General features: G+C 43.6%; 1 protein-coding gene across 1 annotated transcript; it reads left to right on the plus strand.

Moving 5' to 3' along the window:
* The first annotated feature begins 3,601 nt into the window (after positions 1 to 3,601).
* On the plus strand, positions 3,602 to 59,284 carry LOC126419745 (homeobox protein Hox-A13-like). Its single transcript, XM_050086922.1, has 3 exons — positions 3,602 to 3,888; positions 19,545 to 19,710; positions 59,252 to 59,284. Exons 1-3 carry the CDS (start codon positions 3,602 to 3,604, stop codon positions 59,282 to 59,284), a joined length of 486 nt encoding a protein of 161 aa, XP_049942879.1.
* The last annotated feature ends 12,805 nt before the right edge of the window (positions 59,285 to 72,089 follow it).

A 72,089-nucleotide genomic window follows, 5' to 3' on the forward strand; every position in this document is an offset into this window, starting at 1 on the left:
ACCGGCATATCAAAGCTATTAAAACTGTCCATTGACGTAGCACATAAAGTATGCGTCGTCAAATCTTTTTGCTGACATTGTACGGCAACCCCTCCGGCAGCATACGAAGCCGTGTGCGTTGGGGTAGGGGTTGCTTGGGGCTGCAAAGTGGCCACTCAAGGATAAATTCAATTTTCACCAAAGCAAGGTTACAGACAGAAGCTCTGCTCTTATACGTTTTGAATCCACCTACAATAAGGTATCTCACCAAATACTACTAATGTAAAGAGAAAATAACATACTGGAACTATACACGTTTTCCTAAAAGCCTACACACTGAGCGGCTTTCCGTACCATGGCGGGTACTGTGGCCAGTGTCATCGCGACAGGAACCGATGGTCCTTTTTGCAGTTTTCGGGCACAGTTTATAGGCATCTCGAAGCCCTTGTATAGGAAAGAATACCAAGCGACTGCAACAGTCCGTTTTCTATCGGGTTTCTGTATTAGGTCGAATTTAACAGAACAAAGACGGTTTTAAATAATCTACCAATATTAATTCAAAAGTGTCACAAAGCGATAGAATGGAAGATGATAGCTTCGTATATTTTGTATATAAGAGGCCTTAGAAGTCAGTTTAATCTGTTGTATTATACGTGTTTTATTGTTATTATTATTATTATTATTATTATTATAAGTAACTAAATCTTACTGTGGCGAACACCTTTGCCACTTTTCGAGATTGGACGCGTCGGCATTAGTAATCCACAGAAGAAACTACAAAACTGAAAAAAATTACAAGGAACTACATTTGTAGAGCAAAAGACGTTGCTTAAAAATCGGGATGGTAAAAGGTTAGTTAGTCTACGTATAAGTGAGGTAACAACGGTAATGTAAGTGAGTTACCTAATATCAGACGACCCAGAAACTAAGTTCTTACTAAAAAATAAGGCAGCAAGGTTCCTCTGTCAATCTCACTGACATCAATGGCGATGACTATTTCGCCAGCTTATCACGCTTTTCCCTACCGGTCTTATTATTAATTGGTTTGTTGTCGTTGTTGTGGTCTTCAGTCCTGAGACTGGTTTGATGCAGCTCTCCATGCTACTCTATCCTGTGCAAGCTTCTTCATCTCCCAGTACCTACTGCAACCTACATGCTTCTGAATCTGCTTAGTGTATTCATCTCTTGGTCTCCATCTACGATTTTTACCCTCCACGCTGTCCTCCAATGCTAAGTTTGTGATCCCTTGATGCCTCAGAACATGTCCTACCAACCGATCCCTTCTTCTAGTCAAGTTGTCCCACAAACTTCTCTTCTCCCCAATCCTATTCAATACCTCCTCATTAGTTACGTGATCTATCCACCTTACCTTCAGCATTCTTCTGTAGCACCACATTTCGAAAACTTAATTGGTAACCTACATAAATTAGTGCGTCATATTAATTAATACATTATGTCATCAAAAGTATCCGGACACCCCCAAAAGCAGACGTTTCTCATATTAGGTGCATTGTGCTGCCACTTACTGCCAGGTACTCCATATCAGCGACCACAGTAGTCATTAGACATCGTGAGAGAACAGAATGAGGCGCTCCGCGGAACTCACCGATTTCGAACGTGGTCAGGTGATTGGGTGTCACTTGTGTCATACATCAGTACGCGAGATTTCCACACTCCTATACATCGCTAGGTCCACTGTGATGGTGAAGTGGAAACGTGAAAGGACACATACTGCACAAAAGCGTACTGGCCGACCTCGTCTGTTCACTGACAATCGTAATGTGTAATAGGCAGAGATCTGTCCAGACCATCACACGGTAATTCCAAACTGCATCAGGATCCACTGCAAGTACTATGATACTTACGAGGGAGATGAGAAAACTTCGATTTCATGCTCGAGCGGCTGCTCGTGAGCCACACATCACGCCATCAAATGCCTAACGACGCCTGGTTTGGTGTAAGGAGCGTAAACATTGGACGATCGAACAAAGGAAAAACGTTGTGTAGAGATACATGGCGAATTGCCGGGAACGTCATCTGGCAGCGTGTGTAGTGCCAACAATAAATTCGGAGGCGGTGGTGTAATGGTGTGGTCGTGTTTTTCACGGACGGGGCTTGCACCCCATGTTGTTTTGCGTGGCACTTTCACAGCACAGGCTTATATTGATGTTTTAATCACCTTCTTGCTTCCCACTGTTGAAGAGCAATTCGGTGATAGGGATTGAATCTTTCAAGACGACCGAGAACTTGTTAATAACGCACGGCCTGTGTCGGAGTGGGTACGCGACAGAGACATCCGTGTATTGGATTTGCCTGCACAGAGTCCTGACCTGAATCCTGTAGAACAGCTTTGGGATGTTCTGAAACGCCGACTTCGTGCCAGGTCTCATCGACCGACATCGATACTTCTCCTCAGTGAAAATGGGCTGCCGTTCCCCGAGGAACCTTCCAGCACCTCATTAAACGTATGCCTGTGAGAGTTGAAGCTGTCGTCAAGGCCAATGGAGTGCCAACACCGTACTGAATTCCAGCATAACCGATGGAGGGCGCCACGATCTTGTAAGTCATTTTCAGCCACGTGTCCGAATAGTTTTGATCACATGGTGTAGGATGAGACAAGTTCACGAATGTTCACTCTATGTTTTGAGTGCCATTTTTGTCTTACTAACTGCGCTGCATTACAAGAGCCGTAATTTTATTTTAGTTTAATTGCTAGAAAAATGTACCACGCTTGAAGATGACATTATCTGTAACACCCATTCACGAATCCATGTAAGTTGCGTTTGAAATTTGTACGGTAGCAGCAAATCGGTGCTAGTTTCGCACGCTCGTGAGCTGTCAGCACTGGAAGACAAATAACAAACAATGAAAACCACTTCTGTTAATGCCATGTGGCCACGCCACTTACACCCTATGCTCCTGAGGTAGGCGGCAAAATTTACTTAGCTCACGGCTGAATTCACCAACGTCTTTTAAAATTAAGCACGTCTATGGAAATTTTTGTTTTTTGAGTAAGGGAGAAAAGGTATAAAAATACTCTTAAAGTTAGTAGGAGGTTTTTGGTAGTTGCTAGACGTGTGTTATAATACGGCACAACTGCTGTATTCGGACGGCATGCTGCCCGGGGCCCGGATATTGGCGATCACTACCGTAAAGTGTTGGCGCGTTGCCGGTCGGAGTGGCCGTGCGGTTCTAGGCGCTACAGTCTGGAGCCGAGCGACCTCTACGGTCGCAAGTTCGAATCCTGCCTCGGGCATGGATGTTTGTGATGTCCTTAGGTTAGTTAGGTTTAACTAGTTCTAAGTTCTAGGGGACTAATGACCTTAGCAGTTGAGTCCCATAGTGCTCAAGGCCATTTGAACCATTTTTATAATTGCTATAACGGCAACAATTGAATTTTATTTCGTAATTTCCTTACAAACTACCACGTACCGCGACCCTTTCTTTAGCCTTCCCAAAACTTGACGGAGTGTTGTCCGCTTTGCCTCACTGTGGTCGCGGTGTTACGTTCTCTCTCTTCGATCGCGCGACTCTCGATGAACTTTGGACGTACGGCCACGAGCAGCCGTGTCTGCCGCGCTTAACCTCTTATCGGACGGAGCTGAGTGCGCGTAACTGGCGAATGCCTGAGGCCCGTGGCGCGCCAGCTGTGAGTACGGCACACGCTGGACAGCGTTGCATCAGCCCAGCAGCGGCAGCGGCAGCAGCAGCCGCGGCAGCCAGCCTCGGGCGCGCCGCTGGTCGGGTCGCCCCGGCTGATGAAACGGACGCCCAGGGAGTCCCTGCCAGTTGCGTCAGCCCGGCCCTGCACACCGCACCGACCTCGGAGGTCGGCGCGCGCAGGAATGCGGGCCGCGACGTCGGCGGCCGCGGCTCGCCTCCTCAGCCGCGCTGCGCTGCGCTGCGCTGGTCAGGGCGCGGCCGGGCCCTGCCGCGCCGGCCTTGTCCGTCGCCAACAGAAGCCACGTGGCACGCCCCAGTGCGGCGTCGGGCCTCCTCCTGCCCGGCGTAGTGCAGCCAGTCGGCGTGCCACCAACCCAACAACTGGTTGAAAGTCCCTTGCAGGAACATTACGCCATGCTGCCTCTATAGCGGTCCATAATTGAGAAGTATTGCCGACGCAGGATTTTGCAAACGGACTGACCTCTCAATTACGTCCCGTAAATTTTCCATAGCATTCGTGGATGGCCAAACCATTCGCTCGAATTGTCTTCAAACCAGCCGCAAATAATTGTGGCCCGGTGATATCACATCGTTGTTTGACTAAATAAAGTCCATGAATGGCTGCACGTGGTCTCCAAGTAGGCAAGCGCAAACATTTCCAGACAAAGATCGGTTCAGTTAGACTAGAGGACTCAGTCCATTCCTTGTCAACAAAACACACACCAATATCGACCCACCACCACATAGCACAGTACCTCTCTCGTAACTTGACTCTGAGGCCTCATGGGCTCTGCTCCACTCTCAGCTCTTACCAACTGAAAGTGTAGGTTATTTTGCCAGGCCACTGTATTCCAGTCGTTTAGGGTGCAACCCATATCGTCAAGAGCCCAGGAGAAGCGCTGCAGCTGATGTCCTCTCCTCTCATATAGCTTATTAATGTCAAATTTCACTGCGCTTTCCTAACGGCTACGTTCGTCGCACGTCTAACAATGATTTCTGCGGTTACTTCACGCAATGTTGCTTGTCTGTTAACAATGAAAATTCTACGCAAACGCCGCAGCTGTCGGTCGTTAAGAGAAGGCCCTTGGCCGCTGCGTTGCCCGTGCTGAGAGATAATGTCTGAGATGTGCTACTTTCCGCGTACTCATGATACCGTTCATCTCTGAACACTGAATTCCCTAACAATTTCCGAAATGTAACATCCCATGCGTCTGGATCCAACTACCGTTTCGTCTTCAAAGTCTGTTAATTGCCGTCGTGCGGGCATAATGAAGTAGGAAACCGTTTCACATGAATCACCTGAGTAGAAACGAGAGCTCCGTCAACGTACTGTCCTTCAACACTTTGTCTACGCGACACTCGCCCCATCTGTATGTGTGCATATCGCTCTCCCACGGCTTTTATCTCCGCAGTACACATCTGCTCCTACAGCTACAAACATACACTGTAAACAACTCTGAAGAGCTTGGAAGAGGGTACTTAGCACGCTACTAAACATTCATTCTTTCATTCATTCATTCATCTTATTCTACGTTCCATAGAAAGGGAACCTTCAAGGAGTTGCGTCGTGTCCACGCATATGTCAATAAAACACGAAAATATCGTATATCTTCATCCGTAGACTGCATTATAAACAAAATGTCAGAAATATTATATATAGATGGCGTATAGATCTATAAAATACAAAAATATAAACTTAATGAGTATACTACTTTACCACTGGAATATCAGAAATATTTTGCATAGGTGGTGTTGAGCAGCCTTAATAAAGGTCAGCAATATACAGGGTGCGGTGATTAAATCCGGACAAATTTAAATTTGAATTTCCCTCTTTATCCCAGTTCCGCAGGAGGTCGAGATTGGCGTTCTTGACAGCCATGGGCTTCTAGTAAACAGCCAGAACCTCAAAATGGCGGATATGTTGCGGACAAGTGCGGAGTATAACCGAAGAGCCGCGATTATCGAGAGTCTTCGCGCTGGACGTTCGCCCACTGAAATAGTTCGATTCTTCTGCTACACGAGATCAACTGCTTACGATATTGTGCCCAAGTACAATGCTTTGGAGAACTCTGGGGAAGGCTCCACTAACCCGGCGAGGAAACCTCATTCGAGGAAACACGTATCACGAACTGCGGCAGTTATCTAAAAGGCTCAGGTGCTGATTTAGGAGGGCCCGGTGCAATCGCTGAGGAAATTGGCATCAGTGTTGAATGTCAGCTACCGAACAATGCGTCGGATCGCCATTTAGTCCAAAACTGGCTCTGGGATAACGCTGAGGTCTTAACTGGAGTCCCTCATGTCCTGTTGTTAGCATCTTCCTTCAACTCTCTCTAAGCTCATCCTCTTCTAATGTCCAGTATTTCAATTGTCTTCCTACCACTTCCTCTCATTTCATCCACTTTTTCCTCTATAATTCATTATTGCTGACAATTCCTCCGCAACATATGTCCCTGCCAAGGGTATTTTTTTTCTTTTCAGGTGACTTCTTTCTCTATTTTCTTTGTTACATCTTCATTCTTAGGTCTTCCAGTCTATTTCCCCTTAATCATTCTTCTCCATAGTCACATTTCAAACATTTCGAAATATCTCTAGTTTTAACTCCCCATAGTTCACTGTTGTACAACACTACAGTCCAGACACAATATTTAGCAGATCTTCTCCTCAGCTCCATTGGAATTCTTCTACATGTTACTAACTGCTTCACCTTTCCAAATACACTCGTTTCCATAGATATCCTCTACCCCATTTCTTCTGTACGGATACAAAAAATATTTTACTTGATTTATCTTTCGTATGTCTAGGAAATGTTAACTCGAACTTCCTTCTTGTTTATTTTTGTCACTTTTTTCTTTTTTACTTTTATCATCATTCCACACTCTGTTGCTCTTCTTCAAATACTGTTCAACGCTTGCTGTAGCTGCTGTTCTAATTCCGGCAGCACTGCTTGTAAGGTGCCAGACATATAACACACCTTCCATTGAATTCCTGAAACAATTGCAGGTAAACCGATATGTCACATGATATAGTCACGTGAACATGGACGAATTTTATTCATAGGCAAATTGAATTAATAAGTCGACGTTTCGTGAATATAAACCACTAACACTAGGAACTGCACGCAAGTAAATTCGCAGACCTGATCTATGAGACGCAGTTCTGAGGAATGGAGAATTTTCGACAGCAACGCCCATCACATGTTCAGCCGAAACCTTCACAGCGGGACACCAAGCGGACACAATGCAAACCCCGTAGCCACTGTGCAGGCCGCTGGCAAAAGCCGCCCTTGTCCCTGTTTTTAATGTTGACCCTTTGGAAAGCCTTTCTGCAGGAACACGGCTGGAGATGGCAGACAGGCGTATGGAGAAAAAAAAAACACTCAAAACTTTGGTGACTCACTGTAGCCACCTGTGTTTAAACTCACGTGGAAAAAAACTGTTTGTCTCGGCATTACGTAGCACAAGTTAAACTCTGCCCTACAAAAGAAACGACGACTTTGATAGGCTACAGAAAGTCCAGTCGGTAGCTCTGATTGGCCAGAACGAAAGAGCGTGGCCACCACCTTTCATAAAGGCATAGTGCAGACAGAAAAATTCGCTCTTCTCTTGCAGCAAATCATTGAATGACCAAGGCGACTCCCGCCAAGCTGAGACGATTGTGAGAATAATTATGTGAACACTTAATCACAGGCTCGTCTTAACTCTTAAGGAGTCTGCAATGTCTTCCAGTACAGAGAATTGCAACGAGCACTGACAGTTGCGAGCGGTTTGAGGGCAACGACGTACACGATGTTCCAGCCAAATAGCGTGTACCATGCCCATATACTTACTCAGGGAATAACTAGAAGTCTCGCCTTCACCGAGGACGTACGAAACGTACCAGACTGGTGTTCAACAGTCGAGAGAGATTTGGAACAGATCCTCAGGTTCACAGCTTAGCAGCCACTGCCGCCGCCGAGGAAACGTAAACACGTGCGCTGGCGCTACGCCAGCAAGTGATATTCGATAGACATTCAGAACTCCGGACGTCTCTGTCTCCCTTACTTTTTTTTGTACGTTCAACCATGACCTGCAGTTAAACATATTTCACGATTGTCAAGCTCAATTGAAAGGAAAACGCACGATATATCCGATCTACAGAAAAGTATTGATCCGCTCCTGCAGAATGCATTATAATCTGAAGTTGCTGAACTGTTTTAATTGTACAATTATATTTGCAGTTATATTTACGTACCCTATACAGCCCCCATTAATTTTTGGGTGTTTAAATTGTGCATTTTAGCTTAATTAGCATCTCTGGCCCCAACTGCATTTAATTTGAAACTTCCTGGCAGATTAAAACTGTGTGCCCGACCGAGACTCGAACTCGGGACCTTTGCCTTTCGCGGGCAAGTGCTCTACCAACTGAGCTACCGAAGCACGACTCACGGCCGGTACTCACAGCTTTACTTCTGCCAGTACCTTGTCTCCTACCTTCCAAACTTCACAGAAGCTCTCCTGCGAACCTTGCAGAACTAGCGCTCCTGAAAGAAAGGATATTGCGGAGACATGGCTTAGCCACAGCCTTGGGGATGTTTCCAGAATGAGATTTTCACTCTGCAGCGGAGTGTGCGCTGATATGAAACTTCCTGGCAGATTAAAACTGTGTGCCCGACCGAGACTCGAACCCGAGTTCGAGTCTCGGTCGGGCACACAGTTTTAATCTGCCAGGAAGTTTCATATCAGCGCACACTCCGCTGCAAAGTGAAAATCTCATTCTACATTTAATTTGTTTGTATTTAATCGACCCCCGACATGTTCATCAACCATTTTGCTATTAAAGAACCTTAAAATAGTTAGGAATTTCGCTTCAGAGCTGTGAACACCCAATATCAATATTTCACCATCCTGTATATATTGTAATTATGATTTCTATGTCATAAAATCATACTTAGAGTAAAAATAAACCTTAATAACGAAAATCTAAGACATTCATTTTTTGGTAACATACAGTTACACCTACACCCAAACACTAATATCTGTTAGCGATAACATTTCCTTTACAGGGAGTGTAGTGAGACCGACTTTGACATCATTGTCTGAGTGCATCGTTGTCCATACTGCTGCACTCTTCTGAACAGTGCATGGTGAGCTAATATCTTCCTACCTTCAGGCCGCTGGTTCAACACAAATTCCTAAAACACTCACACAGCGTCCTTGTGCAGCTGTGGTAGAAAGATACATCACAACCCGTCTCACACACATTGATTCATCATTCGTATAGTTAACAATTTTTATCCTTTCTCCTCCAATGCCTCTTCCATGCCCTAGAGCCTTACATATCAGTTCATCCTGATGTGTGTTGAATAGCTTCGGTGACACTGAGCATCCTTGCCTTACACTCCTTTCAGTGTGCATCTCTATCATATCCTCATTCCCTAAGCTGTCAAATTTTGCTTTGTATACATCTCCTTCATTAAACTTCTATTTTTCCACTCTGTACCCACATCTTTTAATATTCTCAGCAGTATACCCCAGTTGTCTCTACCAAAAGGCTTCTCCCAGTCTATGAAACTAATATCCACCTCATTGTTCATTTCTATCTTTCTTCCTCCAATTACCCTCAGTCAATCTGTATGAACTCTTGTTCCTCTATCTTTTTTATGAACTTGAACTCCTCTTCCCCTCTATTTTCCTCAATTTTATTTTCAATTCTCCTTGTCATGACTCTCATTTAACCCTTTTATTTCTATTTCGACAATCTATTTGGGTTTCAATCTGACCATATGTACTAAAAGAGATCAACTGCACAGGGTATTAACAAAAAGGTATTCTATGTTTTGAGGCTTAGTACAATTGTTCAAAGCAATACCAAAACATCTAATAAATATGGGATCTAAAATACCTTAAGAGCTATGGGCACTTCTTCATCTTCAGTACTGTGAAGCATATTTCTTCTACTCCAAGGTTTTTGCTTTTACGAACGACCTACAGAATACAGTAGACAAATGAGGATACACTCCTCTGTTACTGCCAATGGATACAGCACGCAGTGAACGAACACCTGTTAGTGTTGTTAAGAGTAAACAGTATTCACAGTTCTGGGTGAGTACAGCTAGCGCATACGTTAGTTCTAATGCAATCACTTTGTGTTTTGGTGAGTTTGTGAAATGCTTTCATATTGTATTTTCATCTTTGCACTTACCACATAATTGAATCCTATTATTTCATATGGGGTATGGGAGATATGATATTAAGTTATGCTCCTGCAAATAGAAACAACCATTGAGCACATGTCCTGTATGACGAAATAACATCTCTGACTCAGGATATTGTCAGTAGAATCATTGAGATTTATTTTCCAGCAATTAGCAGACTGTATTCCCCTACCACCAACAACGGCTGGAAATATGTATCGTAAGTGATAGGTGATAGAACACCAGTCTATTTTCCCCGAAATGTGCGAGAACACCTCACAAAGGCTTTTAATGGGCAATGGATTGGTCCGAGAGGTCCATTTCGTTGGCCGGCTCGTTCCTCCCAAGCATAACTTAAAGAGATACTCTTTGGTTTCAATCGATTAGCCAAACTCGTAAAGACAACCAGTCTTGCTTGAAGCTAGAGCTCGCCGTAGGTAGCATTGTCAACGGGGTCGACTGAGGACCTTCGGCACAGAGCAGAGTGGAGGGTATAAATGAGAGGGTCACACGTTTTGGCGACAATGTACGTTGCAGATTCCTCGCCTTGGGACGTATGGTGGTGGGGTTTCGGATTCCATTAACAGCTCAGGAGTCGAATTTACACAGGAGGCGGCTACAAGGGTAGCAGAGGCTGTGTGGAAGGGACTGATCGCTTTTTTAGGGTCGAGGGTCACTGGAAGCTACAGAAAGAGCACCAGTCTCAAAGTATGCAGGAGAGGCACAGGGCGAGGGCAGACCCAGCAACGATTAGTATTGTAGTTTTCTGTTGTCGTCGCTGTGTTGGGAGAGAACCAGCGCTAATAGAAAGCACTGGGAAGCTCAAATCATTATAGGCACCGAGAGCCGGAGAAAATGACATAACGATGTTCAGAAATGATACATAAAATACGATAGGTGACAGAATGTTTGTTGCTGTTAGAAGTAGACTATCTTCTATCGAGATCGGAGTAGATAGTTCCTGTAAGTTAGTATGGGTACCGGTTATGCTTGGCAATCGGACGAAATTAGTAACTGGTTCCTTTTAGCTACCACCCAATTCCACCCAATCACTCATTTGCTGAAAATTTCACCTGAAATAGGTATACATTTATAGCGAGTGGTGACTTCAGTCTACCGTCGATATGTTGGCGAAAATACGTGTTCAAAGCCGCTGTTAGACATACAAGATCGCTTAAACTGAACTAAATGCTTTCTTCGAAAATGATTTTGAGCAGTTTGTTCATGAACCTACTCGACGTGTAAATAGCTGCGAAGACATACTCGATCTCCTAGCAACAAATAATCCGGTGGAAACAGCGAATATCAAAACTGGTACAGGAATTACTGGCCACAAGATCGTCGTGGCGAGACTGATCACTTCAACATGCAACTCTACCAAAAGTGTACGCAAAATATATCTATTTGAAGAAACAGATAAAAATTTGCTTGGTGCCTTCCTAAAAGCCAGTCTCCATTCCTTCCAAACTAACTACAGTATCTAAGTGTAGGCCAGACGTAGCTTAAATCCAAGGAAACAGTATACGTGGCGGTTGAGAGATTTATACGAAATAAATTAGTAAAACATTATACTAATTTTCCATGCTACACAAAACAATTCGGAACACTATTGCAGAAGCAACCAAAAAAGCATGCAAAATTTAAAAGGACACAAAATCTACAAGACTGGCGATGCTTTACTAAAACTTGTAGCTTACTGGGGACTTCACTGAAAGATACTTTTAATAGCTCCCACAGGGAAATCTGACTGATAACCCAAAGAGATTCTGGTCGTATGTAAAGTACACCAAGGGTAGGACACAATCAGTGCATTCGCTCCACTATACCAATAGTGATATTACCCATGACTGTGAGATTAAAGCATAGTTGCATGGTTACTAATCACGGTTATCTGAAATTCCTTCTCCAAAGAAGACGAAGTAGATACTCCAGAATTTGAATCAAGAACAGCTGCCAACACAAGAACTTAGAAGTAGGTGTCATGGATATAGCGAAGCAGCTTAAATAATGTAGGCTAATCTTCCGGTCCACCTTGTATACCAATTAGGTTCCTTTGAGAATATATTGTTACAATAGCGTCATACAGAGCAATCATATGCAACCTCTCATTCGACGAAAGATCCATACCTAAAGACTGGAAACTAGCACAGGTCACACCAACGCTGATAAAATACCGCCATACATAGCAATCGTATACAACCGCTCATTCGACAAAAGATCTCTAACTAAAGACCGGAAACTTGCACAGGTCACACCAATACTCGAGAAAGGAAATAGAAGTAATCTGATGAGTTGCAGACCCATATTACTGACGCCGGTTTGCAGCAAAATTTTTGAACATATACTGTGTTTGAACATCTATGAATTAACTCGAAGAAAACGATCTATTGGCACATATTCAGAGCGGATTTGCAAGACATTGTTCTCGTGAAACACTATTAGCTCTTTATTGCCCGACGAGGACAGCGCTATCGACAGCGGATGTCATATTGATTCCATATCTATAGATTTCCTGAAGGCTCTTGACACCGTTCCTCATAAGACAATTGTGTCTATCAGTATTGTCTCAGCTGTGCTGGTTTCCTGTCATTAATGTTACAGTCTATAGTAATCAACAGAAGGTCAGGGAGTAGAGCGTAAATGATGTTTGGCAATCCCCAAGCAAGTGTTACAGGACCTCTGCTGTTCCTAATCTATATTTAATTTTGGTTGCATGATAGATCACATAAATTTGAAGGCTGTCAGTTCGACTTGCAAAACCCTAAGTGTGAGAGAGAAATGTGACATTTATTTGAATCTGAGATTAATCGAGAATCAGACGCACCCTTGAGACCCAGTATTAAATTTAGTGGGCCGAACCGATATACTAAAGCTTTAAATGACCGGCCCTAGCGAAAACTCTGAAGGTGCAGAATCGATATAATATTATCATTGGTTATGATAATGAACTCACGATTTAAATAACACTATCGTTTATTATCAACCACATACCAATCTTAATGCAGTAAAACATAGTTATCATGACAAGAATGATACAAAGATGTTCTCTACTTTATGCTCTGCTAACCGATACCACGAGATCAAAAGTTACTGATGGAAGTGGAATTGCATCAAATCGCGGATCTAACTCCATGAGACAGGCACAATAGCTTTACTATGATCATCTCGGTGATAGTTTGTGTGGAACCAACGCCAGCAGGTCCTACAGAACTTAGGAAATTTCACAACGAAGCTTGTCTTCCCGCCAACACTATGCATCCATCAACCCAAAAATGGTTCAAATGGCTCTGATCACTATGGGACTTCTCTGAGGTCATCAGTCCCCTAGAACTTAGCACTACTTAAACCTAACTAAGCTAAGGACATCACATTCATCCACGTCCGAGGCGGGATTCGAACCTGGGACCGTAGCATTCCACCAATCCTCTAAGAAGTTCCCAGCGCCGCCCAATGGCATAATTGTTTCATACGCAAGATTTCGCGCCAAAATAGGCCGCAACGCCAACAAGGCAATGAATCGCATTTATTCCGCTCTTTTCTAAAAGGCTTGCTCACACGTGTTACGTCTGTATGACATCAGAGCTAACACAACAATAGGTGATCATTCTGCCGTAAACTAGCCTCACATTATAGGTCATGTGAAAATGTAAAAAGCTCGATAGGAGGCTAGTAGTCAATTTTGCTGCACCATCTGTCCACAAAGTAGATCAGGACTGTTTTCGTATTTTTAGGAACGCCAGATGTTTATCTTCATAAGCATGTCACTTCACGTGCTCGCAACAACTACCTCCCACTGGTAGAGCTCCGCAACTTGTTGGAATGAAGGTCTCTCTATTTTGGCCACCTGCTGACTGTCATCACTCGACGATGGCTTGTCTGCCAGCACTCCGCTCAAGTTACTTTCGTCCTCACCTCCAATTCTTCCTTCTTCTGGGAGGGGCCAAAGGTGTAGCCCCATGGCTCGTTTCGTTGGGTCTTACAATATGACTTTAATCTCATTTTCACAGCACTCTCCACTTCTAAAGTAAGCCCAGGAAGTGGGCACCAAGCTAGATTATAAGAAAATTAAGAAAGAGAAGTGAACTGATCACATCATATCACTGTGATAACACGTATGCTGTCAAGGTAATTCAACTCCTCTCCGCGTACATAACCAAAGAAACATGAAGAATGAAAAAGACTCGCAGAAGGACTTGCCACATTACACACTAAATACCTACGATTTATAATTGTCAATGACTTAAGTTGGAATTATCACACAGATAATCTTGGGAGGAAGACAGACCAAAGACTATATTTTATTGGCAGTACAGCTAGAAGCTGCAACAGGTCCTCTGCTGGATTACTGCTGTGTGGTGTGGGACCCTCACCAGACAGTGTTGATGGAGGACATCGAAAAAGTCCAAAGAACTGTAAGGTGTCAGGCAAATCCAACACCTTCCATGAAAACCCTGACATGATAAGCAAATCCAGTAGTATGTCACATAGCTCCGAATAAATCGTGACATTAAATTAACCAAAGTAATACGAGTAACGAGTGAGCAAATGGAATACCACAGACTAACACAAGAATGCCTAAATGCATGTCATACCTTCCCACCGTGAGACAGATGCAGTTCCGAGGGGAGAAACGACAACAGAAGCCGAGAGCAGAACCGTGTTAAGCTGGAAGACCCTACGATAAAGGGACGGACGGACACCCACGTCGCCAGCTAACCGCTAGGACCACACCACCAGCAAGTTTTAGCGTGAGACTTTTTCGCGTCACTGTTACGGTGCAAACTTCAAAAAAATTGCCCCACCACGAAAAGTATAACGTTTCTCATTGGATGGACAGAATTTTTGTAGGCGGAGCTTAAGGTTAACATTGAGACCCTGATTGGTCAGATGAAAACACAGCCAGATAGTTTTTTTTTAAACCAACTTCTGTAAATTGTAGTAAGGAGAAGTTAGGGGAGAGTTGCTTCGGAGACAGCGAGGTGAGCGGAGCTGTGCTGCCCGCCGCCCCCTGACGAACACCAACAAGGTAATGAACGCATGCGATGCCGCATAACAGCGCATAAAGCTTCACTCAGAACTGCAGAAGTCTCATCTGTTACACCCCCTTTTTGCGTAATACAAGTGTCGATCGTCAATTAAAGCTCATGGTGTTCACTGTTGTGTCTAGACAAGACAGCCTAGACACAATGAGAGGAAGCCGAAAGGCACGCGCTTAAACTCACGCAGGCTGGCGAGAGGTCTGAAACAGGATATGTAATGAATGCTATAAAGAAAGATACATAGCTTCTGGAATACTTAACTTTAATCCACATTTGTAGAACATCGCTCTTGATGATACATGCTTCACAATATTAATTATCAACTGAATACGGCGCCTTGTTAGGTCGTAGCAAATGTAGCTGAAGGCTATGCTAACTATCGTCTCGGCAAATGAGAGCGTATTTGTCAGTGAACCATTGCTATGAACGTCGGCTGTACAACTGGGGCGAGTGCCAGTACATTTCTCTAGACCTGCCGTGTGGTGGCGCTCGGTCTGCTATCACTGACAGTGGCGACACGTGGGTCCGACGTATACTAATGGACCGCGGCCGATTTAAAGGCTACCACCTAGCAAGTGTGGTGTCTGGTGGTGACACCACATTCACATTTGCCACTTGAAGTAAAAATCTGAAATACGATGATTTTTCTGTTATATAGTTATTGAGAAGCCACATCAGCCACTGTAATTTACAAGTTAGATAAGCAATTTTAGATAATTGAGGGTCACTGTAGACCTTTTTGATAGTTTTCTCTTTTGTGAAACTTAATTTAAACCTAGATTATAGATATGATATGGCATAGGTCATCCTTCGATCCATTGTAGAACTTGGAAACCCATTCAGGGAATATTCGTTCACGTTTTTGTTGAACGCAGTTGGTTTTTACCATCCTGTATTAAAACATTTCCTTTTATCAATAGCGCAATTTATAAACAATGTTTTGTGAGTAGAATAAAATTTCCAATGGTAAACTTAACTGCTTTTTCGACGTTATTTTACCAGCTAACTAAAAATGGGAAAGCCTTGAACCCCTTCCACTAAATTTAATTACTATTAAGATTCTTTTACAGGGAGTGCAGTGGAGCTGACGCTGAAATCATTAAGTATTTGGTTACATCATCGCTAGTCTCACTGAACTCTTCTGAATTCTACATGTCATATGTGGTCTGACGTCTCCTTACCAGCAACAGGTCCCAGGTTCAAACTAGTCAATTCCCTAAAAAACACGCTCAGAGCGTCGTTGCGCGAAAGTGGTAGGGAGACACGATATAGAACAAATAGACACCACGCAGAATGTTAGAGAAGGACAACTCGTATTTTCTCTAAACAGTGGATAGCTGTCACGGATGTGATACGCAAGTTGATGGGATAATCATTAAAACAAAGGCGTTTTTCGTTGCAGCTTGGTCTTTTCAAGATATTTCAATGACCGAGTTTCTGCTCTGAAAGTGAAGATATTTTATTGTCTCCAACCTATAAAGGGAGAAGTGATTACTGTAATGAAATTAGATAAACCAGAGCTCGCGCAGAAAGGTTTAGTTGTTCATTTTTCCCATGCGCTGTTTGAGAGTTTTGAGTGGAATGGTAGAGAAACAGTCTGAAGTTGGTTCGAAGAAACCTCTGCTAGCGACAGTGTGTAAATATAGATATAGATGGAAGCACATGCACACATCGTGTTTAATAAATTTATTATTATTAATTCCTTGGATTCTTAGTTGTGATGACAGTGAAAATATGTGGTGTATGAGTACTCCGTTTATGATGTAGAAACACGATGATAACGCATCGCAATTCCTACCAGTGCATCAGTGACCGACTTGAAATTTTTCACAGAGTGTATGATACCTAATATAATGGACAGAAGCATACCTTACTATGAATGGAGACCATATTGAGCAACTTGAGCAATGGCTCACCGGTACAGGTAGTACGTAACAGTCAGCAGGTTACGTGAGAATCTCTACTGTTTCATGATAACAGAATAATGTGCTCTAATTTGTATACTCATTTGTTTCCTGCATTCTGTCGATCGTTCATAATAGGAGCGAGCTAGCAGTAGGAGCGATGTGTGTCAAAGTATCGAAGGTCAACAAGTGCTCACGCACCTTAATATGTGCGTTTTTGAACCCCTTGTTTACTGGACATGTTGTCTTGATCTGCTCCATACTACGACTTTACCACTACCACCAAAATATGAAATATTTTGTAACACCCTTAGAGCAGGTGCATACAATAACTGTACATAATTCCACATAAAACAAATGTTCTCACGTAGTCATAAATCACACACTGAGTGTCAATTAAGTAAAGAATGTAGTTAAAAAAGAAGCATTTGTCGTTGCATTTTACAATAATTGCAAATAATTAATCTAAATCTTGAGATGCTCCAGTTTGGTAGGAACTACTGCAACTGCTCAAAGACCTTATGTTACAGGTTCTTGGTATTCTAAACGTATTTACTGTCGATATATTCTGATCACCACAAGTCCAGAGTGCCATGTTGCTCTAAAATTAGATGAGCCATCGCAGGAGCTAAGACAGCAGTAGCCATATGACCTCATGAAAACGTTGGTGGTCGGAATACATCAAAATTCAAAATGTTTGAAATATCTTATGCCTGTAACATAGGGTCACTGGGCAGCTGTGGCACGATACAAGGCAGTAGAGTTATTCCAAGCTTATTGATAGTTGATACTGGAAGTGTTACAGTGTTCGTGAATAGCAGTTACACCAAAGTGAAGATTTTGCTTCATCATTACAGTTGTGAAATGTACAGTTAAATATGTCTTCTGTAACAAAAGTGTGCAACAGAATTAACGGATCACTTTATCGAAACCCCCTTATTTTCAGCCACTGCGACGTTTAAGTTTTGGCAACGGCGCCTGCAACATCGACATCGGCCTCTACGGTACTTCAGACAACATGGTTTCGACATATGTGAGAAAAAGGCCACAGGTGAGAAGTTCACGTGACGTGTGAGGTTTCACCACAGTTCTGCTCAGTGCCGCCCTGTGTGCGTCGCATGGTAGGAAGGAGGTGGCAGTGCGACGAGTGACAGGGTGGCGCTCTCGACACTGCTGGCGCCCTCGGACGCTGTGGAGCCGCATCCCCGTTAAACCTGGTCTCACCCCTTTGCTGCACAGCGCAACTGCACCTTTTGCACTCGTGTACAGGGCCCGTTCAACAACACGTGACAACATTTGAACTTGATCCGAAGTAGCAAAGAGTGCTTGTGCGACATTGACACATGCACGAATAAAACAGTAAAGGTAGCACCTATCAACCTTTTTTTGAGCACCTTAAAAATGTTCCCGTCCAGACAGAAGGCACGACAGGTGCTTGCAGACAGCGCACACTGCTGCAGTTCCGCTGTTACACCGCTGCTGTCGCCCCTGATAGTAGACTACACGGAATTGAGGACTGTCGAAGGGTTTGTCGGTCTGTAAGCGAGTAGAACTTCGTCACGGGTTTTGTCTCTACAGCAACATTTTTAAAACTCTCAGTAAAGTAGGATGGGCGCCACCGACCGTTTTGCCGAAATGGGGGATCTTAGAGGGAGCCTTTCCCATTTAACTCACGCACCTGTCGATGCTTCGCCTCCCCGTGATCACGCCACATGAGGAGACAAGATAGCAGCATGTGAAGGCATAAGCATTCTTTGCTGTTTCGGATCACCTTCAAATTTCATCGAATGGAGCTGAACAGTCCCTAGTTCTTCCAACTTGTACACGAGAGTAAAAATTTCTTTCGTATTGGTCCCCAAATGGGTGAGATCACGTTCGGTGGGGACACAGCCTCAGAGAAGGATAGAAACGCCTGAGAGGGTGCGCGGTGCCAAAGACGGTGAAGAACGTCTTGCTGTTCCCCATCTCACTGCGAACTGTCGACTGCGATCGCGAAATGTGTGGGAGTCAACGCCTCAGGGGTCATTCAGGCCCTCTATGCCACCCTCACGAGGCCCTTCCCTGTCGATTCTGTGCGGCTGTGTGTCTGCAATGTTTCCATCGGCCACTCGTATAGGAACCGTCTGACTTCAACTCTGTGTGTCTCGGTTCTAATATCCATCCCAAAGGCATGAAAACAGGGTGTGAAATGTGGTTAAGAGGGGCTGTGACAACCTTCACATCGACAGAACTCCTCTCCTGACGCGTCCGCGATGGCGTTAGGCAGAATTGCAGGGAAGTTTGGTGCCAATGTGACGTTACTAACTCACCCTACACGGGACATGAACTTCCCCGCTCTGGCCTTTTCCTGGACACCCCGCTGTTTGAGCCGCCGTCGTCCCCCAGGGAAACGTCGCAGGGCACCTCGCTCTTGCATCATTACAGACGAGGGTTGGGGGCACGTTTGAGCCAAATTTCAAACTTAAGTGTCGCAATGGGAAGGAGTTACGGTATTTAGAAAAAGTGATCCTGTAATACTGTTGCGCTGTGTATATTCTTTGCAAATTAATGTCGCACTCTGTATGTAATCCTTGTATAATCTACGAGAAATATTGGTTGAGGCACTATTTACAACCGAAACGGAGAGGCGACCGAGTTCAGGGACGCCACTGAGCTTGACGGAGATGAGTGCATTTTTGAACTTGACGAAGTGCGCGTTGTACAGTACGAGCAGTCAGTGACCGACTCTATCGGACTACGAGGCGCACGAGTGCAGCGCAGCGGTTGATTGCCGCGACTGGACGGCAGGCATGATGCAATGCCGGGGCCCGCCACGCCAGGGGCCCAGAGCTGGCTGAGCGGGCCCGCCGCGAGGCCGGCCCCCGCTGCCACGCCGCTGGCCGGGCAGACACAGCCGCCAGCTGGCTCGTGCCCATTCTCCGTGGCGGGACCGACGTGTCGGCCGTGTCGAGTGGTATGCGGTCTCTAGCTCAGGGCAAGGAGAGATGGCCAAGCTGTCAGCAAGTGGCTGGAGCGAACCGTGGTTTGAACACTACAGTGATTTACTGGGCGTGATGCTGCTGCAGGTAGTGTGCCCTTCCCTTCCTCTAAACTCAGAACTGAGGTATCCAGGCAGCTACACGAATACCAGATCCCGTCACGAAGACACTGACATCCTCAAGCGTACCTTCGACAAACACGGCTCCTTATCTCGAGCTTCCCGTGGAGCTGGAAGACTTAAACCCCACAAGAGATTCCCGAAAAAGGATGCCTCGCCACTCTAGGTGGTATCGTGAATGTTTATTATTACTTCGAAATTTTTCCTCAGTGTTCGAGTGCAGTCTGTTGTGGTCTACGTGTCGAGGAGGATCGCTACTCTAGCACAGGTAGTTTGCTCCCGTGAAGCGGAGTGACCCACAAGTCGCTACGGATTGCTTTGAACAGGCACTGAAGAGCGAGGGAGGGAATTCACTTGCTGGCTGGAGGCCGTTGCTGTAGCGTCAGTCCGAGACTGGACGCTGTCCCCGGCTCCGGCTTTCATGTGGCTATGACGCTGCAAGGGCGATTGTATGCAGTACACTGACGTCACAAAAGTCATGAGATAACTCATATCATCGTGTCGGATCTCCTTTTGACCGGCATAGTGGAGCTAATCGAAGTGGCATGGACTCAACAACTCGCTGGGTGTCCTCTGAGCCATGTTACTTCTATAACCGTCGCTTATTGCAAAAGTGTTGTCGTTGTAGAATTTTGTGCACGAACTGGCCTTTTGATTACTTCCCATAAATATTTGATGCGATTCATGTCGGGCGATCTACGTGATCAAATCATTCCCTCGACATGTCCAAAATGTTCTTCAAATCAATCACGAACAATTGTAGCCCGGTGACACGGCGCACCGTTGTTTGCGAACACCAAGTCCATGAATAGTTGCAAATGGCCTCCAAGTAACCGAACTTCACCACTTCCAGTCAATGATCGGTTCATTTGGACCAGACAACGCAGTCCGTTTTATGTAAAAACTGGCCACACCTTTATGGACCCTCCACCTGCTTGCACAGCGCCTTGTTCACAATCTGGGTTCGTGTCTTCGTGTGGTCTGCGTCACACTCGAAACCTACCGTCACCTCTTACCGACTGAAATCAGATCTAATCTGACTGGGACACGGTTTTCCAGTCCAACCGATATGGCCACGAGCCCAGGACAGGCGCTGCAGGTGTTAGCAGAGGCACTCACGTCCGTCGTCAGCTGCCATCGTCCACTGACGCCAAATATCGCTACACAGTCCTAACGTAACCGTTCGTCGTACATCCAACATTGCTTTCTGTTGTTGTTTCATGCATATTGCTTGTCTGTTAGCACTGACAATTCTACGCAAACACCGGTGCTCTCTGTCGTTAAATAAAGGCTGCCGGCTACTGCGTTGTCAAAAAAATGGTTCAAATGGCTCTGAGCACTATGGGACTTAACATCTATGGTCATCAGTCCCCTAGAACTTAGAACTACTTAAACCTAACTAACCTAAGGACAGCACACAACACCCAGCCATCACGAGGCAGAGAAAATCCCTGACCCCGCCGGGAATCGAACCCGGGAACCTGGGCGTGGGAAGCGAGAACGCTACCGCACGACCACGAGATGCGGGCTACTGCGTTGTCCGTGGTGAGAAGTAAGACCTGAAATTCGGTATTCTTGGCACTGTCGGACATTGTGGATCTCTGAATATTGAATTGCTAACGTTTTTTTTAAAATTGAAGGTCCCATGTCTGCAGCTCCAGCTATCATTTCGCGTTAATACCCGTCGAGTGGTCACAATCCCGTCGGAAACCTTTCCGCATGAATCATCTGACTACAAATGCACTGCCCCGTTTAAATCTTGCGAGCGCGATGCTACCGCCGTCTGGGTACGTGCATATTGCTGTCCCACAACATCTGCCATCACAGCCCATCCTTAAGCCCAGAGTTAATGGTTCAAATGGTTCAAATGGCTCTGAGCACTATGGGACTTAACATCTGTAGTCATCAGTCCCCTAGAACTTAGAACTACTTAAACCTAACCAACCTAAGGACATCGCACACATCCATGCCCGAGGCAGGATTCGAACCTGCGACCGTAGCAGTCGCGCGGTTCCGGACTGAGCGCCTAGAACCTCTAGACCACCGCGGCCGGCCCCAGAGTTAATGAAGTTACGCCTTATTATAAACAAATTCAACGATTTTGTAACGCTATCTGACTTTGGAAATGAATAACAAACTATAACAGTACATCACACTTACAACGCAACTAATAAAAGGCACCTATATATTTCGTAATGGAACAGCAATCACTCATATGATCCTCTAAAAATTACGAGAGAGTAGTAGTGACCAGCTTAGAGTTGCACACTGTCCATTCGAGATCTTAGCCCACGGTTGTCATTCTTAGATATGGAAATGCCTAACTGCTGCTAACATTTTTCCACGCTATTTGAATAATGAACTGTCTCGAATGAACCAAATACACATGAGCTGTTAAGGACTGTTGAACACACCAGTGAAGCTCGATGTGCAAGCTCCACTATGTGATGTAAAGTATCTGGACACCCCATAAACATACGTTTTTCATATTATGTGCATTGTGCTGACAACTACTGCCAGGTACTAAATATCAGCGTACTCAGCAGTCATTAGACATCGTGAGAGAGCAGAATCGGGCGCCCCGCGGAACTCACGAACTTCGAACGTGGTCAGGTGATTAGGTGTCACTTTTGTCATACGTCTGTACGCGAGTTATCCACACTGCTAAACATCCCTAGGTCCACTGTTTCCGAAGTGATACTGAAGAGGAAACATGAACGGACACGTACAGCACAGAAGCGTACAGGCCGACCTCGTCTGTTGACTGACAAAGACCGCCGACAGCTGAAGAGGGTCGTAATGTGTAATAGGCAGACATCTATCGAGACCAGCACACAGGAATTCCAAACTGCACAAGGATCTATTGCATGTACCATAACAGCTAGGCAGGAGGTGAGAAAACTTGGATTTCATTGTCGAGCGGCTGTTCATAAGCCACACATCACGCCGGTAAATCCCAAACGACGACTCGCTTGGTGTAAGCAGCATAAACATTGGACGATTGAACAGTGGAAAATGTGTGGAGTGACGATCCGATTGCAGGGTGGACATCATCTGCCAGAGTGTGGAGTGCCAACAGTAGAATTCGGAGGCGATGGTGTTATGGTGTGGTCGTGTTTTTCGTGGAGGGGACGTGCACCCCGTGTTGGTTTTCGTAGCACTATCACAGCACAGGCATACATTGATGTCTTAATCACCTTATTGCTTCCCACTGTTAAAGATAAATTCGGGGTTGGCGATTGTATCTTTCAACACGATCGAGCACCTGTTCATAATGCACGGCCTGTGGTGGAGTGGTTACACGACAATAACATCCCTGTAATGGACTGGCCTGCACAGAGTCCTGAGCCGAATCCTATAGAACACTTCTGGGATGTTTTGGAACGCCCACTTCGTACCAGGCCTTACTGACCGACATCGATACCTCTCCTCAATGAAGCACTCCGTGAAAACGGGCTGCCATTCCCCAAGAAACCTTCCAGCACCTGATTGAACGTATGCCTGTGAGAGTGGAAGCCGTCATCAAGGCTGAGCGTGGGCCAACACCATACTGAATTGCTGCACTACCGATGGAGGGCACCCCGAACTTGTAAGTCATTTTCATCCAAGTGTACGGATACTTTTGACCACATAGTCTATTTCATGGAACACGAACACACTCTTTACGGAAAATGTGCCACAGCAATTCTGCGCTCAGCAGTCGATGCGAAAACTGACCTTCATGACTGAAATTTTAAGTCCAGATAGCGGAATATGTTATATTATTAATTTGGAGAAACTATGCGAAATGCGATTTACCTCATCAACTGCACAACAAAAGCTGCATTAGGAATATACATAACTATACAAAAAAATACCTTAAGTTGAAATGAGTAACAACAAATGCAAGTAAATTATGTATTTTGATTTCTGGTTTGGTAAGCAGAGGATATAAGTCACTTGGCTTTCAAGATATACTTGGGATATAGGTCGAGAATTTCAGTAATCACACAGATCCAAATTTATATGCATCACTCCCAGCAAAACTTAGAATGACGTAAACTTTAGGTCAGAATGACAAAATTCAGTCTATAATGCTTCGAACTGCAAGTCCAAAACACGATGCAGCAACCAGCTTCAGGCTCACGGAAAACACAAAGACGCTGATCTTTTGCAACACCTCACGCCAGATTACCAACACCTTTCCTATCAGCAGCAACTGGGAATGTATGGACGGCTCTCAGCAAACCTCCCGACTGCTGCCACCGTATCTGTGCTGCATCGACCCTCCCCAGGTTTCCTGGAACAAAACGTGTTTCAAACTTGATGGTGATTTAGACCCAATCAGCCGTCGGCCAGGTCAGACTGGCTGGGAGCACGCCGAAAGCACCGAAGGTAACAGGCTTCCGTCGCAACGTCTCAGAGGCGCACAAATCGAACAATCTACACTGCGTATCGATACTGGTTACGGTGCACATTCGCAAAAGTTAGGAAACACCAGTTTCCAAGTTACAGAAAGCAAAACTATCAAGAAACTGAAAGTGCCCTTTAACAAGAAACTTTCATCGTAAGCCTTCTCCTGTCTCTCCATATTATTCGGACTTCGTTCGGACAGCAAAACTACGAGTACTGCTTTGCTCGATGACTTTGATTGGCTAATGAGCTCGCATTCCAATTCGGGTACGCTCAAGTATATTCCAAATACAAGACTATAAGAAATGGAGTTCAAATAATTCTCCAGTTTAACCAAAAGTGCTTAGAGATGCGTGAATTGTGGCCGGAAACCACTAGTCTGGCACATTAGCCGGTCTCCAAACGACTACCTTGCCCTACAGAAGACGCGAGAGCCTGAGATGGAAAATTTGGAGGAACCGGAACCGTATCGGAATGGGCGCAGCGCCAGCGAAGGCAAATCTGACCAAGTGCAGCTTTATAGATGAACATGGTGACAGAACTAACTCTGTCGAACATCAGGATGTGGAACATGTCCTGACCTGTCCTAGATGTCCAGTAAATTCACCATCATGAATTATGACAGAGAAGCAAAGAATAATCCATTTCTGGCCTGAAAACTTTTGATCTCCAGAGCTGAAAAGGACAAAGAAAAGTAAATGCAAGGGAACTTAAGTTTCACGTGGGCTGAAAACGATGGTGCAACTTAGAACGTTTCCAATCAAAAAGTCATTGCTAGAGATGAAACAGGTGACAGAAAAAATCTTAAAACGAAACGGGCAGTTAAAGTCTGACATCTACACAGTTCTTCATTTTTTTAAATTTTACCACTATGTTTGTTTAACGTGGGAATTCATAACCAGCACTAAGCATTTGTCATCCTCATCCACCAAGACCACCACCAAAGTAAGCCTCGGACCTACTATTACATAGGTGTCTGGTTTATTCAGAGCAATACGTTGGACGTTACTAACTTTGGTAACTTTCTCACTGTCTCTCAAATCTTAGCAATTACTGTAGTAATAAAACCTGATTCTGTCATTAGTAGGAAAATATCGGGTTGGCAAAAAACTCCGCAGCGCTTTTCCATGAGCTTAATAAACACAACAGATACGCGTAACACGGACTTTGGTGATCAACAACATATTCTCCTTCACTACTTACAACAGTCTGCCAACGCTCGAATAACTTTACGACTCCTCAGTTACAGAAATCAAGTAGTTTTGAGAAGAACTTGTCGAGCCACCTTCGGAGCGCACATTCATCCGGAAAGGAAGTTCCTTGAAGGTTGTTCGACAGGGAGCAGGAAAGTGAAAATGTGAGGGTGCAAGAGCAGGTGGACAAGGTCGGTACGTGATGACATCCCAGTCCAACGCCTGTATACTGGTCTTTTTGTTACCGTGCAGCGGCCTCGCCTCACGCAGCCTCCCAGGTCGTTGTTCATGGACCGCGTCTGCAATGCGTCTCATTTGTTGATAATAAACGTCAGCAGTGATGGTTACACTTGGGGGAAGTAATTCACTCTACGCCGCACCGTCACTTCCGCTACATGTATAACATTATCTTTTGTGGATTTGCACAGGTCTTTCTACCGGGAGTTGCTACCTTGTGTACGCTCAGTCATTCCCTTCTTTCCCTTGTGTTACCATATAGGCACTATTTCCCGTCACCAGCAACGATACGGGATACGTGTGGTCGGCGTTGTTCACGAGTCGATTGATGACGAGCAAGCAGAGATTTTTGTGATTTTGGCTTACAGCACGCGGTACCCATAATCCGTTTCTTTTTTAGCCTTCCCCATTGCATGAAAATGTCTTTGCCAGTTCTAGACTACACTGGCGTGCATCATTGTGGATTACTGCGTTAAAACGATCTTCATCAAACGCCGAAGTTCTCCCTGAACGTGGAGAGTCACTAATGTCGAAACGATCCTCCTTACAACGAACAAACCAGTTCCTTGCCGTGCTCTGTCCAATGCAATTACCATCATACACGGCGCAAATGTTTCTCTGTCTGTCACCGCTGCTGCCACTCCTCTACCGTTGTCAAACAGAAGAATACGTCGGAAATGTTCCGATTTCTCCTCTTGTCACTCCATTTTCGGCGTCCACAGCTCCACTAATTATCTCAAAATGACGAAAGAACAGTATATAAATCCGAACAGCAACGGTGAACTACAAATAAAATTAACAATCGATAAATAAACCCATATCAACTGAAATACCAACACGCAAAACAAAGAAGCTAAGAGCTTACGCAACAATGTAATACTTTGAGGGTGTATAGTTTATTCATTGTCAAATATGGGACGTAATGAACTTTGGTAACTTCCTCACTGACTCCCAAATCTTAGCAGTCACGGTAGTAGTAAAACCTGATCCTGCCGATTCTAACGAAATATAAAGCATCTGGGAAGGGCCGTGACTATTTAATAGTACTTACGTGTTACTATCAACTGTGTTTTGCAGCGTATTGCTATACAAGCAGATTGAGCTTCCTGCAGAAGCGGATATCAGTAATGGAGACGGAACCGGCATTTGCTTTAGTTTTATTCATGAGCACCGCTGGTGCTATATAAGCCCAAGACCCCATGGCACCATTGTGATAAGATGATAAGCTCATCCCTCAAAATGTTACTGACCCCCAGAAAAAGAGTACAATGGTCGCTTTTGGAGCGGCTCTAGGTTCTGTAACACCGGTACTAGGATGTTAATTTGTCCCTCCACCATTGGTTGACGTACGGATGTGACAATGGCAGAAAGAAATTTGGACGTGGCCATGACAACACTGTGAATGAAGCTGCCTGATTTTAACAAAATCTACGTGAATAGTCCAACTTGTCTATAAGGAATGATGTACCACTCGCCAGCATGTAACACAGAGTAAGAAGCGTAATCATAAAAATACTTTAACTGACAGAAACCGGAGTTGACTGTTACGCCTTGTCAATAAAAACTGTTTCAAATCGGCTGTTGTCAGTAAACGCAGGTCCATGGTGACTAGTTTCCTAGGGAATATGACGAAGGGAAATGCGTGAAATTGTCATTTGTAATCGGGTACCGTGAAAATCGTAATTTCTCACAATTTTACACAAAGTTGCACGTCTTCAGTACATCAAACAACACAGAAACCGGAGAGTACCTGACAGGGAGCGTGTTACGTGGTTCGCTGAGTCACGATTTTGCCTCCTTCCTAATGGTGTCACGAACAGAGTGCACCAGCGACCCAACGAGGTGTTTAGCTCGCAGTGTGGGAACAGAACAATTGAGGCCGGAGGTGCATCTTTGATTTGTTTGGGTATATTTTTCTTAACATGAATTAGCTCCACCCACTCAGCTTACTATGAACGTGAACCATTTATTTCATTATTCTCAGTAGCACGTAATCAGTGGGCATAATGGGCCAGATAATGATCTTAGCTGATAAAATCTTCCATTGTCGGGTTTCACAATTGGGTTCCTTAACGAACCCCACTCCCCCGTCCTGGAGAACCACCTAGAATTGATGAAGGTCGCCTGTGGGAACCACAACCTCTTCCCCTCATCTCCCTGTCCTCCTGTTCCCCCTAGACGACTATAACTGCGCCACTTGAGTGGGAGCTGTTCTCTCTGGAGAGAGGTTGCAACTCCACGAGTTTTGTATAAGTAATACTTGACGTCCTCATCTTATCTTCAGTACTGCTCTGTATACAATTTGTATTTGGATGTTTGCTTTTAAAGTCCCGTGTAATATATTTATATTCGTGAAACGCACTATACATTTTAAGTAAAGACTAAATCAATATGGCGGCTTAAACCATTTTAACACTTCTTCCATGAAGGTGGTCCAAGACCGAAAAGGTAGAATTTGGGTTTAAAATGAAAAACAACAGATGGTTTAAACATGCATTTTATACATCACTTAATCATTATCTACATAACGAATTCTAGAAGCTCCTCGCTGTGAAACACAATGTCAGAGGAAGCTTCATTTCCTTGTAAACAGAAACGAGAAACACTGGAAAGAACCAGCAAGAAAGCACTGGAAAACGTTTAGACGAAATACAAATATCCTGTGACTAAGCCATATCAGGTGGAATTAGTCGACTTTAAATTGAATGTACAAATGGAAGAGCTGCCTGGAATATTGCAGCAACAACGTGTAGACAACTGTTACCTTTCGGATTTGGACATAAAGCACGACTTTGCTGGAATTGTTAATAAAACGGAGATGTGCAACTACTTAACATCAAGCCACAACTTCTGATTGAAAGGAGACCGCCATGGAAGTAGCAATGTGATTGTGGACAACGATAAGACAGTTGGAATGATTACTTAACGTGGATGACCTATAATTGTAGAGTAAAGATATATAATAAATTTACATGTCCGATCACAAGTCCAGTAATAAATTAAGGTTTCGGCAACCACCTCATAGACTTTACAAAGCGTCCAGACACGAGACTAGGAGAAAGTTTTACGTCTTCCTTGACTAAAGAGTATGGAATTACCAGGCTGGTGGTTCCAATATACAACTACAGAATGGATCATCTGTTCGATCCTATGTGAGACTGTGTAAGTGTATTAGACTCTAACAAACAATATCTACACTATGAAACACTGCAATTTGTGCCGGTCACACCGACGTGGAGTCAGCCAACTAATAACTTACAGAATACTTGATGTGTGGTATTTAACAGCGTTCTGCAGTTTATCTGCTGGGTCAATAAGAATACCCATAAATCGACTGGTGTACAATTAAGTCTGCTAGACTCTCAAGAGCGGAAAAAGCTTATAATTTATGTTATGCTGCATTCAGTTTTAACTGTCTACCTATAATCTACAGTGAGAATTTTAACGCTGACTCCAACAAAGACAACATAAGTATTACACAGAACTGATATACGGAGAAACATATATCTCTCAATCCAGGACATTGTTCCCCGCAACTGTGTCAGATATGGAAATCGCCGAATTAAGACTGGTGCCCACAAACAATGTTATCCCACATGTCTAAAGAGAAGGAGTAGATGTTTCACACGCACTTAAGCCGTTCCTCATTCATTAAATTACACCTTTAAGTGTAGTTACTGTGGACCGCTACGGTCGCAGGTTCGAATCCTGCCTCGGGCATGGATGTGTGTGATGTCCTTAGGTTAGTTAGGTTTAATTAGTTCTAAGTTCTAGGCGACTGATGACCTCAGCAGTTAAGTCGCATAGTGCTCAGAGCCATTTTTTTTGTAGTTACTGTGCTGTGTTTACAACAACTAAACTTGGAAATGGAAGAGACCAAAGCCAGAAAATGAAAATTGGAGGAAATAGCGAAGACAACCGTAACAAAGGACGAGTACAAACTGCAACTGGGAGGACAAAGTAAATGTGAAAGAAAGGTTTGCATATTTCTTTAAACACAGTGTGCTGAACATCTGCCTGCGATTGGGGATTGTAAAATTCCTGCATTTACAGTAAACAGCAATGAAAATTACAGTTTATGTGAAAACTGACTATGACTGGGGAATAACTGGGGAATACAAAAATCTGCATTTTCAGTAAACAGCAATGGAAACTGGTCACATATCAGAGGACTGGCCGAAATCAGCGTTTACATGTTGTGCACCTGCCATCTGAACAGCAGTTGGTGGAGTTCAAAAGTGTTGTAATATTTACATTTAATGGACACGCGTTTGCAGAAATTGTAAGCTGTAGATCTCACACAGAAATTCCGCAAGAATGCCGAGAAGAAATGTTGTCAATGTACACCTGGGAAGATATGGAGGGTTTCAACAACAATTTTATGTGGGAAGTAAGAGGCAAAATTAAAATCCCCAAATGTTCTCGCCTGGACGAAATGCAGAGGGAACAGAGCTAATTGTTAAAACCATAAAACATATTTTACAGGAAGAAAATTAAATATGTGCTAGACTACGAGAATATTCCTTTTTTGTATTTGGAATGTTACTGGTTGCAGGAGGAAATTGCTGATTAAGATGTAAATTTAAATTGTAAGTTAAAAATTAAAATTCATATTATTAAAACTACACCAAATATGAATGAAGAAACATTTGTCTGCTGTGTATAAATTTATACGAAAGAATTAAAGAAGTTCTGTATGAGAATATATAATGCTTTCTGATTCGCTGCCTGCCAAAAATGCTAAAAGGTCTCCTATTTATAATGACCCACGTATGTGGAAGATACGTAGTTGTATGAGCTTAAAAGTAGTTGAAACCAGGAAGCTGCATGAGTAGCGACCCATTTTTGTACCTGTGTGATGTTACACAATCAAGTACTGTGGCGGTGGTTTAGTAGGTGGTTTATATGTAGCTGTATGGTATTTCTTATACATACAATATCTGTGATTGGAAATCAGTAGCACTAAAAATTTGCTCCAACGTTAATAGTACAATGTGACTTCGTTATTATAACCAACGTGTTCGTTTGTAACACACACACAATATGACATCACACACACTAGTAATGAAATGGTGGGTTAGCAATGATAAATAAATGGGAGCGATGCTGCATTGTGATTGCCTGAAAGCATCATGACGTAGACGTGTCGTCGGGAGCAGTTTAATGGATCTCACGTAATTGGATAAAATATGGAAAGTACTAAAATTGGTGAGAAAGGTATAAAACTTGGGAAGAATGAGAGTAATTGCATATCTCACTACGTGTAGTCTCTGCTGGTGCACAGAATGACGTAATATTAAAATGGTATTACCCAGTAGCCATCGGGTGAGATGGATTAACATATTTTATTATTAACATGCAGACCTCTCCCTGTCGTGCAAACTCAGGTGTCCGAGTTACGAAAGATGAACGTGGGGAAGTGGCTGGTTCAATAGCAAAGGTAAATAATTCGGACCCATGCTGCACCGTGAATGGCTGAGAGCATCATGACGTCGATGCGATTTTACGAACACTGGGGCTGGATCTTGCATGATTGGGTAAAATACGGGAAATGAGGAAAATTACATACAGCTGTGGTGAAAATACGAAAATGAGCGAATGATACATAACACTAAGGAAAATATGGAGAAATGTGTAAAAGCGGAAATCTACATACAACTTTTGAAGAATGAGAGTCTGTATAACTGCTGTGATGTATTCTCTGCTGGTGCCACGAATGACATTATTTTAAATTGCTGTTAACATACAGAACCCAAGTGAAGTGAGTCAACGTAATTTGTTACTAACAAATAGGCACATCCTAAAACCTATTCCTACGCTGTCCTGGATGCAGAAAGATCCACACCCACTTATGTGTCACAGTTCAATTATAAAAGATGAAGGCAGGGAGGGGCAGGTGGGACCGCGTGATCTTAAATGTTCCAGGGTGAGGGGAAGGTTTTCGCGCCAATTTTGTATCACTTGACCGGTACTGAGTTACATCATGGTTTTCAACATGCAGTAGGTAGTCCACTCGCATAACATGTGTGGAGGTTTCCCCTGGGTGACCCTGATCAATTCCCAGTAGTTCCGTGGGGAGAGGGGGAGGAAAGAAAGTTTGAGGTGACCTTGAATATTAGTTGGCGAAGCGTGTAACCTGGCAGAAGATGAGTAACCTGACACCCCTCACCAACTTTACCAGCAATGCCCCCTACATTTAGCATGTCCACTGCTATCCTTCTCTCAGAGACCGAGTGCTGTTCTTTTGTTTAAATCCTTATGACGAGTACGCTGGTGACACACCCACCTTGCAACACGGCAACACCTGTGTTCACATTGTTGTACGCATACATACGTGGTTTGACGAACGCTACACAGGAACCCTATTCTCAGCTTGATTGGCTCACCAAAACGCCCGATTTTAATTGCATGTAAGATGTGTGGGGCTACTGGGAACCCATGTGCAACTTAGCGATCAACATCCGTGCAGTCTGGTAGTTCTATGGGATCCAGTGGTCAATGACTGGCTTCGACGTGGCACAGCTGAAAAAAATTGTGGACTGTCTTCCTCGGTGATTTGAGGCAACTATCAATGCTGGAGGCTGTGCCACATGGTACCGTCCTGTTGTATACTGAGCGCCACTAATTTTTTGTCCCGTGTATTTTGCTCCTAAAGAGCGTGAAGACTGGGTGGCCGCTGAAGTAGACATAGCATACGGTAGCCACCTGCGTATATCAAGTGTCGGCGTGGTTCAAGCAGGCGGATGTTTTTGATATAACGTACATAAGCATTCATAGACAGCCTTGATCGTCCTGAGTTCTCACAATTCGTGTGTTGCTGGATTTCATGAAAACAGTAGAGTTTCGTAATAACAGATGATGGCTCAAGTTTGTGTTTCAAGTTCTCTGGAAATATCTTTCGAAACCTCTACGGGGTGTGGAGACAAGTGGAAGGCTTCCTGGACTTGGTGGCAGTATTTTCCACCCAGGTGGAGCACTGAGGTGCTCATAGCAAAGTTGCAGTATGACAATTTTAAGAGCTACTCTGACACTCAATACCTATTTAAATACGCTGCTGATAACTGGCATTATACGTGACTATACATTTTCAGGTGGTACTCATGTAATTGTCGTTCGCTGTGTGTGTTTTGCTGAGTAATCACAGAAAGACTAAACCACGTTCCGTTACAAATCTGATGAAGAAACTTGTAGTTAATCTGAAACTGCAGCAGAATCCTTACGCGACACAAAGACTCATCTAGGACTGCTGGCAGTGCCAATCAGATAGTAACAAGTAAATCATGAGGCGGTCAGGGAAGGCAGGGAGGGATGCACCTTCAGTAAACAGACGAACGGCAAACAAGTCGTAACTGATGTGTTGCCGGTACCTATTTATGATTAACCTTTCCAGCCTACTATGGTGAGAGTTTTACGACAGATATTTGATACTGTCATATGAACGCAGTCAGAAGGTGGTAGCGATACAAAACTAAAATCTTGTTTACCATTTTATCTGGTGGTTACTTCACTGCAGCTGTCGTCAAAAGACGAGATAGGAAACTTAGTTTAGGCTGTCCTTTTACTTTTATTAGAGATCACAGTGTAAACCATAACTGTCACAGCAGTGTGATCACATTTACTTATTATTGTAACATTTCGTAACTGACATACTATCAGCTGTTTTTATATTTTGAAGAAGTAGATACGAGCTCCCTATCAACTATGTTTGCAAAATAAAGAATATTCCTCCTTTCCCTATCTTCTATTCAGACTTTGCTGTCATCTTCCGAGGTCACCAAACATTTCGTAATTTTATTTGATCCACACGTAGGTTTATCTGTATCTAGTTCGCTGAGAAGTGTCGCTGCGTATAGCCGATACAGTGATACCCTCCGAAGTGAAATGGTCCATCACTACACTGGTACACGTGGTGTGCTACTTCCCTATGCTGATACACACCCAAGTGATATGCTACATCACTGGTAAGAGACAGTGTCCCGTAGTTGATTGATATACTCCGTAATGTCATAAAATGATTCTTTATGCTATGTCCTCTTTACATATTTGTCTACCATGTTAAATTATGATTAATTTGTGTTTAAGTCTATAGCATGTTAGGTAAACTTTCTACTTTTTTGCACGACTGCGTCATTTGATGAATGCTTGGACGCTAAGCCTAAAATTTTCCTCTTAATGGGTTAAATTATGTAAGATCTCTTTATTGTTTTCACTGAACAATGGTTGGTTTCTTTATCTTTGTACTGACCATCTAGGATCACATAGTAGCTGCCGCTCCTTTTCTTTCTTCGGTGTCCCTATTTTTCGGATACTACTTCACCTTCTCCCATGTTGTCTTCTCCATTCTTGTGTTAACGTTGTTCTCGATTTTTTTTATTTCTTCTGCCTTGAAAGCCTTCTGAATATAGAATTTTATCTTTAAAATGCTTACTTCCGTCACTTATTATTCTTAGGTGTTGTTTCTTTCCAATCGTTTCTTTATTCTAGTAATTCACGTTGTACTTTTTCTCCGGAAGCACACTAGTATCGTCTGAAAAACCAGACGGTTTACCTTAATTCCGCATGATTTTCTTCGCAAAATTATTGATTCAATTTTGTGATTATACAACTACAAATTCCAAATCCTTCCATTTTCTTAAAATTATTTTTTGGCCGTTAAGGCGATCAGCCGTCCCCTTGTCTAACAGTAGCTAATATTTCAAACACTTGAGATATATCTGCAGCCAAGTTCAGACATCGTAACTGCTTGTTTTGTATTATGTTTCGGCTGATAGCTACTTCAGACAAGCATTTGAAAACGGGCACTGAGTCGAGACTGCAACGGTAACGAAAGAAAAAGTAAACTGTGTTTTAATCCATCCAGTAGCAGTGCGTCAGAATGTTATAATTGAGAATCAAGACGGACACACGAGAATTATTAGTTTCGTATATATAGCAGTATCAGACAAAATCTAAGAACAAGCACTGTTACATGAGGAACGCTATTTCCTATTTGAGGTGATCGTGATGCGTAAGAGAAATTGGTACCCAGAGACAGTAACAGACCAGATTTATCACGGGCAGATTCGTCACTCGTCACTCGTCTCGGCTATAGGCTGGCAGAGAACACTGGACGCCTTCCATGTGTCTGTTCAGCGTAACAAATGCCTACCAGTGCAGTAGTTTCATACTTTCCCCCTGAACTGACACCTAGGGTATGTGCTCCGGATCCTACAGCAAAATAAGACCGCCTGAAAAAATATTAGTCATCGTCTTTAAAGCAGTACCCTGATTTCTTTCAAGCTCTGAGCATGCTCTATAACTGATACCAGGAGGTGATACGGCCCCCAGTTGGTGACTAGAGTCTCGACTTGAAGATGTGGCACTTTCGCCGTGGCCACACTGTGAGTGAAGTAGCCTTATTTGTTGGTGTGTACAAACGCGGACTGCCTAACATATCAACACGGAATGACCGACCGCAACGGTCGCAGGTTCGAATCCTGCCTCGGGCATGGATGAGTGTGATGTCCTTAGGTTAGTTAGGTTTAAGCAGTTCTAAGTTCTAGGGGACTTATGGCCACAGATGTTGAGTCCCATAGTGCTCAGAGCCATTTGAACCATTTCGGAATGACATGATACTCACTTCCATCTAAGACGGCTTGAGACAGTGGTCGCAAATTCATCATAACCGACACAGACGGGAGATGAGTGTCACACACTGTCAGTTACAAGAAGTTTGTATCCTGACAGGAATGGCGACAGAGAGTAAATGCAGGTCCATCTCAGCAAGTTTTGGAGAGTATATTTGCAGAGGAAAGTGCATGGAACGGACTTTTAGATTCCGGTACCTCGCAAAAGGCCATTTCTAACAACGGCACATAAAGCCGTACGTCTTCAGTGGACCAAATAACGCAGGAATTATACAGTAGCTGGCTTCGGTGGGTCAGACAAGACAGAAACGGAGCAGCCAGACAACACAGAAAATGAACACTAGTTGACTGGTTAAATCTTGAGTGGACAAAACAACACAGAAATTGAACAGTAGTTGGCTGGATATGTCTTGGGCCAGACAATACAGAAATTGAGCAGCAACTGGCTAGATATGTCTTGGGCCAGACAATACAGATATTGAGCAGTAACTGGCTGGATACGTCTTTAGTGGAACACAACACAGAAATAGAGCAGACAACACATAAATTGAACAGTAACTGTCTAAATATGTCTTCGCTAGACAATACAGAAACTGAGCCGTACCTGGCTGGATACGACTAATACTAGCCAGCTGGATTCGTCTTCAGTAGGCCAGATAACACAGAAATTGAGCAGTAGTTGGCTGGATACATCTTCAGTAGACCATATAACACAGAAAGTCAACAGGAGCTCGCTGAAGATACGTTGTGTAGTAGTGTAGTCCGACGAGTCGCAGTTTTCCTCTTTTTTTTTTTTTTTTTTAATGATAGAAGATATCTAGTCCACAAAAGTTCCAATACGCCGTTTGAGCCGCAGTCTGTGGCTTATAATACTGTGATGCTTTGGGCGCACTAATTCAGGGTAACGAGAAGGCGAGCCGTGGTTTTCACTGTCAGTGACCAAGCATTGTCCTTCCTTCTACGTCGTCACGAGCTTACTGTGCGCACTCTAGTTATCAAAGATGATAACAGCGATGATTACACAGCTGTACGCATCATACATTCCTGGTTTGACCTACGCTAAGGCTCTCTGTCGCATCTCGAATGGCCGACTAAATGAGCCCCTCTTAGTTTTGTTGTGTACGACTTCGTACACAACGCTAAGGACAGACGGGCTACAGAGTTGTGCAGCGACTGTCATCGCAAAAAAGCTGGACAGCAGCAGAAATAGTAAACAGAAGTTTTACTTAACTTGTAGCTTTCCTCAAGCATTACGAAGAAACTTCACAACAGAACAAACAGCAAATGAAGTAAAGTTATTACAAGAAGCAAATAAAGGGGCGTCGTGCAGCATGAAATTCCCACTACTAATGCACTGCTGAACTGTTGAAGGCTGATTAAGACTTAAGACTGTGGAAGAATGCTTGGTCAGTGTGACTGGGCCGCGTATCGCGGCGGCAGAGGGCGCTCGTAGTCAGAGCCGCTGAAGGCGTGGTGCAGCGGGCGCGCGTCATTGGATCTGCAGGGTCCCCGCCCGATCGCTGTCGTCACATGGCGGAAACGTGCGTTTCCGTTGCCAATGGGGGTAGTATCGATCTATGACACCACAAATCCCACAGCCAACACCAGCGACAATTTGGACCAACAATTACGCAGATCTATGAGATTTGGTCATCAGCTGGTGGCTCCAGCGGAATGTGATATACCTACAGAAATCTGTGGACTCTGTTCCATACTGAGGTGCTGCCACTACCAAACCCAAATACGGTGTCGCAGGGCGTCTGCATGACGTTTCTTGATGGCAAACGTTAATGGACAATCTTTCAAAATGGCTCAAATGGCTCTAAACACTATGGGGCTTAACATCTGAGGCCATCAGTCCCCTAGACTTGTTGTTGTTGTGCTCTTCAGTCGTGAGACTGGTTTGATGCAGCTCTACATGCTACTCTATCCTGTGCAAGCTTCTTCATCTCCCAGTACCTACTGCAGCCTAAATCCTTCTGAATCTGTTTAGTGTATTCATCTCTTGGTCTCCCTCTACGATTTTTACCCTCCATGCTGCCCTCCAATACTAAATTGGTGATCCCTTGATGACTGAGAACATGTCCTACCAACCGATCCCCTCTTCTAGTTAAGTTGTGCCACAAACTTCTCTTCTCCCAATCCTATGCAACACCTCCTCATTAGTTATGTGATCTACCCATCTAATCTTCAGCATTCTTCTGTAGCACCACATTTCGAAAGCTTCTATTCTCTTCTTGTCCAAACTAGTTATCGTCCATGTTTCACTTCCATACATGGCTACCCTCCATACATATACTTTCAGAAACGACTTTCTGACACTTAAATCTATACTCGATGTTAACAAATTTCTCTTCTTCAGAAACGCTTTCCTTGCCATTGCCAGTCTACATATTATATCCTCTCTACTTCGACCATCATCACTTATTTTGCTCCCCAAATAGCAAAACTCCTTTACTACTTTAAGTGTCTCATTTCCTAATCTAATTCCCTCAGCATCACCCGACTTAATTCGACTATATTCCATTATCCTCGTTTTGCTTTTGTTGATGTTCATCTTATATCCTCCTTTCAAGACACTATCCATTCCGGTCAATGCTCTTCCAAGTCCTTTGCTGCCTCTGACAGAATTACACTGTCATCGGCGAACCTTAAAGTTTTTATTTCTTCCCCATGGATTTTAATACCTACTCCGAATTTTTCTTTTGTTCCTTTTACTGCTTGCTCAACATACAGATTGAACAACATCGGGGAGAGGCTACAACTCTGTCTCACTCCCTTCCCAACCGCTGCTTCCCGTTCGTGCCCCTCGACTCTTATAACTGCCATCTGGTTTTTGTACAAATTGTAAATAGCCTTTCGCTCCCTGTATTTTACCCCTGCCACCTTAGGAATTTGAAAGAGAGTACTCCAGTCAACATTGTCAAAAACTTTCTCCAAGTCTACAAATGCTAGAAACGTAGGTTTGCCTTTCCTTAATCTCGATTCTAAGATAAACCGTAGGATCAGTATTGCCTCACGTGTTCCAATATTTCTACGGAATCCAAACTGATCTTCCCCGAGGTCAGCTTCTACCAGTTTTTCCATTCGTCTGTAGAGAATACGCGTTAGTATTTTGCATCCGTGACTTATTAAACTGATTGTTCGGTAATTTTCACATCTGTCAACACCTGCTTTCTTTGGGATTGGGATTATTATATTCTTCTTGAAATCTGAGGGTATTTCGCCTGTCTCATACATCATGCTCACCAGATGGTAGAGTTTCGTCAGGACTGGCTCTCCCACGGCTGTCAGTAGTTCTAATGGAATGTTGTCTACTCCCGGGGCCTTGTTTCGACTCAGGTCTTTCAGTGCTCTGTCAAACACTTCGCGCAGTATCGTATCCCCCATCTCATCTTCATCTACATCCTCTTCCATTTCCATAATGTTGTCCTCAAGTACATTGCCCTTTGGCCCTCTATATACTCCCTCCACCTTTCTGCTTTCCCTTCTTTGCTTAGAACTGGGTTTCCATCTGAGCTCTTGATATTCATACAAGTGGTTCTCTTTTCTCCAAAGGCCTCTTTAATTTTCCTGTAGGCAGTATCTATCTTACTACCCCTAGTGAGATAACCCTCTACATCCTTACATTTGTCCTCTAGCCATCTCTGCTTAGCCATTTTGCACTTCCTGTCGATCTCATTTTTGAGACGTTTGTATTCCTTTTTGCCTGCTTCATTTACTGGTTTTTTATATTTTCTCCTTTCGTCAATTAAATTCAATATTTCTTCTGCTACCCAAGGATTTCTACTAGCCCTCGTCTTTTTACCCACTAGGTCCTCTGCTGCCTTCACTACTTCATCCCTCAAAGCTACCCATTCTTCTTCTACTGTATTTCTTTCCCCCATTACTGTCAATTGTCCCCTTATGCTCTCCCTGAAACTCTGTACAACCTCTGGTTTAGTCAGTTTATCTAGGTCCCATCTCCTTAAATTCCCACCTTTTTGCAGTTTCTTCAGTTTTAATCTACAGTTCATAACCTATAGATTGTGATCAGAGTCCACATCTGCCCCTGGAAATGTCTTACAATTTAAAACCGGGTTCCTAAATCTCTGTCTTACCATTATGTAATCTATCTGATACCTTTTAGTATCTCCAGGCTTCTTCCATGTATACAACCTTCTTTTATGATTCTTGAACCAAGTGTTAGCTATGATTAAGTTGTGCTCTGTGCAAAATTCTATCAGGCGGCTTCCTCTTTCATTTCTTAGCCCCAATCCATATTCACCTACTATGTTTCCTTCTCTCCCTTTTCCTACTACCGAATTCCAGTCACCCATGACTATTAAATTTTCGTCTCCCTTCACTACCTGAATAATTTCTTTTATTTCATCACACATTTCTTCAATTTCTTCGTCATCTGCAGAGCTAGTTGGCATATAAACTTGTACTACTGTCGTAGGCGTGGGCTTCGTGTCTATCTTGGCCACAATAATGCGTTCACTATGCTGTTTGTAGTAGCTCACCCGCACTCCCATTTTTTTATTCATTATTAAACCTACTCCTGCATTACCCCTATTTGATTTTGTATTTATAACCCTGTATTCACCTGACCAGAAGTCTTGTTCCTCCTGCCACCGAACTTCACTAATTCCCACTATATCTAACTTTAACATATCCATTTCCCTTCTTAAATTTTCTAACCTTCATGCCCGATTAAGGGATCTGACATTCCACGCTCTGATCCGTAGAACGCCAGTTTTCTTTCTCCTGATAACGACGTCCTCTTGAGTAGTCCCCGCCCGGAGATCCGAATGGGGGACTATTTTACCTCCGGAATATTTTACCCAAGAGGACGCCATCATCATTTAATCATACAGTAAAGCTGCATGCCCTCGGGAAAAATTACGGCCGTAGTTCCCCCTTGCTTTCAGCCGTTCGCAGTACCAGCACAGCAAGGCTGTTTTGGTTAGTGTTACAAGGCCAGATCAGTCAATCATCCAGACTGTTGCCCCTGCAACTACTGAAAAGGCTGCTGCCCCTCTTCAAGAACCACACGTTTGTCTGGCCTCTCAACAGATACCCCTCCGTTGTGGTTGCACCTACGGTTCGGCTATCTGTATTGCTGAGGCACGCAAGCCTCCCCACCAACGGCAAGGTCCATGGTTCTTGGGGGGGGGGGGGGGTCCCTAGACGTAGAACTACTTAAACCAAACTAACTTAAGCACATCACACACGTCCATGCCCGAGCGAGGATTCGAACCTGCGACCGTAGCAGCAGTGCGGTCCCGGACTGGACTGAAGCGCCTAGGACCACTCGGCCACCACGGCAAGCTGAACCTTCTTTCCTTCTTCCTTTTGCTACTTTTCCTTTCGATTGTTTCCAACTGTGATGATGTAACGCAACCGTTTCATTTGTCAATAGGTGAGGCGTCTTCTTAAACTGTTTAATAATTCTGCTCTTGTCCTTCCTTATGTTGATTTTCCATCTACGGGGTTGGTGTATTAGTTCATAGTGTTTTTCTGTAAGTTTAATAAACATAACAGATACCCATGACACAGACTTTAGCTGTCAATCACATTCTCCTTCACTGATTACAAGTCTCCCAAAGTTAGGATAACTTTTCGATTCCGTAACTGTAGAAATCACATGGTTTTGAGGCGAATAACTCGTCGAGCCATGTTCTGAACGCATTTTCAGCCGGATAGGAAGTTCCTTGAAGGTAGGGCGCAAGATCAGGTGACTGAAATGAGTGTGAAATGCCTTCCCAACCGAACTCCTGTACAGTGGTTTTTGTCAGTCTAGCAGAACGCGGTTGGACGTTCTCGTGAAGTATCGTAACTTTTCGCAGTCTTCCTTGTCGTTGTTCTCGGACTGCGTCTGCGAGACGTCTCAGTTGTCGACAACAAAAGTCCGCAATGATGGCTGCAACTCGGGGAAACAATTCGTAGTACACCAAACCGTCGCTGTTCCACAAAATGCATAACACTACCTCTTACGGATGTGCGCAGGTCTTTGTACGGGAGTTGCTGCTTTGTTTGGGCTCAACCATTCCTTTTTTTCCTCATGCTAGCATAAAGACACAGTTTGTCGTCACCAGTAACTACATGGGACAGGAACTGTGGGTGTTTTTCAGTAGCCAGTTGATGACGAGCAAGCAGCCACCTGCTGATTTCTGTGATTTTTGCTTAGAGCATGCGGTACTCATACTGGGTGATCAAAAAGTCAGTATAAATTTGAAAACTTAATAAACCACGGAATAATATAGATAGAGAGGTAAAAATTGACACACATGCTTGGAACGACATGGGGTTTTATTAGAACCAAAAAAAAATTGCTAGGCGCGTGAAAGATCTCTTGCGCGCGTCGTTTGGTAATGATCTTGTGCACAGCCGCCACTTTCGTCATACTTGGCCTCCCAGGTCCCCAGACCTCAGTCCGTGCGATTATTGGCTTTGGGGTTACCTGAAGTCGCAAGTGTATAGTGATCGACCGACACCTCTAGGGATGGTGAAAGACAACATCCGACGCCAGTGCCTCACCATAACTCCGGACATGCTTTACAGTGCTGTTCACAGCATTATTCCCCGACTACAGCTATTGTTGAGGAATGTTGGTGGACATATTGAGAATTTCCTGTAAAGAACATCATCTTTGCTTTGTCTTACTTTGTTACGCTAATTATTGCTATTCTGATCAGATGAAGTGCCATCTGTCGGACATTTTGTTAACTTTTGTATTTTTTTGGTTCTAATAAAACCCCATGTCATTCCAAGCATGTGTGTCAATTTGTACCTTTCTATCTACATTATTCCGTGATTTGTTCAGTTTTCAAATTTATACTGTCTTTTTGATCACCCGGTACATCCGATTCTTGAACCTTCCCCACTGTTTGTAAATATTACACAATGGTAGAATGATCACAGTTGTTCATTGCATTTGCCAGTTCTCGTGCACACTGACATGAATCATTGTGGATTGATGGGTTTAAACGATCTTCAGCAAACCCGAAGCTGTTCCTGAATGTGGAATGTCACTAATGTCAAAAGTATCCACCTTAAAACGACAAAACTATTTGCTTCGCATGCTCTGTCCAGTGGCATTATCCTCGTACACGGTGCAAATGTTTCTGTCTCCCTCCGCTGCTGTCACCCTCCAACTGAACTCAAACAGAAGAATATGTCGGATATATTCCGATTTCTTCACTTGGCACTCCGTTTTTTAGCGTGCACATTATCTTCAAATAACAAAATAACGATATGTAAACTCAAACAGCAGCAATGGAGTACAAATAAAAATGACAATAGATAAATAAAGCCACAGGAACCGGTGTACCAACATTCAAAAGGAAATCGCCACGAACTCACGCACCAACCTAATACTTTATCACCGTTGCAGTAAATCACGAAGTTGGATGGCTTAATGAGTGTCCAGGCCAAGTGTAGAAACTCTTTACAGTTGTCTTTACATTATGTAAATATTGTTCGTTTCTTAACGCCCCTACATGCGCCAGCACCACATCACAATGCCTCTAGTCACGTCTTACGCTTATAACTAACTTCCTTGTACCACGTTTTCTGACCCTACTGCTGTTTAGCATAATTTTTGTAATTGCTTACGACCCATGCTGGTACCAAATGTTGTAATACAGTTTCACGTCATGCTGACGATGGCGGCTATTTGTTGTGTCTATTACGCAGGTTCGTCACTTCAGCATTCTTCAGTCCTCCTGGCTTTCCGTCCTACTTCTCATATTTGCGTATGATGCCTTTCTTTCAATGTCTCAGTTAACTGGTGTCTACTTGTAATTCTTATTCCAGTCACCATTCCTTTTAGTTCATCCTTCATTACTTATATTTCGCCTGACTGTACAGATTGCCACCAGTGTGTCAATACATCCAGTGTCAGGTCTCCAGAAGTAGAAAAGAAGATCCCTTAATCCCTCTAAAATGTGAGTAGTACCAGAATACTGATGCAGTACTGATTCAGTACACAAGTCACTGAGAAACAGCTGTAGGTGGAAACATTCCTGTGAATGACGTAAATGGCGGCTAGCTGCGAGATTCCTTGTAAGTCTCGAGCGTGGCGCTCAGGCCGGGCATTCCAGCCTCCATCACGCACGAGAAACTCGACAGATCGGTCGTTTTTGCTTCTGCAGGAATGTTTCGTGGACTGCGTGTCGTAGCAGAAAGAGGTACTTCGAGGAACCTCGGCTACAGGGCGACATTCTTCGATCGAGAGCCATTTACGGCTGCACATTAGGCGGCATGACTCGTCTCTTTGGAGAACTGTCGCTGCAAAACTGGTGCAGCGAGATGCAGTGTGGAGACAGTCACTGCAATTTCCGGTGGTGACGTCTGATCCGACTTCGGTGACAGTCCAGAGCGATCGCTAACTGGCCCTTCGTGGAATACATGTAACACGCCGCTCAAAATCGTAGCTAGAGCGCCAGATGACGAGGATTTTAGTTAGACGCTATTCCACATTTGTCAGGGTATACGGATTGCTTTATAAACAGCTAAAAAGGTGAAAAATTATAAATGTTCCGCTTTATTGGTTCAAATGGCTCTGAGCACTATGGGACTTAACATCTATGGTCATCAGTCCCCTAGAACTTAGAACTACTTAAACCTAACTAACATAAGGACATCACAGAACACCCAGTCATCACGAGGCAGAGAAAATCTCCGTTTTATTACTTTTTCAGATACTCGTACATGTTACACAAATTATATCGTAATCCGTTGCAGTAGATGATCACCTCGAAAGAAGAGAAAATGAGGAAGGTAGAATATTGTCTTTGTTTCAGTCTTTCCCCCCCCCCCCCCCCCACACACACACCAACATAAACACACAGTCTCCCTCCATTTTCCAAATTGATGTTTCCTTCGTGTCTCACGATATATCCTACCAACCAACTGCATCTTTTAGTCAAGTTGTGACCAAAATTACTTTTTTCCTCCTAGTCGATTACGTACCTGCCCACTAGTTACTCGATATACCCACTGAAACTTCAACATGCCTCTGTAGAACTGAATTTCAAATACTGCTATTCTCCTCTTGTCTCAGTTCTTTATTGTCCACATTTCACTTCCATATACCTCCAGAAAACATTTTAACAAATTCCCCTTTGTTGAGAAATACTTTTCTTCATATTGTCAGTCAGCATTTTACACCCTGTCTAGTTCGACCACCATCATTTGTTTTATTGCCCAAACAGCAAAACTCATCGACTACTTTCAGTGTTTCATTTCTTATTCTATTTCCCACTAGCATAACCTCATTTACTGTGACTATATTTCGTTACCCTTGTTATGCTTTCATTGATGATCATGTTAAAAATTTTTTTCGAAGTACTATCCATTTCGTCCAACTGTTCTTCCAAGATCGTTGAAGTGGCATCGACAAAACTTAATTTTTTAAATTTATTTTCGCTGTCCTTTAATTTAATCTCCAAATTTTCCTTTTGTTTCCTTTACTGTCTGTTGAATGTATACACCGAATAACATCGTAGATGTATAGCCTACAGACATGTCTCACTCCCTTCTGAACCTATGCTTCCCTTCCGTCTGGTTTCTCTCCAAGCTGCAAATAACCTTCAACTACTGGTATTTTATCCCTGCTACCTTCAAAATTTCGAAGTGTATGTTCCATTCAGCAGAGACAAATGCTCCCTATAAATCTACTAACGCTATTAACGAAACCTTGCCTTTCTTGAACCTATCTTCTCAGATAACTTCTATGACCAGTAGCACCTGTTACTACACTTCTCCGAGGCACAAACAGATCTTCGCCGAGATCGGTTTCTAGTAGTACTTTTTTTGCCGTCTTCTGTAAATAATTTGTGTCAATTTTTTGCAAGAATAATTCTTAAACCGCTAGTTTGGTAACATTCATACCACACAGTATCTACCGTCTTCGTAATTGGAATCATTACACTCTTCTAAAGATATTCGCCTATCGCATATATAGTGCACGCCAGATATGACTGTTTTCTCATTGCTGGCTCTTCCGACGATCACAGTAATTCTGAATGTCTTCTATTCCAGGGACCTTAAATCGACTTGAGTATTCAGTGCTCTGTCAAATTACCCCTCACAGTATTATATCTCTTAACTCATCTTTATTAACTTCCTCTTCTCTTTCTTTAATGTTGCTTTCAGGTTCATTTCACTTCTGCACAATTCTTCCACCTTCAACTTTCCCTTCGTTGCGTGGTATTGGCTTTCTATTTGAGCTCTTGGTATTCATACAACTGCTTCTCATTTCTCGAAAGGTCTCTTTAATTGTCTGTATGTGGCTCGTACATTTCCCTAGTTACGTATACGTGCATCCATTCATAAATTCCTATTAATGCTCCATCATATAGCATTTCTGACGATAAGCGAACGCGTTAAATGATCTTCGGGAGCAACCTCTGGTATTTCAACTTTTGCACGTCCCATCACCTTAATCTCCAATCTTTCTGCAGTTTCTTCGGTTAAATCTGCAGTCGATAACCAATAAATTATTGTCAGAGTTCATATCCGCAGTTGGAATGTTTTTCCTGTTTAAATTTTCATTTCTACATCTGTATCTTACCACCATACAAACTATTTAATACCTTCCACTGTTCACGCTTCTCTTCCACGTATAGTCCGCCCCCGCTAGCTGAGTGGTTTCAGTCAGAGGGCTGCGTGCTCTCTGTAATAAAAAAGCTGAGTCAAGGAATCAACGATCAACTTGAACGGATGTCTTGTGACGTCCATCCAGACCAAACACAACGAACTATATGGAATAAGGCGGAAAAAGAAAGAAAGGAAAAAGTGGTCAGCGCGACAGAATGTCAATCCTAAGGGCCAGGGATCGATTCCCGGCTGGGTCTGAGTCGGAGATTTTCTCCACTCAGGGGCTGGGTGTTGTGTGTTGTCCTAATCATCATCATTTCATCCCCATCGACGCGCAAGTCGCCGAAGTGGCGTCATATTGAAAGACTTGCACCAGGCGAAAGGTCTACCCGACGGGACGCCCTAGCCACACGACATTTTATTTATTTTCCAAGTATACAGCAAATGGTACCTATGATTTAATTGTGCTCTGTGCAGAATTCTGCCAGATTGCCTCCTCTTTGCTTCCTTTCCCCAGTCGATGTTGTCTACTATTTCCCTCTCTTCCTCTTCCTATTATCGATTTCCAGTCACTTATCACGATTAAATTTTCCCCTCGCTTAATTATCTGAATATTTTTTTAATCTCTTCAGACATTATTTGAACTTTTTCATCATCTGCACAATTAGTCGGCACATAAACACGTACTATTGCGGTGTGTGTTGGCTTCGTGTTTACGTTGGCTACAATAATGCGTCGTTTATACTGTTCATAGAAACACAGCCGCACTCCTATTTTCTAAGTCATTACTAGATCCACTCCAACTCTCAGTTTTGGTTTTGTACTCGTAAGCCTGTGTCATCTAAACAGAAGTCGATTTCTCTTTTAAATTTTCTGACCTATTACCCGATTAAGGGATCTAACATTCCACGAGCTGACGTGTAGAACACTGATGATAACATCCTCCTTAGTGGTCCCCGCCTAGAGATCGGAACGGGAGACTATTTGTCCACGATAATATTTTACGCACTATTATATCTTCGCCATTGAGCCACATAGTAGAGCTGCTTGTCCTCTGTAAGTATGACGACTGTAGTTTCCCTTGCTTTCAGCCATTCGCAGTATCAGCACTGCGAGGTCATTTTGGTTGATGCTGCAAGGCCAGATCAGACAATCATCCAGAATGTTGCCACTGCAGCTACGGCAAAGGCTACTGAGCCTCATCACGAACCACACGTTTGTCTGACGTCCTCAGATATGTTCTGTTGCGTTTGCACTTACAGTATTGCTGTCTGTATCGTCGAGGCACGCAAACAACATTACTTTGTCATGTTCTGTGCTTAAGGAAAGCTAAATTACAAATGAGAGAAACTGCTATACACAATTACACCCACATAAACTTGGTACAAATTAACCCGTCAAAGTATGAGGTTTTTAGTACGTACTTCCGGGATTTCAAATAACAACTGCGCAAAAATTACAAGACTCGTGTCTAAGGCCCCTGGAGTGGACGAAAGTGCCTCAGAATTACGGTTAAGCTTGGGAGAGCCAGTCATGATGAAACTATTCCACTTGGGGTACAAGATATATGAGAAAGGCGAAACACCATCATATTTAAAGGCGATTGTAGCAATTCCAGTTCCAAAATAAGCAGATTCCGTCAGGTGTGAATAATACTGAGCTACACAGAAGTTATGTAAGTCATGGTTGCAAAATAATTACACGATTTATTTACAGAAGAATCTAAAAACTGGCGGAATACGACTTCGGGGAACATCTGCTTTGGTTCCAGAGAAATGTAAGAACACGCGAGTCAGTACGGATCCTACCTCTTACCTCATAACATACGCAGCAAAGCAATTGTAGATTTAGACAAAGCTTTTCACAATATTTACTGGAGCAAAGTCTTTGAAATTTTGAAGGTATCAGGCATAAAACGCATGTAGTGAAAGGTTGTTTACAATCTGAAGAGAAATCAGTCCAGTTTCGCAACCATTTGTGGCACCGTTGTATCTTATCCCCATTATTCAGTCTGTACAGTAAGAAAGCAATGAAGGGAACAAAGACAAGTTTGGAAAGGGAATTAAAGTTGACCGAGAAAAACTGAAAACTCTTGAGGTTTAACGTGACATAGTTATTCTGTCAAAGGTTACAAAGGATTTCGATAAGCAGTTGAACGAAATGGGTAAGGTATTATAAGATGAACATCAATAAAAGCAAAAAAGTGTAATGTAATACCGTCGAAGTAAATCAGGTGAGACTAAGGGAATTTGACTGAGGAAATGAGAAACTTAACGAGTAGATGAGGTTAGCTATTCTGGGAGCAAAATAACACATCATGGTAGAAAAGAATTTCTGAAAAAGAGAAATTTGTTAACACCGAATATAGATTTAAGTGTTGTGCAGTGTTTCCTGAAGGTACTCTTCTGGAGTGTGACCTTGCACGAAAGCAAAACGCGGACGACAAGCAGTTCAGACAAGACGAGAATAGAAGCTTTTCGAATGTGTCGTCGATTTGCTAATGGCGGGAAGAGTATGTATGTGAGGAGAAGGGGGGCAGAGGTAAAAACTGCAGAGAGAGAGAAAGGATCGAATACAGAGAGCAGGTTGAAATCGCTGAAGGACGCAGAGATGAAGAGGCTTGTACAGGATACGCTATGTCAAAAAAGTCTCCATACCGAAGATCGCAACAAAATAACTAGTTCCGAACATTTCCAGGCCCATCTTCAGATGGTGCACTAGACGTTACTTGGCCGTTTCATACCGTAATGCTGGCTGCTGGCTCTGTGAGAAGAGATTGGAATACTTTAATGTATCACTCTGGGGATATGTATTCTGTACTTACTGCAACAGTCTGGGCGTTTTTGAAATTAGTATCCATCTAGCAGCTTCCTTTACGATTGCCAGTTGCTTACACGTTACTCACTGTCCACTGGATGTGAATACGTTGAGGTGACAAAAGTCGTGGAATACCTCTTAATGTCTTGTCGGACTGCATTTTGCCCGGTGTAGTGCACCAACTCGGCGGGGCGTGGACTCAAAAAGTCGTTGGAAGTCCACTGCAGAAATATTGAGCCGTGCTGCCTCTATAGACGTCCATAACAGCGAAAGTGTCGCCGGTGTAGGATTTTGTGCACGGACTGACCTCTCGATTACGTCGCATAAATTTTCGATGGGATTCATTTCGAGCGATCTCGGCGACCAAATCATTCGTTAGAATTGTTCACAATGTTCTTCAAACCAATCACGAACACCTTTGGCCCACTGACGTGACATCCTTATTTTGGAACATGAACACTATGAATGGATGCGAATGGATTCCAAGTAGCCCAAAATAACCATTTAAAGTCAATGATCGGTTTAGTTGGGCCAGAGGACATAGTCCATTCAATGTAGACACTGCCCACATCATTATGGAGTCACCACCAGTTTGCACAGTGCATTGTTGACAACTTGGGACGACGGCTTCGTGGGATCTGCGACACACTCGAACCCCACCATTAGCTCTTACCAACTGAAATCGGTACTCTTCTAACCAAGCCACTGTTTTCTAGTCGTCTAGGTTCCAAGAGACATGGCCGCGATCCCAGGAGAGGCGGCGCAGGCGACGCACTCGCATCGACCGTCTACCGCCACACGCCGTCAACGCCAGGTATCGCTGCACTGTCCTGGCGAATACGTTCGTCGTACGTCCCACATTGATTAATGCGGTTATGTCAAGCAGTGTTGCTTGTCTGAGAGCACTGACAAATCTACGCCAACGGCGTTGTCCGTGGTGAGAAGGAATGCCTTTCCTAACGATCTCTGGAATGAAATTTCCCATGCGCCTAGGTCCCAGTACCATTCCGTGTCCAATGTCTGTAGATTGCCGTCGTGCGGTCAAAATCACGCCGGAAAGAATTTCACACTAATCGCCTGAGTACAAACGACGGCTTTACCAATGGACTTCCCTTTTATAACTTGTGTATGCGATGCTGCCGCCATCAATATATAGCATATCACTATACCACAAATTTTGTCACCTCTTTGTAGATAGATATACACCGACTATCACCAAACTTTGCCAACATCCAGCATGTGCTATACAGCTGGCGCTTGTTACAAAGATCTTCACAAAAAAATATAGCATACTTTGCTCAGAGACATTATTTGCTTTTTCGTTTGCATATATTACAGTCAATGTAGGGGCAAATACTTCAATCAGAAATGTCGGCAACATGAATGCCCAAGAATAAAATAAAGCTATAAAATTTCCAGCGAATTTTAGAGCTGTTTATATGTAAGTGAACCTTACAAAAAAAAAAAAATTAATTAAAAAAATTCAAATAAACTGCTGTCTTACTTATATTTTTGCATTAACATAGGAGTATTACAGATATAATACTCTTTTTGTTTCAGCTAAGTGACAATGTCATTAATTTATTTTAACAATAAAAGGCTTGGATATTTAGACCAATTTCTAACATAAAATCACCTATAGCTTAGAATACTGCGTTTACCTTTATCCCTACATCTTTCCGAACTCAAAGATATAGTAAATTTCATAGGAGTTCAGCCTCTGACTGTATTTAGTTCTTACTTTGTTTTAAAAAGGACAAATGCTGGAGTCTCAGTACGTGTTTTACTCAGTTGTTTTCTAGAGCTTCTTCTGAATGGATGGACTAGAAGGTGTTGTTTAGTGCTAATATATTGATTGAGTTAAATTACATTGTCACGAATATCTACTTTAATGGATTCTTGATATTTATAATATTGTGGAAAGACTAGATTGTTATTCACCATATAGCGGAGATGTTGAGCCGCAGATAGACACAACAAACAGACGTTAAACAAGTAAGCTATTGGCTAAAAAGGCGTTCTTCCGAATTAGACAACATATACACACAAACCCATGCAAACGCATGTCAGACACACATGATCACTGTCTCTGGCAGTGTGGCATCAGCAGCTGCAGATAGTGGTCATGTGTTGTGTTTCAGTTGCGTTTACAAATGGCTCTGAGCACTATGGGACTTAACTTTTGAGGTCATCAGTCCCCTAGAACTTAGAACTACTTAAACCTAAGGACACCACACACATCCATGCCCGAGGCAGGATTCGAACCTGCGACCGTAGCGCTCGCGCGGTTCCAAACTATAGCGCCTAGAACCGCTCGGCCACTCCGTCCGGATGCGTTATTTTGTGTGTGTGTGTGTGTGTGTGTGTGTGTGCGCATGTCTGTGTGTATGTTGTCTAACTCATAAGAATGCCTTTTTGGCCGAAAACTTACTTGTCTGACAGCCTTTTTGTTGTGCCTATCTGCGACTCAGCAGCTCTGCTGTATGGTGAATAGCTATCTATTCTTTCCACAATACGTACTGTCATTATTCAGTCTTGGATTTTCCATTGCTTGACTTCTTATTATTTAATTTGTTCCCTGTCCTCGTCTATGTTTTTAAATGTCTTTCAGCAAATATTCGTCGTCGGTCGTATTAATACGATGCTCCAATGCCTTGGCCGCCATTGTTCCAGACTTAACTGCATTTTCCAAAAACGAACCTATCTTGACTCATTAGCCAGGATACCAAGCCTGCTTTCAATTTTCGAACGTCATTTCACTACAAAGTCAATTCTGACGCAAATACTTTTATTTATCTTTTCATGTTCACGCAACATCGTGTTAACGGTGGGCTGCCAACACAGGGTTTGCCGATTTTAATTCCTCTTCTCGTCATTATAATCATACTTTCTCTCTTGTGCTCATCTTATTTTTTTCAACCAAAATTTTAAAAAATAAGTCGAAATGTGTCGCCAATAAATTCCGTTGCGAAACTCTAGATCGCCAACTGCAGACACTGTGTTGCCTTTCAGTGTTTCTTGCTGTTAAATTGTGTAAAATGGAATCCGAATAGATACGGTACAGTGCGATGAAATGTACCTTATTGCCATATACAAATAATGTACAGTAGCCTCGGTATTCACACCGTTAAGACAATCTACAACAGTACCGTCATCATAGCGCTGGGCGAAACGAACACAGTAATGGTAACTACGTGCCGTCCTGAGCTTTCAGCCAATCAGGGACAGAGTCACCGTTGACGACACTGCCTGTGCGTGGGTTCTGCAGCCACAGCCAGCGGCTGAGGTGTCTCCCTCCTCACGCGCGCTGCGTGCGAACCACGGCTCCCCCAGGCGACAAACACCACACGGTCCGCGCGCTGCCTGCTAATCAACTTAGCCCTGGCCCAAAATGGATAAATTTTGCGCAAACGAAATTACACCGTAGCAGCTAGCGCGCCTAATTCGTTTAGTTTTATTAATTCCAAACACCGCGCTTACGTGCATTGTTTACAATTCATTTGTAAATATAATTAATAAAGGGAGGTTTACAAGGTGTAGATCGTTTTAAATCCATCACTACACAAACTTGCTTCGCAAAGAACGCTTAGCGAATTGTCCACGACAATCTTTTTTTCTCTTTTTTCCCAGATGTATTCACTTACTCTTGCTAGCAAATCTGAACATATACGAGGACGTACTGAACAGTAATGCCTCCGAACTTTTTAATGCGAAAATTTTTGAAGCTGTTTAAATAACACAGAAGTTATTAACTTTCTACGTGTTTATTCTTCGTGGCCACATATTTATTTCTCAACATAATCACTCTGGCGACGAACACATTTCTCCCAACGAGAGACCAGTTTGTTGATACTCCCATGTGGGGACGAACTCTTCGAATTCGGAACTCGATTACAGCGCGTTGTTTCTTACACACTATCAATTTACACGCTATAATTCGGAGGCCCTAGCTGCAGAGCTCTGAAAATACGTAGATGTGAAGATGCAGAATGTTAATAACGTTTGCGCTAATTAAAAAGCTTTAAAAGTTTTCACATAAAATGTTCGGATGCATTACTTGTCAGCTCGCCCTCACAAAATCTTGAACTGGGTGGAACATATCACTGAACTGCTCAAACAATTCAGCTCAGCTAATTTGCTCGTTGTATAACTGCTAATCTTGGAAACAAATTAACGAGTCTATCAACACATTTTGCATATTTATACCCAGTAACTAACTAACTACATTAAATATCCTACGGAAAGATCATGTTCATTTCATTTTTCCGCAGGACTCACAGTTTGCGATCGAGAGAATATGAAAATCTGCATGCATTTTGAACGTGCTGCAGATTGCTTAAGACCCATATATGGAGTCAGCTAATTCCATCGTAAGAGCGGTCAGGCGCAGTATCTCTGATGTTTTGGAATATATCCGCAATTTCGTTTTCACAGCGTGTATCTGGAGACACCCCAAACAACTACAGCTCATCACGTCTTTCACGGGACGCTCATTCTGGGCGGCAGGCGGTCATTTGTTTCCGGTTCCTGTGAGTACACTTGTTGTCTTCACAAAACGTGACAAACGGTGAAACTAATTGATGGGTTTGTTCCCAACATCGTCTCGCACCTCCTTCTGCCCGGTCGCCGCATGGAGTCAGCAAGTCTTTGGCAGTCCCCTGCAGAAACATTGAGTCATGCCGCCTCTATAGCTGTCCATAACTGTGAGAGTGCAGCCGTTGCAGGATTTTGTGATATGTAATGACATCTCGATTACGTCCCATAAATTTTCGATGAGCTGTCTGGATGGCCAGATCATTCGCTTCAATTGTGCAGAATGTTCTACAAATCAATCACGAGCAATTGTAGCCCGATGACATGGCGCATTGTTATCAATAATAATTATGAAGTGCTTGAATGGCTGCAAATGGTCTTCAGGTAGGCGGACGTAAACATTTGCTGTCAATGATCTGTTCAGTTGGACCAGAAGACTCAGTCTTCCCTTGCGCGGCCCACACCGCTAAGGAGCCATCGCCAGGTTGCACAGTGTCTCGGTTGACAACATTGGCCCGTGGCTTCATGGCACCTGCGCCATACCACAACCCTACCGTCAACTCTCGTCAACTGAAATCGGGACTCATATGACCATCCCAGGGTTTTCGAGTCGTCTAGGTTCCAACCAGACGGTCACGAGCCCAGCAGAGACGCTGCAGGCGATGTCGCGCTGTTAGCAGAAGCTCTCGCGTCGGTGGTCTGCTGCCAAAGTCCACCAGCTCCCAATTTGGCCCCACTCTCCTAGCGGATACGTAAATACTACGTCCCACATTGATTTCTGCTATTGCTTCACGCAGTGTTGCTTGTCTATTAGCATTGACAGCTCTACACAAACTGTGCTGCTGCCGGTCGTTAAGTAAAGACCATCTGCCACTGCATCGTCCGTGGTGAGAGGTAATGCCTGAAATGTGGTGTTCTCGCCACACTCTTGACACTGTGCATGTCGGAATATTGAATATCCTAACGATTTCCAAAATGTAATGTCCCATGCGGCTACCTCCAATTGGTTCAAATGGCTCTGAGCACTATGCGACTTAACTGCTGAGGTCATCAGTCGCCTAGAACTTAGAACTACTTAAACCTAACTAACCTAAGGACATCACACACATCCATGCCCGAGGCAGGATTCGAACCTGCGACCGTAGCGGTCACGCGGTTCCAGACTGAAGCGCCTTTAACCGCACAGCCACACCGGCCGGCTCTACCTCCAATTACCGTACCGCGTTCGCCGCCTGTAAACTCCTGTCGCGCGACCATTATCACGTCGGAAACTTTTCCACAGTAAAAATGCACTGTCCATTTATACCTTAAAAGTAATAAATTAATATAATGCATGTTCAATTGAACTAATTATATACATTTTATTTTGGAACTAAATCCTTTCCAACCCGCAAAAATTGTAATATCACGTCTACACGTTAACACTCATGAAGCACATGGCTAAGTATGGGCAATATTTAACCGTATATGCGAGACATTGCCTTATATATACAAACGAAACTGAAAAATGATGATTTGAAGTGAATGTGAAAGTAATTAACTGGCAATTGTTTTTGAGTTCTTAGACAATACCATGATCCACTTTAGACTTCTGCTGTAGTCAATAAGCTGGAAAAGTTCCAGAAGTTACGCTGTTTAATCAGTCTCCAGCTTAACTTTTTGAACAGTCACTATGATATTGTTCCCTGAAATTTGCTTGATATACATGACATGAAACTGATGAAGAAAAAAGTCATGACCACTCTAATACCAATATGATGGAAGAATAAGAATAATGTTGTTCATTTCGCTGAAACATATAACGGGCAATTCATCGTAGAAAAATCTATATTAGACGCTCTAAGGAAAAGGGAGAAAGGAAGTAGAAGGTAATGGATACATAATGTCAGTGTAACGAAGGGTTGATTTCATATTTGTATTGCAATAAAATCTTTGTTGCTCACTCAAATCTTATGTTTCCTTCCGTTCCAACTCCGCATGTTTTGAAAACGTGGAAATAAGCTGCTGCCTAACACAAAGAAATCACAAAACTATTTTTGCTTGTATTGTTGCCTCTTTCGTCAACATCTGCGTGAAATATAGACGTTCTTTAGGGCAGCTTCCTTGTATAAAATCTTCTCGGTGTTCGGATCGATTCAAATGGAAACTGAAACTCGAGCTTTGGACGACTATCACCACCTTCGTCATCGAGAGATGAGAGCCAGGGGCGAAATGCGATTCAAGTTTGTCATTGGCCGTATGAGATCGCTTGACATTCAAGCTTCTGCTGCTCTATTGGCGGTGTGACGTCACTTGCTAGGCAGCATCTGTGTGCGTAAATACAGGAGATCGGCAACGTGGCGGCATGTTCGCATTCCCGCCCCCATCCTCACCACCATCCCACCGCTATTGATGGGACGGCGAACGGGGATCATCTCCAGTATCACCTACCCCTCCTCCCCCCAACCCATGAGTTACGGTTTTTGGGTGTACTTCTTTGAGACGTTCCATCTCAAGCGCCACCTCCAGACACGACCTAGCTTATAGCCTCCGCCTCTGTTCAGTTGTTACCGCGCACGCCAATTCCTGCAGCTTCTCTTTCTACAGAGTCCCAGTAGTTTGCGTGGGAGAGGATCTTCGTATCCTCAAAGTTCACTTTGTGTCTTTCCGTAAGGCTGTATTCCGCAATCGCTGATTTGTCAGACTTTCTGTACTTAATATGTGATCAATCTTGTGTGCAGTGGTCGGCTACGGTGCAGACTGTCTGCTCACAGTTTAAGAATGCGTTCAGGAGAAACGATTACAATTAGAGCCGCATAGGCTGGTAAGCGCTGGCGCAAACCCCGGAAGAAAACAAGGCCAGAGCATTCCTTCCATTCTGCGGAGCGACCTCAAGCAAGGTTGGGTGCGTATTACGCCAACATGGTAGTAGCCCACATGGCAGGGCGGGTAACAAGTTCTCGTCCCTAAGACTCTGTCCACCTGCTTCAGTAAACTGCTCGATGTCGGCCTCTTTCACTCTGTGTTGCTAGGTACTCAGTCAGGCAATGATAAGCAGCGTTGAATAATCACGGATGAATACCTACCAAACAAAGGCTGCGTAACTCGACCTTCGAGACAGCACCTCGAAGTTCGTAAAAGTTCGAGCGTTCGGGATCCTAAAGAACTTTCTTGAAAATGTTTTAAAGTTCCACTAATTAGGTTTTATTGTCTCCAAAACATGTTCTAAATAGCTATCAAGTCAGTATTTAGTGCCTAACTAATATGGATGCAAGTTAATGACTTTTACACTACAAGTTCTCTACACGAAAGCAGCCAGGTGTTCATCAGTCCGACCCGAATGCTCTGAACGCTCTGTACAGCCACAGAACCAAAGCTATTCGCTAGTCACTACATCCAGTCGTTCAGTGAGTTTATTAAAAGAGAAAAAGGGCTCTCCATAATGGCTTGTGATGTTCCGAAACATGCCACGCGACAAGAAAGTCCACACGCAAATAACTTACAAACAAAAGCACTTTAAAAAATCCTTACTTTCACTATAATGTTCAGAAATGCAATAGCTTTATAATTACAAAATTAGAACCGACAAAATGCAAGATTTCCTTTACCTTGGTACGAATTTGTGCAGTACAAAAAGATGCTTCACGAGCGACTCTTAGAGATGCAGAAGTGTAGAATAAAGTACAAATACTAATACTAAGAGCGTAATCCCTATTAGCTGATGATTTAGACAGCCAATCAGAAAAGCTCCAGTCCTCGAACACACGTTGAAATTCCTAAGTCATCCAACAAAATTACAGGAAGCACTTTAGAAAAAAAAAATATTATTTACAATACCAAATTTAATTTTAATAAAACAAAGTATGAATTATCCTCAGAAATGGAATGCTAATTAATTTAATGCCTAACTTCTCTTCCCGCTGCATTTATACATACCTATGTCACATGATTCATGGCTGCACAAGAGCTTTTCCACACTTCACGCGTGTCCTCCATGCGCTTCCGTACTCTCTCTACAACAGTCACATTACAAAACGCAAGTAAACAATAATTTTTGGAAGTGATTACTTTTAAGTCAGCAGCTATTATAATGAAAACAAAGAAAAGTCTAAAAATCAGTTTTAATGAACTGATTGTTTTGAAACTTCCTGGCAGATTAAAACTGTGTGCCGGACCGAGACTCGAAATCGGAACCTTTGCCTTTCGCGGGCAAAGATCCCGACTTCGAGTCTCGGTCCGGCACACTGTTTTAATCTCCCAGGAAGTTTCATATCAGCGTACACGACGCTGCAGAGTGAAAATCTCATTCTGGAATTATCCCCCAGGCTGTGGCTAAGCCATGTCTCCGCAATATCCTTTTTTTCAGGAGTGCTAGTTCTGCAAGGTTCGCAGGAGAGCTTCTGTAAAATTTGGAAGGTAGGAGACGAGGTACTGGCAGAAGTAAAGCTGTGAGGACAGTGCGTGAGTCGTGCTTGGGTAGCTCAGTTGGTAGAGCACTTGCCCGCGAAAGGCAAAGGTCCCGAGTTCGAGTCTCGGTCCGACACACAGTTTTAATCTGCCAGGAAGTTTCATATCAGCGCACACTCCGCTGTAGAGTGAAAATTTCATTCTAGAAACTGATTGTTTTAGTTATAGTGTCATCTGATATTATACGCGAATACATTACAGGCCTTAGCTCTGTTTTGTAACACCTACAAAGTTATTGAGGGTTGTAAATAAAAGTTTAAATCTCTAAAAGTATTGACGATATTGTACTGAGGTTTTTACAGGATATTTGTATTGTCAATACAAGTCTGTATATGGAATATGAAACACATTGAGTAAATTTTAATGCTATACCTTTAGATTGATGGGGAGTGTGCGTGACAGATCGTACGCACGCAGTGGGCGAGCTCACGCTGCCCCATCCGCCACAGCGTTATCTGCGCTAACGTAGGGGAAAAAAAGAACGATCGCGTACTTCACTGCAAGGTGTAAGGGCTGGGAACAATTTGCTGCCATTATTGCGACCTCCGCGGAAAATTAAGGATTTGATACTTCTGGTGAAAGATAGCCTGGATTGGAGAGTACTTCGCATGTGCCACGTGGATGGGAGGAATATTAAGTACGACAGGCGATCCGCACCGTAGCCGAGCGCTGCACCGAACACACGGCACATCACGTACACAAATCCTATGCAGTCAGCGACAGTGGGAATCAGCCGTACGGAAGGTCATCGCATCGACCAACGAGAATTCCGTGATAAAACAAGCGGCAGAAATTCGCATCTGAATTATCATTTTCCATAGAGACAGAGGTTATAAAGTCAAAGGTGCCTGTAGGTAAGCACCTGAGACGGATAACCAAACATCGTAACAATGAAAGCGTTATGTGATGCTGAGGTGGCCTCCATTTTCCTTCCCCCTCAATCGCAAGCCGACGGGGGAGAGGGGAAGAGGCACACCGCCACATTCCCGCTTTTCATCATTTGCTTATGAGAGGCTCGCTTTCCAGGTAACGTCACACAGCAAATAGAAGTTAGAATTCCAAGCGACTCCACACGACCAATGGCAGGCTCGGACGCCACTATAAAGGAAGCAAACTTCACTCCCGACAATCGTCTCATGATGAAGAAGATGGTGACAATCTTCTAAAGCTCGAGTTTTAACACCGATCTGACGCGGCCTCCCTAGCCGAATGGCCGGTACGGTACCTCCGTAGCTCAGCGCTTTCAGTCAAGGGGTTGGCCACCGCCTGTGCAGGGTGAGGCATAAGTCGCAGTGCACCAAAAACCCTGCAGGAATGGGGAAACCTAAATATTTCAGTAAGGTATGGGTGGTGTTGTCTATCTTTTACGTTACGAACACAGCCGCCACCTTGAAATCGCCCATATTGAATCTAATTCGATTTTTTTTTTTTTGTTTTTTTTTAATGGAAAAGGGGATCGTATGATATGTCAGATAACATCAGCATTTTATGACAAGTTCATTTCTGTAAGCGGATTCGAAGTAGCACTTATTGTTCAAAACTTCCTACACTTTTGTATTGTTGCAGGTAACTGAAGATGGTTTTGACCAAGGACGATAGAACTGAGATCATTTTGATGTCTGGAAAACGGAGTTTCCATCTCACAGGGGCAGATTGTAGCAGCCGCCACACAGGAAGACCAATTTCACACAACACTGTCAGGTGTTTAATTTGCAAATACCGAGAAACTGGTTGACAAGGTATGGACTGGCCGTCCAAAAAGCGCTAGTGACGAGACAACCTCAACAATGGATTTGGCGCTCTTTGTAAAAAACCCACATCACGGCACACGACGTTTGTCAGGAGAATATAGACCCAGCCAGTCATTGATCACACGAATTATTTATGCTTATTAATGGCATCCATTCAAGATTCATCTACTCCATTATCATTTTTACTGATGATAACCGAGGATGACCGAGACCGACGTACGCACTTTCGCACGTGGGCCTTAGGGCAAGTTCAACAACGTCCCTCTTTTGAACAAGGTATCTTGTTCAGTGATGAGGCAAACTTTTTTCTCTGATTAGGTCCATTATAAATGGTTTTTTCATAGCAAATTTTTTATCAGAGATGAAGTCAACCGCCATAGCCATAGATTCTGAAGTGACTAAAATCCACAATGGATGGATCCTTCTGAGGTAGTTGGTGACGTAAAAGTTATGGTGTGGTGTGGAATATGGAGTACCTGTGTAGTTGGACCCAGTTTCATTGATCAGAACCTAAATGCTCAATGCAACCTGGAAATGCTGCAAGAAGTGGTGTCTGCCTTACTTCTGAATGAAGATGGCAGCCCTCCTTCCTACTTTCAACACGATGGGGTTCCACCACACTACGAAGCACATGTTCGTCAGTGGTTAGAGGGGATGGTCGATTTCCTGGTCAATGGGTTGGCCGACGTGGTTCTTGGAATGGTCATCTTGATCGTCTGATCTCACACCACTTGACTTTATCTCTGGGGTCATTTAAAGCATTGTATTTGTATTTGTAGAGAAAATAAGAAACAGACACCAACGCGTTGCAGAAGCGCGTGCCAGGATTTCTGCAGAAATCCTTCTGCGGGGCATGACGATTGGACATGGGACACCATGCTGAGCACATTAAATGACTGTCCTTTATGGAGAACAGACTAGCCCGTAATTCCAACCAAAGAGTGTTGTAACTTCTGAACAATAACTGCTTCTTCGAATCTGTTTACAGGAATGAACTTGTCAGGATATGCTGGGTTATTTGATATGTTATACGATCCCCTATCCATTTAAAAATGACTTAGATTCAACATGGCCGATTTCAAGATGGTGTCCATGATCGCCACATATCATAAAAGATAGACCACCTCACCCATACCTTACTGGACTATTCAGCTTTCCCCATGCCTGCAGGATTTTTGACGTACAAGGGTGTACTGCGATCTTTGACTCACCCTGCAATAAGAATGACAAAACATAACGAAGAAAGAAATGGTTAACAAAAAAAACAGAAAAATGGATATCGTGGCTTTCTTTGGTACGGAAACACCTGGGTTCGATTCCTGGTATTGCTCAACCTTTCTCTGAGGTACGAAGGTCTGATGTGGGGTCCACACAGGCCTTGTGAGGTCAGATGAAGAGCTGCCTGAATAAAGAAGCAGCAGAATCATCAGGATTGATCTACTGGCAATAACGAGGTGGAGGGATTCGCTGCAAGCTGATCACACATCCCATGATCATAGCTCGCTCCTCGTACTGCCTCGTAAGCGGCAATTGGCCAGTCGGAACAGGCATATGGCCTAATCCCTGAATGATGTTTGCTTACTGCTGAAGGTTTCGCTGCGTGCCGTTAAGCAATATTTGGGTTCATGCAGCTGAGTAGCAGCTTAGGGACATTGTTCTAATCGAGGTCTACGGTTACTGCTGTCATCTTTTGGTTTGTATCACAATGGCATGCTAGGCGACCAGTTGTGATTCCGACCTCGAGCTGTATCTGTATTGGTCAGTCGATGCGCTGTCATTGTATCAGTCTGAGTACGTACACTACCGTGTGAGCAGAGGCGACGGACACACCAGTCTCGTGTGCTAAATGCCACCACGATTTTCTCGGATTTCTTTCCAAGGTCGCTTGTAACACGTAACACTTCTCGGCTGAAGCCAGTCACATAGTTCGAGCAATGGGTCGCAGCAGTATGTGTGACGAACGCAGCTCTTGCCTGAACGGGGAGGGGGGCAGGGGTGGTGAACCGCCGTGTACTTGCTAAAGAATGTTATATATTGCTCACGAATATTAGCTGCGATTTCGAGCAACCGATTAGCTACCATCGCTTGTTTCTTGTACCCGGAGATGGTGCGCCAGCAGAGAACATTTATGGCATCTTTTCCTGACCATGCCCGTGTGTCTATCCTGTGGCTATTCTCTACACAAAAGTCGGAATCGGAGGGAGGGATGTTTTCTCCATCCTTGCAGCGATAGACCGGACTTCCTATAACCCGCCTTAAAGGATTGTGGAGGAGACTTAAGAGGATGGCTTAGTAGTGAATAACTTTCCTAAGATGACAGCTGCTTCCAGGCACCTGATGGGAAACACACGTTTGAACAGCCCTGGCCGCAGGCAATGTTTTCTAGGCACTAATCAGTTCCAGTGGGGAACGACCAATGACACTGTTGGCATGGAACTAATGATTGTTATTGGCCAAGAGGTGAGAATGTTAAATAACTTCGTGGAGCCGACTGCATCTCACGAAGTCGAGCCCTCCTGGGGTGAGAAGGTGTGCGCCGTGTTTCTGTGGCCGTGGAGAAGGAGCAACCAAACAACGTCCTGCAGCGCGGAACACTGAAGCGTGCTGCCCTGTCCGGGCATGGATTGCGAATGCAGTCATCCCGGCTCTCTAGGTGGGTGTTGCCTTTCAGTGAGTCTGCAGGTGTTCAGTTCCCAGACACCTCGTATCACGCTGTGGAGCCAAGTAACCAGCTGCACCGTGGTGTTAAGTCAGTGAGTCGAATTTGGCAAGGTTTTTATTGAAGGCAGTGATCCGTATTCGTCTCCGTTAATATCTCGTAGTGATGTTCCTATATGGACTCTCAACCGTAGTCCTGTTTTGTTGGGGCGGAGATTATTGGTAGGAGGCGATGTGATGTACACATTACAGCCCAATGGTCGGATCTCGGAATTTTTCTCATAGTGCTTGCACAGGTACGAGGCTTTTAATCATTGATTTCGGAGTATCAAAACGAGGCTAGCAGTCTTATTTAAACTGGTTGTAGTTGGTTAGCAGCAAGAAGAATTACTCTGGTTACGACGACAAACGGCTTCCGCCGCGTAATTCGTCTCGCGTCCCGCACACTGCTATGACTGCGTCACTTCCGGCAGCAGACGCAAGTGCAATTCGGTGGAGGAGGACGAGATTAGCCTTTAACGTGCCGTTGACAACGAGGTCTTCACAGACGGGCTCGGATTAGGGAAGGATGGGGAAGGAAATCGGCCGTACCCTTTCAAAGTAACTATCGTTTACCTTAAACGATTTAGGGATATCACGAAAACCTTAAATCAGGATGGCCGGCCGCGGCTTTGAATCGTCATCCTCACGAATGCGAGTCCAGCGTGCTAACCACCGCGCCATCTCGCTCGCTGGGTATTTCTCAAACCCACGCCGACACCTTGGCTCCATTCAGTGGCAGCCACCGCTCTGCCAGACCAGACAACGGAACTGTACAGTCCGACAGGTCGAAACCTGCCCTGAAATTGTTTATACATGGAAAATATACCGAAAGAAACACAATGTAAAACATCTAGCTGCTGAGACGCCCTGAAAGTATCTATTTGAAATTCTTGAAATTTGCCAAATCGATAGATCGATAGGCGGCTCGCGAAATGTACACCCCCACCATACCTGTAGCAGACAGCTCATACGCAACACGGCGGGCACGATCCATGTTTGACGGCACATCGCTAAGCAGATAACGCGGCGCAAGCTGAACGTGATTTGTAAAGCGAATTTCGGCTTCCGTTCAAAGTTTCTCTGACACAGTTGTTCACAGTTAATATTCGCTGGAAATTGAAGCTCCTTCAACATCCTTAAGAATTGGCAATTGGGTTTGTGGTATCACTAAGTGTTAATAAGGAGGTAAAACGATATTAATTTCTTTGTGATTTCTACACACATGTTCGCGAATAGCATGTATCTTTCTGCGGTTTCCAGAGTTTCACAGTAATGTGGATTTCAGTTAATGTTTTCAACTTTGCAAAAATGAAATACGAGGAACATGGCATGCAGTCGAAACCGTGTGCTATTATAGTTAATTTCTACGACATCCATTCCAATGATGTCGACATGTCATTAGAAATTGTGTAAACATTACAATAAACATGAAATAACTCAGATGATTCGATAAATTATGGTTTGAACGATGATTGTTGCGCTATTTAAAGTGCACAACAGAAACGGAATACCTTCCAAGCCCAAAGAAAACACGCACAGTAATACTTTTTAGTGAGAAATAAGAAGCTGTAAATTTTTTGGTTAAACGAATAAGGAAGAACAAGCTTAAATTTAAGCAGTGTGCAAAACCAGTTTCGTTTCGTCAGATCTAAATATGAATTGCGTAAATGGGAGGATGGTTCACACGAAGTGTGAAATATGCGGTAAAACGAAACTCTTAACAAGGTGAAAGAAAAACTGTTCTAAAAGCTTAGAACTGCCCGTGAGAGTCAAGGCTCCATCACCGAAGGAGATCTGTGAGGCTGGGCGCTCCGAACTGCAACAGAGGTAAACATTGCCGGTTTCCGGGCTGCTTCGACCTGCTGAAAGAGATTCTGGAGTTCATGCGGACAAAGAAATCACAACGTTAAGCGTTTTACCTCAAGTAGACGTGTAGAGGACATTTCATTACTAGGTAATGTTATAGAGAAATTCATAGTTGACGTGAAGACGAGCTAAAAGCGTATCAGTCAGGTTTCCTGCAAACAGCACTTAGTCATTTCAACCGAAAAAAATACAGAGTCATTTCTGCAGTCGATATTGTGCATATTCGTACACAACAATACCAGTGATATATATCAGCGGATTACTGTTTCCGCAACTTTACCTCTGCCTTCAGGGACATCAAGGCAAATCAGGGTCAAAAATATAAAAAAAGGGCTGCTTAGTGCCTAAGTTCTTGTAATCGACGTAGCAAAACCTGGAATAATGGAAGAGAATAATTTTCATTGTTCTGTCCCAAACATCTTAGCATTTACAGAAAATACTTCATTGCTTATGTTTGCCTCTCGGCCTGGACATAACGACACCCCTTTACGAGGACGATGAGAAGACTGTTAGCACTCCACTTGCAATTAATAGTGTGATTAATCCTTTCGATAACAAATAACAGTTTAAAGCATTTTCCGGAAAATTGTCGGACAGTAAAATTTCTGATAGCTCTTTGTCATGCCAGGTTAATCAGTGGAACAATCAATTAAGCATTGCCGCTTTGCATCACACATTTTACGAATTTGATCAAGTATTCCTGGTAGGCAGCGCAATATGTAGAACGTGGGACACGACTATTCCCTTCCTATTCTGTGTAATTCAATAAGAAATTTCTGTGAAGAGCCTGAACATGTTAATTTTTGAAACTTCCTGGCAGATTAAAACTGTATGCCGGACCGAGACTCGAACTCGGGACCTTTGCCTTTCGCGGGCAAGTGCCCCCTACCATCCAAGCTACCCAAGCACGACTCACGACCCCTCTTCAATTGTTAATTTTTGTTTTACCAGGTATGTCTGGTGTAGGGATAATGTTTGTTTTCGTCATTTAGTAAACACTCCACTTTTTTACGACGACTACGCAGAATAAACTTGGAACTGTTCTATTATTAGGAAATTATTATAAGAATTCTGTTACAAGATGTGTCGTAAAATATTTAATGACAATAAATTACAATCCCGATTGATGGAAGTTTTTTGTAATTATGCATCATTCATCATATATCACAGAGTGCCTCGATTTTCTTTCCTCCGCTAGTCACGTGTGCAACAACTGCATCTACAACAGTTTAGCTGACGATATGAACTGCAAGCTATTCAAAAAACATTAGATGTGCTTAAAATTCAGGTGTGTGCGCTTTGGAACTCGCGCTACACAGAGCTACGTTCTCCTGTCACAGCAGCGTCCCATTATTTGCCTATTCGCGCGCTAGGGCTGCACAAACCGGTGTAAAAACGCTTTTTCATGAGGCAAAAAAGGAATAACTTTTATCATTTTTTAAATTACTTGCAGTGCGTCTCAGCAGCTAAAATTTTAAAGCGTATATCTTTTGACGCATTCTTCCCGTGTGAAACATTTCAAGGTGGGTTACGAGATATCGGATTGGAACATTCCCTTATAAGATGACAGGAGGGCCACAATCAGAGTATTAACCAGCTTCATGCTTCCACACCCCCTAGAGTACTGTGGGTTTCGACATGTCTGACTGAACCATTTCCTTATGAGATGCTAACAGGGTCACAATCAGGAAATGGAACCAGCTTCACGCTGCCCTACTCCCCTAGTGTAATGTCAGTCCACACCCCACGGCGGACAGTGTTCCACACTGAACTCGTGCAGGCTGGTACGGCAAGATGGTGGTCTGCAGCAGAGTCAACGCTTTCTACTGGAACGAGAGTGCAAAGAGAGACGTAAGTCTAACAAGGGTTCCAGTCGTCTGGACTATGAACACCCTACAGTACCAGCGCCAGGATCCAAACGACTTAGTAAGAGTCTGTGTGTCCTAAACAAGGCATACCAAAGACAGAGCTGCCCTGTACAGGTGGGACATCGTCGGCAGACCTGAATGCGACTGCGGAGCAGCGGAGTAAACAGTGGGCCACTTTGCCCTACAGAGATCCAACAGAAGGTACTCTAGGAAATGGAGTCATATCATGGATGCTACAACTGCAACTGTCAGTTAGATACCAAATATTGGTATATGGTTCAAATGGCTCTGAACACTATACGACTTAACTTCTGAGGACATCAGTCGCCTAGAACTTAGAACTAATTAAACCTAACTAACCTAAGGACATCACACACATCCATGCCCGAGGCAGGATTCGAACCTGCGACCGTAGCCGTCGCTCGGCTCCAGACTGTAGCGCCTAGAACTGCACGGCCACTCCGGCCGGCAAATATTGGTATAGATTTGTGAATGTGGAATGCTGCGTCAAAACTGTTATTTTAGAACTTGCGATTTGTACTAATTCCCCTGCTTACTTTCTGAACTGTAATTTTTGGCCCTACCTTCTGGAAACGTGCTATACGTCAACGGAACATAAGAATTACCATTTAGTGACAGGGCAGAGAGCTTTCAGACATGCCCAGCACAATAGTAAAGCTAAATATTTAAGTTATAGGTAATTCTCCAAATGAACTCAGGAAATAACGCTAGTTTAGGACGCTGTTCATGTTATTTTCTGTGACTCCTTTGTCTCCTTTCTTTGCATTCCTAACAGTCTGACGTAAAGGTAGCAGATACATTGTATGTGGGAACGTGTAACGTAACGACGTCTCGTGCAGACTAAACACGCAGTGAGGTACAGTTGTGCAGAGACGCTGGCCTTAACGACCCTGGTCGCAGGTAAGCAGCTGCTTGCTATCCGCTGATAACGTTGTAGCAGACACCGTGCCGTGGTTTCCTCCATGATGTGACCACTGGTTTCCTTTTCAGCAGAAACGGCCGTAAAGAGTCTGGAGTGGACGTGCCTCGAGAGCCACAAACGCCTGCGGCTGGTCACCGTGCACGGCGCAAGGGCGGCCGCGCACACAGCAGGCGTGCGACGATGGACTTCCAAGTTGTTGTTCCTTTCCTCAGAATGAAGCAATGACGCAGTGTAACAAACATTTTAGGGCTGTAGCCTAGATGACAGAGTCACATACGAGAGGAGCTGCGCTTCTACAGTGAAGCGCCAAAGAAACTGGTCTAGGCATGCGGTTTCAAATACAGCGATATATAAACAGGCAGAATACGCGCTGCGGTCGGTAACGCCTATGTAAAACAATAAGTGTCTGGCGCAGTTGTTAGATCGGTCACAGCTGCTACAATGGCAGGTTATCAAGATTTAAGGGAGTTTGAACGCGGTATTACAGTCGGCGCACGAGCGGTGAGACACAGCGATGAACTGGAGATTTTCCAGTACGACCATTTCACGAACGTACCGTGAATATCAGAAATCCGCTAAAACATCAAACCTCCGACATCGTTACGGCCGGAAAAAGATCCTAAAAGAACGGCAACAACGACGACTGAAGAGAATCGTTCAACGTGAAAGAAGTGAAACGTTTCCGCAAATTGCTGGTGGGCCATCAAGTGTCCACTCGTGTGCCCTTGATGACTTCACGACACAAACCTTTACACCTCGCCTGGGCACGTCACCACCGACATTGAACTGTTGATAACTGGAAACATTTTACCTGCTCAGACGACACAGGTTTCAAGTTGTATCGAGCAAATGGACGTGTACGGGTACGGAAACAACCTTATGAATGCATGCACCCTGCATATCAACAGGGGACTGTTCAATCGGGTGGAGGCTCTGCAGTGATCCCTGATACATCTAGATACGACTCTGACAGGTGACACGTATGAAGGCATTCTGTCTGATCACCCGCAATCATTCATGTCCATTATGCATTCCGACGGACTTGGGCAACTGGAGCAGGACGATGCGACACCTCACACCTCCAACATTGCTACAGAGTGGCTCCAGGAACGCTCGTCTGAATGTACACACTTCCGTTGGCCACGAGACTCCCCAGACACGGAAATTATTGAGCATATCAGTGATGCCTCGCAACGTGCTGTTCAGATGAGATCTCCAGCCCCTCGTACTCTTACAGCTTTATGGACAGTCCTGCAGGATTCACTGTGTCAGTTCCTTCCAGTACTACTTGAGACGTTAGTCGAGTCCAAGTCACGTCGTGTTGGGGCACTTCTGCGTGCTCGCGGAGGCCCTACACGATATTAGGCGGTTGTACCAGTTTCTTTGGCTCTTCAATGTACATCTGCTGTAGATGTTGTAATGTAAGAGAGAGAGATCATATATTGTAGCACACAATACATCATTCTAGTGCTCAACCTGACACAATTTACTTCGTATGCTCTCATACCCTTACTCTCATGTTACATCAATAATTGATAAATGATAATGAATACAGTATGAAGAACGCATTTTAACTGAATCTTTGCCCAGTCTTTGTAGAATGATCTCTGTAAGCATTTGTGATGTAAACAGGTATATCTGGCACAAACTGGAATAATATGAATCTTCATCAGAAACTACCACAATAATAGGAAACTGAAAGGCCTTTTTTTCCTCTTCACTTTATATTTTATGATATTCATTGCTCAAAATACTGGCGATCTAATATTTGGAACTGACAACGTCAGCATTTGACGAATTTAACTATAAACATTTATTTATGTTTTCTACTATGCGTGGCCCTAGGAACAAACTGAGACGCGTACAGGGCGTGTGGCGCTTTTTTGTAACTTCACAAGTTCAAATACGACCGCGCAAATTGCGTCGCGACGCGACAGGGACGCGACACGCGCCTGCGCCAGGTCGCGCGGCGTTGTGGCTGCGGCACAGTTTCTCGCGCCGTGGGCCACGCGAGCACTGCTTGAGAGCTGAGGCGGGGAGTGGGGAGGTAGTCCTGCCATACGCTCGCTTCGGTATGACTCATATGAGTAGTACAGGTATTGCCCATACGAAAAATACAGCCTTGCAGTGTACTAAATTTTATTGTCACTGAGTAGAGTTTCGCTTTTCGGCGTTTAAGCTCTCCATCTCTTTTCGTTAGTACATAATAGTTTTCAGTAACATACATCTATATGCTGTTCTGTTTTGTTCCTTCTTTTGTCAAAAACAATGCACAGTTCAGCAGCTGGTGAGCCATTAGCCTCTGCCTCCACGATGTTTTCAGATCATAAGAAGGGACAGACGATTCATCGTGAGGATATTGAATGAGGAACTAAGGAATATTATAAAATCATGTTATCTAGAAGTAAGGCAGGAAAGTAAAACAAGGTTATCTACTTGCTGCCTGTTATGCTGTTATATCTCTACGATCCGTTGCAAAAAGTCGAAAAGGCGTAATTTCCACAGGTATGACCCCTTTGTGCTGCTGGTAAAAAGCGTCCAAGATATGAGGTACCTGTTTCACTATCATTATTTGGATATGGACGTAATAAGAGACGTTATACGTACATGTGGACATCATATTTTCACTACAAGCTAGAGACAGTTGAGAAGCCCTCACGAATAGCAATGTTTTAATCTGCTCTTTGTGACGAGAAAAAGCATATCAGTGGTTGATTACACACTTTCAGTATTAATAAACTAATTATACGACACGCTACACAAATGAAGTAGTGGTCGCTATGAGTAACCTGTAAGAGTGTGGCGCTTCGATATATTCAGTTTGTTGAAATGCATTGCTGACAAAGGCAGATCTGCCCTCATGACAATGTTTCACTAACGACGCGAACTCGTCCCTTCACAATACATTCCCGTCACGTGCATTATTCTCAGCTGCTGTCAATGCACTGACCACTGTGTTGTGCGACAGATCAATTGTTTACTTTTCTCAGTAACAACTGTTTTCTTCGCGAACCATACATTGACAGTTTGGTAATCCGTATGTGAGTAACCAGCGTCTGGCGTGTGCGCCTCATTCCGCCTCAACGTTACGCTCATCATTATCTTGATACTGCTCAGATGAAGAAAAGGAATAAAATCCTTTGGTAAGTTTCCATTCCAGTCGTTCAGTGTTAAAAAGACGATACGAGGATTCAACGAAAATTCCAACAGAATTGGCGATTTATTTTTGTTTGGATTGTTAACCTTTTCTCATTCGAAGAGGTATCACCATTTATCAGCAACGGCCACATTTCTCTTGTTAACAGGTTTCATTTACTTCATTTGCCAAAACACAGTATAATTTGCACGAACTAATTTTCGCAGCAGCTATTGTGACTGAATTCTGAAACAGAGTGTCTCATTAAAGAAGTAATTGGCAACAAGAAAGCTCAATGAATTACGAAAAACCTCATTGTGTCTGTTTGCGGTAACGTAAAAGACGAAATATCATGTTTAATTTCGTTCTAGGAAATTCCTGTTTCACTAGCTGCCGATAACTCTAAAAAAATTACAGTCGCTGGAGTGAGAAAAATAAAACAGGAAGCACAACTTCTGATATGTTGTTGATGTTGTGGTCGTCAGTCCTGAGACTGGTTTGATGCAGCTCTCCATGCTAATCTATCCTGTGCAAGCTTATTCATCTCCCAGTACCTACTGCAACCTACATCCTTCAGAATCTGCTTAGTGTATTCATCTCTTGGTATCCCTCTACGATTTTTACCCTCCATGCTCACTCCAATGCTAAGTTTGTGATTCCTTGATGCCTCAGGACATGTCCTACCAACCAATCCCTTCTTCTAGTCAAGTTGTGCCACAAACTTCTCTTCTCCCCAATCCTATTCAATACCTCCTTATTAGTTACGTGATCTACCCACCTAATCTTCAACATTTTTGTGTAGCACCACATTTCGAAAGTTTCTATTCTCTTCTTGTCCAAACTATTAATTGTCCATGTTTCACTTCCATACATGGCTACACTCCATACAAATACTTGCAGAAACGACTTCCTGGCACTTAAATCTATACTCGATGTTAACAAATTTACCTTCTTCACAAACGCTTCCCTTGCCATTGCCAGTGTACATTTTATATCCTCTCTATTTCGACCAACATCAGTTATTTTGCTCCCCAAATAGCAAAACTCCATTGCTACTTTAAGTGTGTCATTTCCTAATCTAATTCCCTCAGCATCACCCGATTAAATTCGACTACATTCCATTATCCCGTTTTACTTTTGTTGATGTTCATCTTATATCCTCCTTTCAAGACACTGTCCATTCCGTTCAACTGTTCTTCCAAGTCCTTTGCTGTCTCTGACAGAATTACAATGTCATCGGCAAACCTCAAAGTTTTTATTTCTTCTCCCAGGATTTTAATACCTACTCCGAACTTTTCTTTTGTTTCCTTTACTGCTTGCTCAATATACAGATTGAATAACATCGGGGAGAGGCTACAACCCTGTCTCACTCCCTTCCCAACCACTGCTTCCCTTTCATGCCCCTCGACTCTTATAACTGCCATCTGGTTTCTCTACAAATTGTAAATAGCCTTTCGCTCCCTATATTTTACCCCTGCCACCTTTAGATTTTGAAAGAGAGTATTCCAGTTAACATTGTCAAAAGCTTTCTCTAAGTCTACAAATGCTAGAAACGTAGGTTTGCCTTTCCTTAATCTTTCTTCTAAGATAAGTTCAAAAAATGGTTCAAATGGGTCTGAGCACTATGGGACTTAACTTCTAAGGTCATCAGTCCCCTAGAACTTAGAACTACTTAAACTTAACTAACCTAAGGACATCACACATATTCATGCCCGAGGCACGATTCGAACCTGCGACCTTAGCGGTCGCGAGGTTCCAGACTGTAGCGCCTAGAACCGCTCGGGCACTCCGGCCGGCCAAAGATAAGTCGTAAGGTCAATATTGCCTCACGTGTTCCAACATTCCTACGGAATCCACACTGATCTTCCCCGAGGTCGGCCTCTACCAGTTTTTCCGTTCGTCTGTAAATAATTCGCGTTAGTATTTTGCAGCTGTGGCTTATTAAACTGATAGTTCGGTAATTTTCACATCTGTCGTCACCTGCTTTCTTTGGATTGGAATTATTATATTCTCTTGAAGTCTGAGTGTATTCCGCTTGTCTCATACATCTTTCTCAACAGATGGTAGAGTTCTGTCAAGACTGGCTTTCCCAAGGCCGTCAGTAGTTCTAATGCAATGTTGTCTACTCGCGGGGCCTTGT

This window comes from Schistocerca serialis, chromosome 9 (assembly GCF_023864345.2).
Source record: "Schistocerca serialis cubense isolate TAMUIC-IGC-003099 chromosome 9, iqSchSeri2.2, whole genome shotgun sequence".
Classification (NCBI taxonomy): domain Eukaryota; kingdom Metazoa; phylum Arthropoda; class Insecta; order Orthoptera; family Acrididae; genus Schistocerca; species Schistocerca serialis.

Coding starts and splice junctions, on each gene's coding strand:
- LOC126419745 (XM_050086922.1), top strand. CDS start 3,602: ATGCCTGAGGCCCGTGGCGCGCCAGCTGTGAGTACGGCACACGCTGGA. Junction 3,889..19,544: donor CGCTGCGCTGCGCTGCGCTG/GTCAGGGCGCGG, acceptor ACTGGACGGCAG/GCATGATGCAATGCCGGGGC. Junction 19,711..59,251: donor CGTGTCGGCCGTGTCGAGTG/GTATGCGGTCTC, acceptor GTATTGTTGCAG/GTAACTGAAGATGGTTTTGA.